The sequence below is a fragment of the Pseudophryne corroboree genome, chromosome 7 (genome assembly GCF_028390025.1).
Source record: "Pseudophryne corroboree isolate aPseCor3 chromosome 7, aPseCor3.hap2, whole genome shotgun sequence".
Taxonomy (NCBI): domain Eukaryota; kingdom Metazoa; phylum Chordata; class Amphibia; order Anura; family Myobatrachidae; genus Pseudophryne; species Pseudophryne corroboree.
The window spans coordinates 300701999-300774087 of NC_086450.1; the positions used below are offsets into that span (position 1 = coordinate 300701999).

A 72089-nucleotide genomic window follows, 5' to 3' on the forward strand; every position below is an offset into this window, starting at 1 on the left:
CTGCCGACTTCTTGGCATGGAATTCCAGGAACACTCGCTGTCTTAACCTAGGAGGCACAAACAAAAGACCTACCGGATGGTCTGGAGGAGCCTGCTCCTGTGCTCTAAGGACTAATGATAAGAGGTCCTGGGTAATGCCCACTTTAATACATGATGGGGAAACAATGGGCAACGGCTCCTCGGTGGTCTCCTGGATTGGAGCAAAACTCCGCGAGAGCGCATCAGCCTTGATGTTTTTTGACCCAGGGCGATATGTTATCAAAAAATTAAAGCGAGCAAAAAACAAAGCCCATCGTGCCTGCCTGGCATTGAGACGCTTCGCTGACTCTAAATATGCCAGATTCTTATGGTCAGTGAGAATTGAGACCACAAACTTAGCCCCCTCAAGCCAGTGTCTCCACTCCTCGAGTGCATCCTTAATAGCCAACAATTCCCGGTTACCCACGTCATAATTCATCTCGGCAGGCGAAAATTTACGGGAAAAGTAAGCACAGGGATGAAGGCGATTATCAGACACTCCCATCTGAGAAAGCACTGCCCCAATACCCATCTCAGAGGCATCCACCTCCACCACAAAAGGACGCTCTGGATCTGGGTGTCGCAGCACCTTGGCCGAAACAAATGCCCTTTTGAGACGGGCAAAAGCCGCTTTAGCCTCACAAGACCAGTGAGCAACATCCGCCCCTTTCTTAGTGAGTGCCACCAAGGGCGCCACTATAGACGAAAATCCAGCGATAAATCGTCTATAAAAATTTGCAAAGCCCAGGAAACGCTGAAGCGCCTTCAAACTAGTGGGCTGCACCCAATCCAGGACTGCCTGTACCTTGGAACCCTCCATTTGGAAACCTTCTGGGGAGATAATATATCCTAGAAATGCGATTTGCTGAACTTCAAATTCGCACTTCTCCAGCTTCGCCCCAAGCCGGTGGTCTCTGAGTTTCTGGAGGACTAAGCGTACATGCTTCCGATGTTCCTCCAGGGAATGGGAGAAGATTAGGATGTCATCTAAGTATACAACTAAGAATCTATCCAAATATTCCCTGAGCACATCATTCATGAAATCCTGGAAGACTGCCGGGGCATTACAGAGCCCAAAAGGCATCACCAAATATTCATAATGCCCTGAGTGGGTATTAAAGGCAGTCTTCCATTCATCCCCCTCTCTTATTCGGATTAGATTGTACGCACCGCGTAGGTCAATCTTAGAAAAAATGGTGGCAGTACGAAGCTGGTCAAACAAGACCGAAATGAGAGGCAGTGGGTATGAGTTTTTAATCGTGATACGGTTCAATTCCCTGAAGTCGATGCAGGGTCGCAACGAACCGTCCTTTTTACCCACGAAGAAGAACCCCGACCCAACTGGAGACTGTGAAGGTCTGATAAATCCCTTAGCCAAGTTCTCCTGAATGTACTCTGCCATAGCCTGAGTCTCAGGACGTGACAGGGAGTACAACCTGCTCTTGGGAAGCTTAGCATTTGGCAACAAATCAATGGCACAGTCATAGGGGCGATGGGGAGGTAGTACCTCTGCAACTTTTTTGGAGAACACGTCCGCAAAATCTGCATAACACCCTGGCAATCCTGGCAAACTTAGCTGCGAGAGCCTGACTGGAAGGCTCAAGCAACTCCTGAAACAATCAGTACCCCAACTAAGAATCTCCCCAGAGACCCAGTCAAATTGAGGATTGTGGGCCCTTAACCAGGGTAACCCCAACACCAATGGGGCAAAAGTACAGACAGTCACATAAAAGGACAATTTTTCAGAGTGTGTGGCTCCAATAAACAAAGAAATCTGGCTAGTGCAAGAGGTAATTTTACCTTGGGATAATGGTTCCCCGTTTAACCCACAAATCTCAATTTCCGATGCCAAGGGTACTAAGGGAACAGAGTGTTTTAGGGCGAATTGGCGGTCCATAAAAACCCCGTCGGCCCCACTGTCCACAAAGGCCTCAGTCTTGACAGTTTGACCGAGGATCTTCAAGGTCACCGGAATGATAAAAGTCTTCTTGGGAAATTCTGACTTCTGGCCTGACAGGATATTTCCCATCACCCTCAGGCCCTGAAGTTTTCCGGCTTTTCTGGGCATGATACTACCACATGACCTTTATTCCCACAGTACAAACACAACCCCTGCTGTCTCCTCCGCGTCTTCTCACGCGAGGAGAGGCGGGTAGCCCCAATCTGCATAGGCTCCTCAGAAAATTCCTCAGAGTCTGAGGTTCCCTTGGGAAGGAAGGAAATCTCAGTCTCCCTTTCAAGCCTACGCTCTCTCAGCCGTCTATCCACCCGGATGGATAACTGCATGAGCTGATCCAAGCTATCAGGCAAGGGATATTGTACCAGTTGGTCCTTTATCTGGTTAGAAAGACCTCTTCGGTACTGGTGTCTCAGGGCTGGGTCATTCCACTGGGTATCATGGGCCAACCTCCGAAACTCCGTACAGTAAACCTCAACTGGCCTTCGCCCTTGCTTAAGGATCGAAATCTGAGCCTCGGCTGAGGCCGTCTTGTCAGGGTCATCATACAACATGCCCAGTGCCGTAAAAAAAGCATCAACACTTTTAAGCGACGGACAGTCAGGCTGCAACCCATATGCCCAGACCTGTGGGTCTCCTTGTAGCAAGGAAATCACTATGCCCACCCGCTGAATCTCCGACCCAGAAGACTGAGGCCTAAGCCGGAAGTATAGCTTGCAGCTCTCCTTGAAACAAAAGAACTGCGAGCGATCTCCAGAAAAACGATCCGGGAGATTTACTTTCGGCTCCTTAACCCCTGCAGGTGCTGCTGCTGCGGTAGCTCCGCCAGCAGCCTGGGAGGTGTGCATTTTAATGGACAAATCATTAAATTGTCGAGTCAGGACCTGCACCTGATCGACCACCTGTTGCAACGTATTTTGAGGGGTATGCTCCATATTCCCACAAAATTTCAACAGGAGTATTAGGCTGCTGAATATGTTATGCACACCAGTGCCTGCAGGAAAGTACTAGTGTCAGAACTGTTATGCACTCCAGTGTCTGCAGGAATGTACTGGTGTTTGAACTGTTATGCAAAACAAATGGACTCACAGACAAACTGGGGAATATGACATAACGTACACAGAAGGTGATAGGGTAACAAAATACACACACAGTGAACAGAGAAGCCCAGAGGCTAAGGAACTGGGTATCTCCCTTGTATTAGAACTGCTCAGATGTAAAAAGCAAGATGTTGTGTTTTAATACGTAGAGAACCCGAAATGCTGTTGCTAAGGGCAACAGCAAAACCCTAAAGGGTTACCAACGGGTGTGGCAGTAAACTCCTTGGTCAGAGATGGAATGATAGACACAAGGAGAGCCTCCACAATCCTGATTCTCACTTGCAGTGCACAGGTTTAAGCTTACTGCCACTAAACTGACCCCTGACACCTAGCACAGTGAGACAGGATTAGACAGGCAAGTGTTAGAATACAGCCGCAAACTTGCTAAGTTCACAGAGTAATAACAGAACCCCAGCAAGCTAAACGACTGACTCCAGTCTTACTGCTAGGTCTGGATTGGCAGAGTGTAATACCAAATCCCCAGGCCTATTTGCAGTAAGCAACAAACAAATACAAAGCTACACAGTACTGGCTAACTTTCATGAACTGACTAACCAACAGAGATTCAGCAGCATCTGCTTACCCTGAAAAGAGGCCTTATAAAGCAGGTGCTGTCCACGCCCCACTCAGACCTCACAGACTGTGAGCACAAAAACCAGCACCGGATCCCCTGCCGTGCACAGAGCCTATAACCACTGCACAGCAAAAGACCCGAACCGGAGTATCAGCTGCGCTCAGGTTACTCCACTAGCACTTGTCTCCCGGTTGCCATGACGACGTGGCAGCACAGGGCAGGAGACCCTAACAGTACCCCCCCTCTGACGAGGGGTCAAAGAACCCCTACCACCGGGTTTATCGGGGAACTGCGAGAAGAAAGAGCGTATCAGTCTGGGGGCATGAAGATCACAACTGCGCACCCACGACCGCTCCTCCGGGCCATACCCCTTCAAGTGCACCAAAAATGACAGCCGACCCCGAACCACCTTGGAGTCAAGAATCCTTTCAACAACAAACTCCCTCTGGCCACGTATCAGAAGAGGGGAAGGTCTTCCACTGGAAGAAGGATTACTAATCGCCCGTTTTAAAAGGGAACAATGAAATGTTTTATTGATACCCAAAGAACGGGGCAGATCTAACTGAAATGCCACCGGATTGATAACCCTGGTGATCTTATAAGGGCCGATGAACCGGGGCCCTAACTTATGAGATGGCTGTCTCAACTTCAAATTCTTGGTAGACAACCAGACGAAGTCTCCTAATTTGAAGCTGCAGGGTCTTTTCCGCTTATCAAAAACCCTTTTGGTCACTAATGACACAGACACAAGGGCTTTCTTCACTTTCCGCCAAATACCTCTAAGGACCGAAACCACAGAGGAACCACCAGGCGTGGAGTCCAGGGGGTCAAAAGAATTGGCCTTAGGATGATGCCCATTCACACAAAGGAAGGGAGAGATCCCTGTAGCAGAGTGAGCCGCGTTGTTATAGGCAAACTCCGCCATGGACAGATGAGCAACCCAGTCAGTCTGACACTTGGAGACATAACACCTGAGGAACTGCTCCAAGGACTGGTTCACCCTTTCAGTCTGCCCATTAGACTGCGGATGGTAGCCTGACGACAAGCTGACAGAAATCTGGAGATCGGAACAAAATGCCCTCCAGAATTTGGCCACAAACTGGGATCCGCGGTCAGAGACCACATCAAGTGGCAACCCGTGGAGACGCACAACATGCAGCATAAATAATTCAGACAGGCGTCTGGCTGATGGCAGCCCAACCAGTGGAACGAAGTGCGCCATCTTCGAAAACCTGTCAACGACAACCCAGATGGCTGTCATCCCCGAGGATTTGGGCAAGTCCACCACAAAATCCATTGAAATGTGGGTCCATGGCTTAGATGGGATAGAGAGTGGATGTAATGGGCCAACAGGAACCCCTCTAGGAGTCTTATTTCGGGCACAGATGTCACATGCCCGAACCCACTGATCCACATCCTTGGCCACCGAGGGCCACCACACCGCCCTAGATAGCAACTCCCGAGTTCTGGCAATACCCGGGTGACCTGCCGACTTCTTGGCATGGAATTCCAGGAACACTCGCTGTCTTAACCTAGGAGGCACAAACAAAAGACCTACCGGATGGTCTGGAGGAGCCTGCTCCTGTGCTCTAAGGACTAATGATAAGAGGTCCTGGGTAATGCCCACTTTAATACATGATGGGGAAACAATGGGCAACGGCTCCTCGGTGGTCTCCTGGATTGGAGCAAAACTCCGCGAGAGCGCATCAGCCTTGATGTTTTTTGACCCAGGGCGATATGTTATCAAAAAATTAAAGCGAGCAAAAAACAAAGCCCATCGTGCCTGCCTGGCATTGAGACGCTTCGCTGACTCTAAATATGCCAGATTCTTATGGTCAGTGAGAATTGAGACCACAAACTTAGCCCCCTCAAGCCAGTGTCTCCACTCCTCGAGTGCATCCTTAATAGCCAACAATTCCCGGTTACCCACGTCATAATTCATCTCGGCAGGCGAAAATTTACGGGAAAAGTAAGCACAGGGATGAAGGCGATTATCAGACACTCCCATCTGAGAAAGCACTGCCCCAATACCCATCTCAGAGGCATCCACCTCCACCACAAAAGGACGCTCTGGATCTGGGTGTCGCAGCACCTTGGCCGAAACAAATGCCCTTTTGAGACGGGCAAAAGCCGCTTTAGCCTCACAAGACCAGTGAGCAACATCCGCCCCTTTCTTAGTGAGTGCCACCAAGGGCGCCACTATAGACGAAAATCCAGCGATAAATCGTCTATAAAAATTTGCAAAGCCCAGGAAACGCTGAAGCGCCTTCAAACTAGTGGGCTGCACCCAATCCAGGACTGCCTGTACCTTGGAACCCTCCATTTGGAAACCTTCTGGGGAGATAATATATCCTAGAAATGCGATTTGCTGAACTTCAAATTCGCACTTCTCCAGCTTCGCCCCAAGCCGGTGGTCTCTGAGTTTCTGGAGGACTAAGCGTACATGCTTCCGATGTTCCTCCAGGGAATGGGAGAAGATTAGGATGTCATCTAAGTATACAACTAAGAATCTATCCAAATATTCCCTGAGCACATCATTCATGAAATCCTGGAAGACTGCCGGGGCATTACAGAGCCCAAAAGGCATCACCAAATATTCATAATGCCCTGAGTGGGTATTAAAGGCAGTCTTCCATTCATCCCCCTCTCTTATTCGGATTAGATTGTACGCACCGCGTAGGTCAATCTTAGAAAAAATGGTGGCAGTACGAAGCTGGTCAAACAAGACCGAAATGAGAGGCAGTGGGTATGAGTTTTTAATCGTGATACGGTTCAATTCCCTGAAGTCGATGCAGGGTCGCAACGAACCGTCCTTTTTACCCACGAAGAAGAACCCCGACCCAACTGGAGACTGTGAAGGTCTGATAAATCCCTTAGCCAAGTTCTCCTGAATGTACTCTGCCATAGCCTGAGTCTCAGGACGTGACAGGGAGTACAACCTGCTCTTGGGAAGCTTAGCATTTGGCAACAAATCAATGGCACAGTCATAGGGGCGATGGGGAGGTAGTACCTCTGCAACTTTTTTGGAGAACACGTCCGCAAAATCTGCATAACACCCTGGCAATCCTGGCAAACTTAGCTGCGAGAGCCTGACTGGAAGGCTCAAGCAACTCCTGAAACAATCAGTACCCCAACTAAGAATCTCCCCAGAGACCCAGTCAAATTGAGGATTGTGGGCCCTTAACCAGGGTAACCCCAACACCAATGGGGCAAAAGTACAGACAGTCACATAAAAGGACAATTTTTCAGAGTGTGTGGCTCCAATAAACAAAGAAATCTGGCTAGTGCAAGAGGTAATTTTACCTTGGGATAATGGTTCCCCGTTTAACCCACAAATCTCAATTTCCGATGCCAAGGGTACTAAGGGAACAGAGTGTTTTAGGGCGAATTGGCGGTCCATAAAAACCCCGTCGGCCCCACTGTCCACAAAGGCCTCAGTCTTGACAGTTTGACCGAGGATCTTCAAGGTCACCGGAATGATAAAAGTCTTCTTGGGAAATTCTGACTTCTGGCCTGACAGGATATTTCCCATCACCCTCAGGCCCTGAAGTTTTCCGGCTTTTCTGGGCATGATACTACCACATGACCTTTATTCCCACAGTACAAACACAACCCCTGCTGTCTCCTCCGCGTCTTCTCACGCGAGGAGAGGCGGGTAGCCCCAATCTGCATAGGCTCCTCAGAAAATTCCTCAGAGTCTGAGGTTCCCTTGGGAAGGAAGGAAATCTCAGTCTCCCTTTCAAGCCTACGCTCTCTCAGCCGTCTATCCACCCGGATGGATAACTGCATGAGCTGATCCAAGCTATCAGGCAAGGGATATTGTACCAGTTGGTCCTTTATCTGGTTAGAAAGACCTCTTCGGTACTGGTGTCTCAGGGCTGGGTCATTCCACTGGGTATCATGGGCCAACCTCCGAAACTCCGTACAGTAAACCTCAACTGGCCTTCGCCCTTGCTTAAGGATCGAAATCTGAGCCTCGGCTGAGGCCGTCTTGTCAGGGTCATCATACAACATGCCCAGTGCCGTAAAAAAAGCATCAACACTTTTAAGCGACGGACAGTCAGGCTGCAACCCATATGCCCAGACCTGTGGGTCTCCTTGTAGCAAGGAAATCACTATGCCCACCCGCTGAATCTCCGACCCAGAAGACTGAGGCCTAAGCCGGAAGTATAGCTTGCAGCTCTCCTTGAAACAAAAGAACTGCGAGCGATCTCCAGAAAAACGATCCGGGAGATTTACTTTCGGCTCCTTAACCCCTGCAGGTGCTGCTGCTGCGGTAGCTCCGCCAGCAGCCTGGGAGGTGTGCATTTTAATGGACAAATCATTAAATTGTCGAGTCAGGACCTGCACCTGATCGACCACCTGTTGCAACGTATTTTGAGGGGTATGCTCCATATTCCCACAAAATTTCAACAGGAGTATTAGGCTGCTGAATATGTTATGCACACCAGTGCCTGCAGGAAAGTACTAGTGTCAGAACTGTTATGCACTCCAGTGTCTGCAGGAATGTACTGGTGTTTGAACTGTTATGCAAAACAAATGGACTCACAGACAAACTGGGGAATATGACATAACGTACACAGAAGGTGATAGGGTAACAAAATACACACACAGTGAACAGAGAAGCCCAGAGGCTAAGGAACTGGGTATCTCCCTTGTATTAGAACTGCTCAGATGTAAAAAGCAAGATGTTGTGTTTTAATACGTAGAGAACCCGAAATGCTGTTGCTAAGGGCAACAGCAAAACCCTAAAGGGTTACCAACGGGTGTGGCAGTAAACTCCTTGGTCAGAGATGGAATGATAGACACAAGGAGAGCCTCCACAATCCTGATTCTCACTTGCAGTGCACAGGTTTAAGCTTACTGCCACTAAACTGACCCCTGACACCTAGCACAGTGAGACAGGATTAGACAGGCAAGTGTTAGAATACAGCCGCAAACTTGCTAAGTTCACAGAGTAATAACAGAACCCCAGCAAGCTAAACGACTGACTCCAGTCTTACTGCTAGGTCTGGATTGGCAGAGTGTAATACCAAATCCCCAGGCCTATTTGCAGTAAGCAACAAACAAATACAAAGCTACACAGTACTGGCTAACTTTCATGAACTGACTAACCAACAGAGATTCAGCAGCATCTGCTTACCCTGAAAAGAGGCCTTATAAAGCAGGTGCTGTCCACGCCCCACTCAGACCTCACAGACTGTGAGCACAAAAACCAGCACCGGATCCCCTGCCGTGCACAGAGCCTATAACCACTGCACAGCAAAAGACCCGAACCGGAGTATCAGCTGCGCTCAGGTTACTCCACTAGCACTTGTCTCCCGGTTGCCATGACGACGTGGCAGCACAGGGCAGGAGACCCTAACACCATCAGAATCCTCATCGTCAACATCCTCCTCAGTGCCAGCTACACCAACATCCTCCTTATCCTGGTGTACTTCTACAGTGACATCCTCAATCTCAATATCAGCAAATGGACTGGTGGTGCTCCTCCCAGCACTTGCAGAGGGCATGCAAATGTTGGTAGGAGCCTCCTCTTTCCATACAGTGTTGTGAAGGTCAGGCCTAGACAACGCAACCACTGACTGTGTCCGCACCCCTGTATTTTCACAACACTCCTGTAATTTTACAGCATACAAGACAGGGTCAGTGTCAATTTATTTTCACTGCACCCCTGTATTTTACAGCATACAGAACTAATGTACTTTTATTTTAACAGCAGCACCCCTGTATTTTTACAGCATACCTGGCCACTGTGCTTTTATTTTAACAGCAGCACCCCTGTATTTTTACAGCATACAGGGCCAGTGTACTTTTATTTTAATAGTAGCACCCCTGTATTTTTACAGCATAAAGGTCCAGAGTACTTTTATTTTAACAACAGCACCCATGTATTTTTACAACATGCACGACCAGTGAATATTTTAATTTAACAGAAGCCCCCCAGTATTTTTACAGCATAAAGGGCCAGTGTACATTTATTTGAACAGCAGCACCCCTGTATTTTTACAGCATATAGGACTAGTGTACTTTTATTTTAACAATAGCACCCCTATATTTTTACAGTAAACAAAACAGGGTCAGTGTACATTTTTAACTTCACTGCTTCACAAAAATGTTTACAGCATACAAGACAGGGCCTGTGTTCATTTATTTTCACTGCACCCCTTTGTTATACAACATACAGAGCATACAGGGCCAGTGCACTTTTATTTTAACAGCAGCACCCCTGGATTTTACAGCATACAGGGCCAGTGTACTTTTATTTTAACTGCAGGACCTCTGTATTTTTACAGCATACAGGGCCAGTGTACTTATATTTTTATAGCAGCAACCCTGTATTTTTACAGCATACAGGGCCTGTACTTTTATTTTAACAGCAACACCCATGTATTTTTACAGCATACAGTACTTGTGTACTTTTATTTTAACAACAGCACCTCTGTATTTTTGCAGTATGCAGGATCAGTGTAATATTTTTTAACAGCTGTACCCCTGTATTTTTTCAGCATACAGGGACAATGTACTTTTATTTTAAAAACAGCACCCCTGTATTCTTACAGCATACAAGACAGGGCCAGTGTATATTTATCTTCACTGCACCCCAACTTTTTTACAGCTTACAAGACAGGGCCAGTGCACATTTATCTTCACTGCACCCCAGATTTTTTACAACACATAAGACAGGGCCAGTGTACATTTATTTTCACTGCAGCACCCCTGGATTTTTACAACATAAAAGACAGGCCCAGTGTACATATATTTTCACTGCATACCAGATAGAGCAAGTGTAAATGTATTTTAACAGCAGCACCCCTGAATTTTTACAACATAAAAGACAGGCCCAGTGTACATTTATTTTCACTGCACTTTAGATTTTTTACAGCACACAAGACAGGGCCCGTGTACATTTATTTTCATTGCACCTCAGATTTTTTACAGCATACCAAACAGGGCCAGTGTACATTTATTTTAACAGCATCACCCCTAAATTTTTACAACAGAAAAGACAGGGCCAGTGTACATTTATTTTCACTGCACCCCAGATTTTTACAGCATAAAAGACAGGGCCAGTGTACCTTTCTCTTCACTGCAACCCATATTTTTTACAGCATACAAGACATGGCCAGTGTACCTTTATCTTCACTGCACCCCAGATTTTTTACAGCATACAAGACATGGCCAGAGTACATGTATTTTAACAGCAGCATCCCTGAATTTACAGCATAAAAGAGAGGGCCAGTGTCATATATTTTCACTGAGAACCCAGATTTATTTTACAGGTAGCACCCCTGTATTTTCACAGCATACACAGGTACAGTACAATTGCTGCCTGTACAACACAGTGACAGATAGGACAGCAACACACATGTACAGCTGCAGCACCCCCAACAGCACATGAAACACCAATGAGAGCCAGGACAGCACCCCTAACAGCACAAGTACACCACAGTAACAGGAACAGCACCCCTACTGAGCACACACTGACACCACCCAATGCCACCACCCAGAGAGACAGAGGTCTGTATCCCTCACGCTCCAAGTCCAGAGTGAAAATGTTGGCAAGGCACGGCTGTTTATATGGAATCCAAAACCTACAACAATCAAACAGTGGGATGATGACATTTTGCCTCATTATGGCTTCCGAGTCTGGAGGGAAGTACAGAGCCAGACTTGGAAACTGGCTCAGAACGGGATGTTCAGCGGGGTTCGGTTCTCTGAGAACCGAACCTGCTCATCTCTAGTAAAATGTAAGACAACATTTTGTTTTGTCAGTTATCACAGTACAATCCTTCAAATGTATTTACCTGGCTGCTCCTCATCATTATTTGGGGTGGCTGGGAAAAACATTTCTACCCTCTGACACTATTGCCTGTGAGGTCATATTAACTTATAAAAAATAATGTATTTAGCAAAAAATGTATATTTTACAAAAACAACAACAAAAGGCTGCCAACCTGGGAATGGACATTTGTAGATCTCAAACAAATGGATTCAATGTACTCTGGCCTAACCTGTGCAGATTAGTAATTTAGTATAGCCTTAATGCTTATCCTTTTGCACACTGAAACACAGTTGTAATGCATTTAGTGATGTACAAATAAATAAACTTTGCTTTTTCTTTGTCGCTATAAAGTTCATCTTTTGTGTTTTTTCCAAATGAGATACAACATGGGCAACAAAAAGATAATGGCTACAGTGTGTGGACACATAAATTTGCTAACATTACTAATTCACATTTCCAGGTATGAACAAAAGACATTATTTGCAGATTACATTACAGATTTGGATACGTTTTAAAAAATATATATAATGTCACACTGAACACATTAAACTAACATGACCAAGGTTATCATTAGAATATTACTCACTCTGCTTGGATGAGGCACCCTTGTCCATTCTGTACATAAACCTCTGGAGGAATAATAGCATGCAGTGGATCTTTATATTCCAGCCTCTCCTGCTGGAATGGGGAGCCAGAACAATGTGCCTCTGTGGTCATTTTGCATTTGACCCAACATTTTATGTAATTGAAGCACTTCTTGCACACATTCACACTGCACTTCAGAGCCCCTGAGCAGTTGACCTCCTCCAAAAATCTTCTTCTACATAAATTATTTCTTCCAACCACTTGTCCATAAGGTGCTGTAGCCATACAAGTGGTCATAATGCCCCATGATGCCTTTCACAAGTGCAACATTTTCATCATAGCAAGACCACACATTGTGGCCATTTTTGGTCATGCCCCTTAGCACAGAGCCATCATCAACATCATCCTTCAAATCTGACTCCAACAATGGCTCTTGAACAAAAACCTTCTCCACATTAGACTCTATTTCCCCAACAGTCCTGCGTTAGACTCCATCACCCCAACCCTCCTGCTACCACTTTCCTTCTTCATCATGACACAAACATTTAACACTGATGAATGAAAAAAAAACCCTCCAACAACAACAACTCACACACACAATTGTTACACACACACCTACACACACACACCACAGACACAAATAATGTCAAGACAAAAATAATTATTACACCGGACAAAAAAAGACAGACTTTAAAATGTAACAAGGCTACAGATAAAGTCAAGACAACTTACACAACTAACCAAGCAACAATCAATTCACATCTCCTTTCCAAAACTCTCCTCTCTAACCACTGTGAAAACTCCAAACAACACAAATGCCTTCCAATGCGCATGTTTGCAGTGGTTTGGGGGAATTTTTATAACAATATCATGACGCAACTGCAGCATGTGTAAATTCTGACCAATCGGAATATGTTAGTCATTCTCACCTATTTTCTCTGATTTTCTTTGTGAATTAAAGTGTGTATTCACCTGTGATTTGTCATATGAATTCCATCATATTTACAAAAAACACCCAATACGACTGCTCTTGAACAAGCTAAAAAACAGCTAGTTACTCCATCGAAGGACATTATGCATGCAAGCATGATTGTTAATACATGTGCTATTTATAATAATATTAATAACAATAATAATAATAATTTTATTTATATATTGCTCTTTCTCCAACAGGACTGAAGGCACTTTACAGACATCAAAGCAATGCACATACAGTAATACAGAACATTTAAGTAATACAGCAATAGACAAGCAGCACAGACATAACAAAGAAAATCCAGAATGCACAGAGTAAGTATAAAGCAGTATTGGTGTAGGCATTTTGGGTAGCAACTTTCATGGGTTGTGTATTGCATCCTCACAAGGTACCAGGTGAGGCAGCTTTCTTGGGTGCTTTGCGTAGGATTACCCAGGGTGGAACAGTCCACCCAGTGGTGTAAGTTCAACCTAGTCACACAGAGGCAAGTTGGAGTATGGTGAACCCCCACTTGGAGCCCAGAGGAAGGTATCTCCATTGTCTCTGTGAGTTACGCCCCTGATTTAACCCTCAGAAGAAATTACACAAAATGGGGTGATTGCAGCATCCTCATGCTCAGAGTAGGGTTTCAACAAAAACATCAGCTCCATGTATTTTTCATCCCATCCACAAGTGAACCAAATAAGGCAGCCATGTGGGGCACACTGCTAAGGTTACACTGTGGGAGGTAAGCCATATAAGGGCCCAATGCATATATGGGAAAACTGACACTTGTGTAATAGTATGATATACCCTGTATGGAAAAATCCACGTGAAGAACATCTTGCCCCAGGAAGAACCATCTGAGGAAACCATCTGCGGTTTACTGTGTAGGTTGCTGCTGTTTGTGCAATCAGTGAAGGTACATACTGTAGTACAGTAACAGCACACGGTGGGGCAGAAGTACCCTGTAATAAAAACAGCACATGTTAAGAACACATTTGCAAGTAACCAAAGGAAGAGGGAAAAATTGGATAATAAAATTAGAAATGTCCTGGTCTTATAGAAGCAGTACAGGTGGGTATGAGAATGTGGGGAGCACACTAATGTCTAATGGAAATGTCAATGTTGAGCCTGGTCCTGATGCTTTTACCCCACAGTTCCCTTATCACCTTGAGAGGTAGACCTGTGGGAAATCCTGATGTGCTTAGCTGGAGGGGTAGTAGGCCTGGTCCTGGTTTTCTCATGGCAGAGATGAGGAGAAAGAGAAAAAGAACAAAATACTCTTTTTGGGAAGCACTCTTATTCAAAAGGACTTAGTATGTTCAGAAACAATTTAGTGATACATCATGCAATTTTATTATGTACTTTTAAGATAGCGGAGTTCCATCAGAAATGATATGTTAAAACCTGAAAATATAAAGACTAAAATACACACAATTATTTGTCAAATGCTAAATTAATTAATAAGCCGGTTATACCCTTAAAGGTATATTTTATGCAGTTGGCATCTCTACCAGATAAATCAAGTAGATAAAAAATAACCCTCATTTGGCCTGCATATATCCCAAAGGAAAGTGTATTCACAGGGAATTAAATCATAGGTTCAAGCACCATTTTCTTTTGAGGTTATCAATTCCTCTATCATGCTGTTTAGGGTTAATGTGTGTATTCAATGGACAATATTGAATTGCAGCACCAGGGTCTTCCCAGGCAGTCTCCTACCCAAGTACTGATCCGGCCTTCCACTGCTTAGCTTCCAAGTTCGGAAAAGTTTTTCCAATGGGGTATGGCCGCAAAAGTAATGTATCAATCACAACACAATGATACTTTTAGGTAGTGTTTGGAAGAGTAATTTGTGCTCTCACAGACAGCACTCCAATATTCAGACTTCACACATGTGCACAATTCAACTGATCACGTCAGGAATGTGTTTCAAAGTGTGAAAGTTTTGTAGCAGAAGGTAGACAACATGCGATATTGCAGGTATGGTGACACCTTTGTAAAGAAACCTTGGTGCATTTATAGTGTCTAACTTCTGCTTTTCATCCACCATACCATCAGCATAGGATGGAGAATGAGAGAGTGAGTCACTAGCATCAGGTTAGAAGGAAGAGAGGTAGAGCAGTCAGACGTGAAGTAACTGTTACGTTAAACCCTGTTACCCATGCATTGCAGGGTTCACACGTTTCCAAGTCTAAGTCACATGACACACTCCTGAAAGGGTGTATGCAGAGTATATAGACTTCTATTGCAAATATCAGTTATGCACCTTAAACAGATAAGCACTATTAGATTCCTAATAGTGTCACAAGTCAAATTCTAACATATGATTCAATAGTGAAGAGACACAATCATTGATTGAATAAGCTGCCGGATTTAAAGATATACCAGTACTTAACAAGAACCCTCAGATTGCTGCAAATCTGACAATATAGTAGTATATGTAATTACAACATCCGCAGCATGTGCTATCTGTATAACGGTCACTGCACAGCTTGTAACATTGATTCCAGGTATCACGTGAGCTGCAGTGTACAGAAATGTAAATAACAAACACCATCTATCACTTCCAAGCAGTATGAAAGCTGCAGTGATATTGATTCCATGTATTTCCTTGTAGTACTGGTTATAAACAGTGTATAAGCCGCAGTATATGAAATATGCTCTGTAAGGTGTAAGTAACTATATCTAGGCTGCAGTACACAATGCTAAAAATAACAGGTGGCAATTGTGATGCTCATTCACGAGCAACATGTATGCTGCTGTATATACGATACCCTCAGCTTCCTTTGTTGTTCCTGCCTCAGCGGTGGGGACTGTGAGTCTGATCGCTATAGAGTCTCTGGTTGTTGGTCTCATGAAATCATTAATTATATTAAAAAAATCCATATATTACATAAACTAATCAGCCCTAGAGATCCCTCTCCCCTCACCCTGCTGCCCACAACTCCTCCCCTGTCCCTTCCCCCATCTTTTTTTACCCTCTTAAAGCACACACTATCACATCCATTTACACAATAAAAAAAAATTAAAACCGCTTCCCCCTCCCTAACCTATTCCCCCCTTTTTACAAAACCCTTATGCTGCCATACACTTGTGCAATGCCCCGCGACGCGACATCGCGGGGCATCACACCTGTACTGACAAAGTGATTACCATGCGATCATGCAATAGATCGCATGGTAATCACGTGATGGGCACTTCACCGCAGAGTGGGAGCTGCGGGTGCCCATCGCACCCGGCGGGTGCCCATCGCACATCGCAATGTGGGCTCAAAACCACATGCGATCGCACTGTGATGCGAGAAATATTAAGTGCAGCACATAATATCTTACGATGCGATATTCGACCGGCGTGCACGTGCATTGCATCTCAAGGTACCTAAAATATGCATACAATTCTTCGATTTCTCTCACAGATGTGGTCGAAATCGAAGGATAGCACCGATTATCTCATAAGTGTATGGGCAGCATTATAGGAAATCTCTGCTCCCTTCACTTTATATACACATCTTTGTCAGTCACATAATTGGCACATGTATTTATCTTAAATCACTTGAGTGCTCACATTAATATTGTCACCTAGCACCAGATCACGTCCCTCAACATCCTTCGGTTTGACATTTTATCATTCCACACTGACATTCACATGAACATCCACACAAATTTATTTGCAACATTACAGAATTGCAATATTACACATGTTACACGTGTGTATACACTCATACCCTCATGTTTAATGATTTAACCCCTTATTTTGCATAAATAATGCATTTGTTTTCATGAATGGCAATCACATAAACATTGAAACAACTCTCTTATCCCTGTGTAAAAGATGATAATAAACACAACTCCCACTCTTAATAGCACATTATAATTCTTGTCTCTTAGGGACTTATTTCTTATTTAATATTGAAAAAAAAAAAATAACTAAAAGTAAATGTTACAAAAAACTACAATGAGCTATAACATACTTCATTAATTACTCATTCACAATTGTCCTTTAATAATATAAATAATATATTTTAAATGTTTTAAAAAAACTTATATTTATGTTTCCCGTATGGATAATAGGTTTTTAACCATGAATTAGTTCCATTAATAAGCAAACAGACTTTGAATAACTCCACAGACCTAATTATTAGGTAAAACCTACAATCAGAGCTAATTGTCTCTGATTAAATTAAGAATCAATGAATTTTATATGGGCATTTCTTGATATGCTCATACACCAATCTGTCAATTAGGAACTACCAATCAAAGCACAGAACCTCTGATATCAACAAAATGGGAACTATAGCTACATGCTGTCCTGTGAACAAGCACACTGTGAAACGTACGTCAGGCGCATACGAGCCACGTGGTGCGCACACTAGTGATGGAAAATCTAGTTCATTATAGTGACATATTTATCTCTGCAATATTAATCCCATTGTTGGTACTAATTTTTACTTCATAATATGCAAGTGAAAGACCCAAATTCAGAGTAATGCAATAAGACACTTTTTTCTGCTTTTAAAATACAGTAATTAAAAGAAAAAACGTCCCTTTGCCCCAATGTAACAAACCTTAGCGAGAGAGATAAAGTGGAGATGTTGCAAAGTAACCAATCAGCATCTGTCATTTATCTTCAACAGTCTATAAAGTTACAGAAACTGATTGGTTGCTAGGGGCAACTGCTCTACTTTATGTCACTTGAAGGTTCATAGTACATATCCCTCTGTCTTGTGTTGTGTGCAGTAATCAGACCCTACAGGATAGCATGCAGCACTCAGAACTGTGTCTTTAGCTGATTGGGAGTGTGCTTGTCACCTAATTTACTGGGGGAATGAAACATGGCAATGCAGTTCAGTATCAGCTCCATACAATGCGTATGCTGAGCACTGCAGTGTCACACATGGTAGCTTAGAAGTACTGTATTGACTTGTTATTTCTGCATGAGTAATTGAGTCAGTGATCAGTATGAATCAGTGAACTGCTGAACTGCTTGCAAGGAGAATGACTCATGAGTCATCAGGACAATGCAGCTCAGCATCAGCTCCATACACTCAATGCAAATGCCTGAGCACAGCAGTGCCACACATGGTAGCTTAGAGGTACTGTACTGACTCATATGGCTGTATGAGTCATTGAGTCAGTGAGCTGATCAGTGATCTGTATGATTCACTGAATTGCTGAGCTACTTGCAAGGAGAGTGAGTCATGAGTCGTCAGGACAATGTATCTCATGATCAGCTCCACAGAGTGAGTCCACTTCATGTCTGAGCGCAGCAGTGCCACCTGTGGCAGCAGAAATGTACTGGCTCATGAGTATTGCTGAGTGAGAGCTGAATTACAGTGCTGCTGCTGCTGCAGCTGCACCTATACAACACCCAGCAGAAGATTTAGCACATCAGTATGCTCAGGAGCCAGTAGTACCAGAAGCAGCAAGTGTTTGGACATCTGGACTAATAGGACAGTAATTGTATCACAGAAAGGTGAGCAGCATGACCACACATGCTCACTCACAGACACACATAGACTTTGGCTAGAAAGTGCAGATGCTATTTTTTTTATTAGATCTGTATTGCTGGGCTGTGTTGTACATTTGACTTTCATTTTACAGCATCAGATTCAGGAAGTGAAAATCCAGTGAGTGAGACAGTGAGTAGCCTAATACAGCTGCTGGCTCTATACTGTCTGTGTCTAACTCCTCCCACCTGCTTTACTTCCTGATGAACTAATCTTTGCCAGAGCTGTGAATTGAATGAACTAGTTCACTTTGAAGATTAGTTCATTTTGAACTAAACATTCATGAACTACCCATCATTAGCGCACACGTGACTGGAAAAGCCGGCTTTGCTCTGTCCGCTCACCGGGAATAAAGAGCGGTGATGATGCGACCACGGCACATATGGAGACTCTATATAGCGATTAGACTCACAGTCCCCACCACTGAGGCAGGAACAACAAAGGAAGCTGAGGGTATCGTATACATGGCAGCATACATGTTGCTCGTGATTGAGCAGCACAATTGCCACCTGTTATTTTTAGCATTGTGTACTGCAGCCTAGATATAGTTACTTACACCTTGCAGAGCATATTTCATATACTGCGGCTTATACACTGTTTATAACCAGTACTACAAGGAAATACATGGAATCAATATCACTGCAGCTTTCATACTGCTTGGAAGTGATAGATGGTGTTTGTTATTTACATTTCTGTACACTGCAGCTCACTTGTTACCTGGAATCAATGTTACAAGCTGTGCAGTGACTGTTATACAGATAGCACATCCTGCAGATGTTGTAATTACATATACTACTATATTGTCAGATTTGCAGCAATCTGAGGGTTCTTGTTAAGTACTGGTATATCTTTAAATCCGGCAGCTTATTCAATCAATGATTGTGTCTCTTCACTATTGAATTATATGTTAGAATTTGACTTGTGACACTATTAGGAATCTAATAGTGCTTATCTTTTTAAGGTGCATACCTGATATTTGCAATAGAAGTCTATATACTCTGCATACACCTTTCCGGCAGTGGTTAAAGTGAGCCAGAATGGGGCGGAACTGTGTTCCGTCAGTTCCACTTGGAAACGGAAAGCAGTTCTGCCTCCTCAGGCTCACCTAACCCGATTTGACCCCGGCGCCGCAGGTAGATGACTGGTGCTCACTGAGATTGTGTTACCAGCGGGTGCCCATCTCCCGCTCTATAGCGGAAGCCAGTGGCAGGAGCTCAGTACTGATCTCTGGCTTCTGGCACTGTCACTGTGCGCTATGGGAGAGATGTCATGACGTCTCTCCCATAGTGCCAAGGAACAGGTGCCAAGAGAGGACTGTAGCAGTCTGGAAGTGGGAGCGGGGCTCGGTAAGTATTGCTATTTTTGTTTTCTTCCTTATTGTAGCTGCACATCTACTGGGGGCAAACTACTTGGGGGGCATTACTACAAGGGGGCATCTACAGGGGGCAAACTACTGGGGGCTTTACTACTGGGGGGCAAACTACTGGGCGGGCAAACTACTAGGGGCATTACTACTGAGGGCATTACTACTGGGTGCATCTACTGGTGGGTATTACTACTGGTGGGTCATCTACTGGGGGTTAACTACTGGGGGGCATTACTGCTGAGGAGCATCTACTGGGGGCAAACTCCTGGGGGGCATTACTACTGGGTGCATCTACTGGGGGCATACTACTGGGGGGAATTTCTACTGGGGGTCATCTACTGGGGGCAAACTACTGGAGGGAATTACTACTGAGGAGCATCTACTGGGGGCAAACTATTGGGGGACTTTATTATTGGTGGACAACTACTGGGCAAACTACAAGGGGGCAAGCTTCCGGGGGCCAACTACAAAGGGGCTAACTACTGGGGGCAAACTACAGGAGGGCATTAGTACTGGGGGCATAACTACAGGGGCATTACTACTGGGGCATAACTACAGGGGCATTACTACTTGGGGAAAACTACAGGGGGGCTAAACTACTGGGTGCATAACTACAGGGGCTAAACTACTGGGGGCATTACTACTGGGGGCTAAACTACAAGGGGGGCATAACTACAGGGGCTAAACTACTGGAGGCATAACTTCATGGGCTAAATTTTAGGGGGCAAACTACAGGGGGCATTACTACTGGTGGCTAAACTACAAGCAGGCAAACTACTGTGGCTAAACTACTGGGGGCATTATCACTGGTAGGCTAAACTACATGGGGAAAACTACATAAGGGCTAAACTACTGGGGGAATTACCACTGGGAAGCTAAACTAAAGGGGGGTAAACTACTGGGGTAATAACTGCAGGGGCATTACCACTGGGGGCATAACTATTAGGGCTAAACTACAAGGGGCTAAATGACTGAGGGCATTACTTCAAGCAACATTACTACTAGGGAGCAATACTACACGGTCATTACCATTAAGGGCATTACTACTGGGGGCCCTACTAATGAGGGCATTGTAAATGGGGCACATCATAAGGTGCATCACTCCTGGGGACATAAGGTGCACTACTATTGCTGTCATTGCATAAGGGGCACCACTACTATGGGGTCTATATAATGGACACTACCACTGTGGGCACTACCAGTACAGTGTACATTGCATAAGGAGCACTACACTGTGAGCATCGTATAAGAAGCGCTACTGCAGTGGGCATTATGTGTATTACGGGGTGCTACTACTGTGGGCATTATAACTATTGTGTGACCACGCCCCTTTCTTTTTGAGACCATGCCCCATTTTGCAGCGCGCATTGTAGGCGCGTTCAATTCCTTTATTACTTGGGCGCCATGAAGAGTGAGTTACACCATCTCTCTAGGACCACGTTAAGCACTGCTTTCAGGAGTGTGTTGTGTGCCTTAGACTTGGAAACGTATGAACCCTTAAATGCATGGGTAACAGGGTTTAACGTAACAGTTACTGCACGTCTGACTGTTCTACCTCTCTTCCTTCTAACCTGATGCTAATGAGTTATTCTCTCATTCTCCACCCTATGCTGATGGTATGATGGATGAAAAGCAGAAGTGAGACACTATAAATGCACCAAGGTTTCTTTACAAAGTTGTCACCATACAATACCTGCAATATCGCATGTGGTCTACCTTCCGCTACAAAACTTTCAGACTCTGAAACACATTCCTGATGTGATCAGTTGAATTGTGCACATGTACGAAGTCTGAATATTGGAGTGTTGCATGTGAGAGCACAAATTACTCTACCAGAAGCTACCTAAAGGTGTTATTTTGTTGTGACGGACACATTACTTTTGTGGCCATACCCCATTGGAAAAGCCCAAACTTTTCCAAATTTGGAAGCTAAGCAGTGGAAGGCCAGGTCAGTACTTAGATAGGAGACTACCTGGGAAGACCCTGGATCTGCAATTCAATATTGTCCGTTGAATACACACATTAACCCTAAAGAGCATGATAGAAGATTTGATGCCCTCAAAAGGAAATGGTGCTTGAACCTATGATTTAATTCCTGCGAATACACTTCCCTTTGGGATATATGCAGGCCAAATGAGGGTTCTTTTTATATCTACTTAATATATCTGGTAGAGATGCCAACCGCATAAAATATACCTTTAAGGGCAAAACTGGCTTAATTAATTTAGCATTTGACAGATAAATGTGTGTATTTTAATCTTTAAATTTTCACTTTTTAACATATCATTTCTGATAACTCCGTTATCTTAAAAGTACATAATAAAATTGCCTGTTTTATCAGTTAATTGTATCTGAACATACTAAATCCTTCTGAATAAGAGTGCTTTCCAAAAAGAGTCTTTTGTTCTTTTTCTGTCTTTACGTACTTCAGGTAAACATACTCAGGGGAGTACCACTGACGGTTACCCAATATACACTATATAGACAGTAATTCTGTCATTAAGTTTAGAGTACCTAATTGTGAAATTTATTCTATGGATTGGTCCACATTTATCTTGAACTTTAATAGGATTAACTGAGACCGACCAGTCAGACTTAATCCCCTCCTTTAATGATTTAATCCCCTGCTGTATTGTTCTCTGTATTGTATTGCAGCTGAGAACAATAGATGAAGGGTTTATTCTAATAAATCATGTTGTGACTAGGCACAGAAAATTAGTCAATATAACAGTGGACCCATCTGTAGATTAAATAGTCTACCATACCATACTACCATACACTTCATAATTTATTCAAACCAGTGCGGCTTCCCTTTTACACATTCCTTCTCAGAGATGAGGAGAGGCCAGTAGCACAAAACATTCCATTGATAATGTGTGATTAGGCAGCACAGCTCAAAAGAATTCTTAGTAAATTTCTCCCATATGTGATTATTTTAACCCTAATACAGATTAATTGAAATTTTTGTGTTTTAAATGTAATTATTTATTTTCCTTATATTGTGATATTGCTGTTTATTTGTGATAATTAAGTAAAATATATTTTAAAAATGTAACTTGTTCTCCTCATGGTACTATACAGTACTGGTTTGCTGCTCTTTTATTGAAGCTACCTGCAGTATAATATATAAATTCTTTCAACTAGTTCCAAAACCAGGAGATAAATGTCAGTGCACTTGTCCACAATGTGGAAGGTACTATAGATCTTTTATCAGCTTGTAAGTTTAGGTGAGTACTGCCACCTTATTTCATAGAAAAAAAAAACATTAATTATAACAATAGACTTTTATCATATACATTAGGTAGATCACCTTGAACTTGCAAGATACACGTGGTGGTGGTGGTGGTGATGATGATTGTTGTTGATTTTCAGAGTATTTTGGGATTTACAGACTTGAGACAATAGAGCTGATTCTGAGGGGGATATTTAATTGTAATTGCTAATTGAGGGTTATCCAATTAGCCCTGACAGCTGGCAGCATCGTAGATTTTTTTTCTCACTTCCCCAAGGCAGGAGAAAAAAACAAAACACGATCAATTACCCATTTTTAAGTTTGCAGACTCAAAAGGGCATGGGCCTGGGAACTTATCTATGACACAATGTGTTTTCACTTGAAAATGGGTCATTTTCATCTGAAAAAAATTCTGGGGTAAATGAATATCCCGAATTTGATGGATCTCTGTGCAATAATGCAAACAGTGCATGCTCATATGTGAATTTACGCATCTATGTGTATAGGGGCTTAAGTTTATACCAGGCACTCGGAGGTGAAATAGAAGGTGGTGCCCCCCAGTGGTTCCAGCTTGCTTGCACAAGTGCTGACGTCGCAGCGACTTGCCAATAGTGTATATGGGAGAATAAAGAGTCCTTATTGAAGCTAATTGTAGTGATAAGGAATCTTTATTTTCGTGTGCTGGCTGCAAATGATAATAAATAGAGTCCTGAGGTTTTTAATATCAAAGCTCAGGGAGAGATACATTTGTGAGATATAAAGTTCCAGACATTCACCTTCTGCCTTATATTTTACAGTCTGTGTTTTAAAAATGACAGGAATTGTTTGGTACTTTATCTCTCACAATTTTACCTCTCTACAAACTTTGATAAATACCCCCTTAAAGTTTTATTATAATAATTACCAATTTCTGCATTCCTGTCTTTTCTCATAGGCGCAGCACCAGAGCTGTAGATCATTGGGGGTAATTCCAAGTTGATCACAGCAGGAAATTTTTTAGCAGTTGAGCAAAACCATGTGCACTGCAGGGGGGGGCAGATAAAACATTTTCAGAGAGAGTTAGATTTGGGTGGGTTATTTTGTTTCTGTGCAGGGTAAATACTGGCTGCTTTATTTTTACACTGCAATTTAGATTGCAGATTGAACTCACCACACCCAAATCTATCTCTCTCTGCACATGTTATATCTGCCTCCCCTGCAGTGCATATGGTTTTGGCCAACTGCTAACAAAGTGCCTGCTGTTATCAACTCAGAATTACCCCCATTGTACACACTTTGGTCTGTTATCAGACACATTCCAGACTCTTCAGCTGAAGGTGTTTTTGAAGGAGGTTAGTGAGGTTGGACAGCAGTGACCAGTGACAGACTGGTGCATGAAGGGCCTACCGGGGGAATGCAGTGGTAGAAGTCCATGTTTAGGGGTGTGGCAAGTTTACATAGTTGATGTGGCTAGCCGCCAGATTGGTCTGTTTAACCGTGAAAGAGTGCATGGTCTGGGCCCCTATATAATAAATACTGCTAGTGCATGTATGATAATGTATCCGATGAATAACAGCAATGCACTGTAGAAAATAAACCATAGTCCTGTGCAGTATAAGGTAACATATGCACAATATATAATTCAAGTCCACAGTCTAGAACCTGATTCCTAGAGAAGGAGGGGGTAACATGCAGTGGGGCCCAGCGGTGGATTACCTGTACCCCTGTGGGCCAGATCAACCCTGGCAGTTACTGCAGCATGTCACTATGAAATTAATGGAGAGAGATCTTTTCTATTTCAGAAGCCCTCTCTGTCTTTCCTTCTTAGAGCCCCTCTGATAGCTGGAGCCCAGCTGCAAAAATAACTCTAGGAGTTATGCCCCTGTTTGTGTATGACCTTTGAATACTGAATTAAGAAAACTTTGCCACATCAGTCTTTCCATTTGATTGTTTTGGAAGTGTCATAGATGTTTATCAAAGCTTCATGTGATTTTGAGTAGATATAAGTCTTAGTTCAGATCTCCATGCTGGGCTCGGATCAGAAAATGAGGTAAAACACTGAGATCCCAGCATCCCAGGATCTCAGTGTTGTGGTCCGAAAAGTTGGCTGCTGTCGGATCCAATCAGCGACCGCTACAATGGTAACACTGGTTGACTGAGAATGGCTGTCTCTCAGCCAACCAGGGGTCTATTACCATGGCAGTGGCTGCTGATTGGTTCAGACAGGCAGAATGGCCTCCTTACACCACATGCCCTCCCTGCCAGGTCATATTTCACCTGCTCATTTTCCATTATAACCAGGGGGAGGAGGATTCTGGGGATCTTCTGCTTAGAAGTGGAAAAGGACTGATGCACTGCTGCTCCTTTGTATAGCACAGCACTGGTAGCAGGAAGGCTGCAAATGTTGGGAGCAACAGATAGCAAACAAAGTAGCAGCGCTATATTCAACAATTGAAATATAAATCAACACAACAATAAATATCGATCTGGAACAAAATGGAGATGGGTGGACTGAAAAGAAAGGTACCAATTATTTATTAGCATAAATGATTAAAAGTGCACAACATTGTGAAGCAATGTTTAAAATACATTTAAAAATAATAATTAATATAATCGATAATCAGATCACCAGAAGGCTACTAGGTGTGTGTCCGTTCCTTAATTAATGTGGACATCAGATGAATAACATCAGAATGAACATTAGGGCTGATGGCACAGTCCTGTTGGTGATAGTTACCACAGTGATTACCGCTGGAGGGAAGGAGTCCTCTAGGTGGCGTCCCTTTGAATAAATGGGGTCTTTGGGATCCTTAGTCCTCACTAGAATTGCGGAGTCACCTTTGAAAAAGCTGCAGGCCCTGCAGCGAAACGCGTCAGGTTTTCCAGATCACATTGCCTACTTTGGAAAGTGTAAGAGCTACATCCGGACCTTTAGTGGACTTTGACCATCTTTACAGATGACCAGATGAACGACCAACACACATTGGTGATATCATAAAAACCTACTCAGCATTGAGGACTCCGCAATTCTAGTGAGGACTAAGGATCCCAAAGACCCCATTTATTCAAAGGGACGCCACCTAGAGGACTCCTTCCCTCCAGCGGTAATCACTGTGGTAACTATCACCAACAGGACTGTGCCATCAGCCCTAATGTTCATTCTGATGTTATTCATCTGATGTCCACATTAATTAAGGAACGGACACACACCTAGTAGCCTTCTGGTGATCTGAATATCGATTATATTAATTATTATTTTTAAATGTATTTTAAACATTGCTTCACAATGTTGTGCACTTTTAATCATTTATGCTAATAAATAATTGGTACCTTTCTTTTCAGTCCACCCATCTCCATTTTGTTCCAGATCGATATTTATTGTTGTGTTGATTTATATTTCAATTGTTGAATATAGCGCTGCTACTTTGTTTGCTATCTGTTGTTTCTGTATTAGCAGGATTGACTAGTCCTGCTTGTGTAGCAGCTGCTCAAAATTAGCACAACAGCCCTCCTTGCGCCTGATTTAACTTCGGTTAACCCCCCTTTTTTGCAAATGTTGGGAGCAGCAGGTAGAAAATGCAGGAGGTTTCAGGCAAAGAGCATATGGGGTATATTATATGGGACACAGGGTGTGTGTGACTTGGCTGCATCATGTGCTCTGCCGATGTTCCTTCCATTTACTCAGCCCATTGCATTCATTAGGTACAGCAGCAGGGCTAAGCCAGGCTCTCCCTCTGTTCCCTCTCATAGCTGACAGATACATCCCCACTACAGCCCAAGATTGTGATTTGTGTGTACTCCTTAGTGAGGTATCACACAAGGGGCACTACTACTTTGTGAACATAATGTGTAACGGGCGCTACTACTGTGTGGCATAATGAATATAAGGAGTACTACTGTGATTTAATGTGTATAAGGAGCAGTACTGTGTGTTATTAAATGCATAGGGAGCAGCACTGTGTGATGTCCCCTGTATTAGGAGCACTAATGTAAGGTGCAACATGTATAAAAGTTCTACTGTGTGCCATAATATGTATAAGGAGCACTACTGTGAGGTGTAATATGTATAAGTGGTTTAACTGTGTGGCGTTACGTGTATAAGGAGTACTACTGTGTGGTGTAATGCATGCAAGGACATGTATTATGATATAGTAACATGGACGTAGCTACCATAGATGTAGTGAGTGCAGCTGCTATGGGGCCCAGAGCTGAGAGGGGCCCACCTTTGCTGTCACAGTTACATGTGTTATAAACATTGTGTTGTCCATAGATGCCCTTACAAACTTTGGCCTTGGGGCCTACAATATTTTTAGTTATGCTCCTGGACCTGCTCATTGTAATGTGGTACAAAATGAACTGGAGGGCTTTATATTATTGCATAACTTGAACTGGAGCACTGTAATGTGGCACAATGTGAAGTGGAGGCCCTATAGCATAGCATAATAGGAAGTGGGTGCACTGTACTGTGGCATAATATAAACTGGGGGCTCTGTAATGTGGTGTAATATGAACTGAGGACTCTGCATGGCATAATGAGAATTGGGGGTACTGTGTTATATAATATGAATTGTCAGTCCTACAATGTGACATAATATGAACTAGAGCTCTATTATGGGGAATACATTCACTAAGGCACTACTATAGACATTAGAAAATGAACAACTGTAGGGCACTATTACTGGACATAAAAATAACAACAGTGGAAACGTGTTTCTCTAGAAGCACTGGGACAGGGGCCCTTTCAAAATGTTGCTATGGGGCCCTCTGTATAGAGGCGAATGTCATGTCTTTATGTACTGTTTTTATATTGCAGATTATTTTATGTATAAGCACACCGCCAGACTCGGATTTCAAAACGAGGCAAACCATCATCATCCCGCTGTCATATTCTCATGGTGTTTTGGATTCCATAAAGGTCCCTGTCATTGGCGCTATTTTCACTCCAGCTGTGTAGAGTGTACTGAATGGAGGTGTCCCTTTCAGAGCTGGGTTGTGGAGCATAGGGCTGGTGGCTGCTGTAGGCTGATGTATCAGTCAAGGGGTGCTCTGTCTGTCATCTGCTGTATCTGACAATGGGTGCTCTGTCCATCTAGGGGTGATATGTCCGTGCATCCAGGGGCTCTGCCCTAGTGTTAGTTAAAAACCCAGTATACTGTGTAAATCCAGGGGCTGGTGTGTCCTATCAGTATCAGTCCAGGGGTGCTCTGTCTGTCATCTGCTATATCTGACATGGGGTGCTCTGTCCTCCAAGGATGCTCTGTACACCTAAGGGTGATATTTCCATACATCCAGGGGCTATGCCCAGTGTTAAAAAATAAAACTAATATTTTATTAATTTAAAATAAAAAATATACAGTATATTTTTTGTGCTGTACCCCAGTATATATCTAGGGACTGCTGTCTGTATAGGGGTGCTCTGTATGTCCATCCAGAGGCTCTGCCCCAGTGTAAAATTAAAATAATAAAAGTTAAAAAGCCTAAAATATATTATAAAAAATATATTTTTTTTGTTTGTGCTCTACCCCATTGTACTATACAATTTTTATTTTATTTTGATAAGTACTGTGACACTGCCAGTCAGACCAAAGTATATTATTATTTTGTACTAAAACACATATTGCGCGACACTGTGGGTGAAAATGGTACCACAGAAATATATTTTCACACTCACACACGTATTGTGCAACACTGAGTATTGCACAATACGCGTATTACACAAAACTGTGGGTGAAGTTGGTACCAAAGTAATATATTTTATTTTGTACTCATACACATATTGGGGGTCATTCCGAGTTGTTCGCTCGCAAGCTGCTTTTAGCAGCTTTGCACACGCTAAGCCGCCGCCTACTGGGAGTGAATCTTAGCTTCTTAAAATTGCGAACGAAAGATTTGCAATATTGCGAAAAGACATCTCTGTGCAGTTTCTGAGTAACTCGAGACTTACTCGGCATCTGCGATCAGTTCAGTGGTTGTCGTTCCTGGTTTGACGTCACAAACACACCCAGCGTTCACCCAGACACTCCTCCGTTTCTCCAGCCACTCCCGCGTTTTTCCCAGAAACGGTAGCGTTTTTTCGCACACTCCCAAAAAATGGCCAGTTTCCGCCCAGAAACACCCACTTCCTGTCAATCACATTACGATCACCAGAACGAAGAAAAAACCGTGAGTAAAATTCCTAACTGCATAGCAAATTTACTTGGCGCAGTCGGAGTGCGGACATTGCGCATGCGCACTAAGCAGAAAATCGCTGCGATGCGAAGAAATTTACCGAGCGAACAACTCGGAATGACCCCCCTTGTGCGACACTGTAGATGAAAGTAAACCATAGTGTTACATTATTAACACTGACTTATACATGTATTGTGACACTGATGGTGGTAAAAAAAATTGTACAAATTGTGGTGTTTGCAAACTTGTTTGTTGATACTTGATAGGTATGGAGGATGAACAATTGAGAAGAGAGCAGGATGCACATACTAGTGCTGCAACTGCTGCCACCAATTATGACAATGCAATTCTGTCAACACAATTTACTAAGGCCAATGCCCAAGAGGGCTTAAGTCAGGACATGTAAAATCAAAGATGCAATTTAATTTTACAGTGGTAAAGAAAAAAAATCAAAAGGAAAGTTAGCTGCAGAGAAATATAAAATTGGCAATATGCCATTCACCACACAAAGTAACATGGAGAGCCTCATGCCTTTGCCTTTATTTATTAGAGGTGGTTCTGCAACAGTTAGTGAGGCATCTTCTTCTGCTTCTCTTAACAATACAAGAATTGTTCATTTAGAGTCTAAAAGAGGGGTCAAAAATGAAAACAACTAAGGCAGTAGAACAAGCATTCAGAGCCATCACACATTCCTGAAGAACACTTAGGGTGTCCACATTAGCTATGTGTGAGTCTGACATTTCTCACACTGTCCTCATAGAGAAGCCTCTTTCACTTCTTTCCACCAATTCTGCACCATCTGCACATGTGGGGAGCAGTACACGTAAAGATGGTGATGAGGGCATAATAGAAATAAGGATTTATGTGTGGAAGTGGAACAGGTTGAGATGGATATGTGTATACTACTACTATATAACACTGTGGATGTTGATGATGTTGTGTGTGTTTACAGCAAGTCAGCCATCCATCATTGGCTGCATGTCTTTCCCATGATAAAAAGAAAGACATTGTGATGCCTGGGCATAAGGCCAAAAAAGCAACCTCTTGGGTTTGGAATTATTTTTCCACAAATTCCTACAATGTTTTAGACGGCATCTACTTCATTTGTGAGGCCAAAGTTAGTAGAGATAGGGACCTTAGCCATCTAGGCAGCTCTTCCATGTTACGTCATTTGCAGCGAATTTGTGAAATCTATTTTACAAGATTATAATGTAAATAATACCCTCATCATAAACCTCCTCATTAGTGATCGGAGGTAGTCTTTCCAAAAAATTGTTTTGTGGGGGCCCAAACAAAGCAAGCACTTCAGCCTCAAAAGTGTGAGCCCCTGTCACTGAAGTGCTTGGTTTGTTACACTGTTCATGTATTTTTAATTAGAGATGTGCACCGGAAATTTTTCGGGTTTTGGTTTTGGATTCGGTCCCGCGGCCGTGTTTTGGATTCGGAAGCGTTTTGGCAAAACCTCCCTGAAAATTTTTTGTCGGATTCGGGTGTGTTTTGGATTCGGGTGTTTTTTTTAACCCCCCCCCCTCAAAAACAGCTTAAATCATAGAATTTGGGGGTAATTTTGAGCCTATAGTATTATTAATCTCAATAACCATAATTTCCACTCATTTCCAGTCTATTCCGAACACCTCACACCTCACAATATTATTTTTAGTCCTACAATTTGCTCCGAGGTCGCTGGATGACTAAGCTAAGCAACCCAAGTGGGCGTCACAAACACCTGGCCCATCTAGGAGTGACACTGCAGTGTCAGACAGGATGGCATTAAAAAAATTAGCACCAAACATCACATGATGCAGAGATAAATAAAAAAAGAGGTGCAAGATGGAATTGTCCTTGGGCCCTCCCACCCACCCTTATGTTGTATAAACAGGACATGCACACTTTAACAAACCCAGGGTCTGCCACATGACTGTGGCTGAAATGACTGGTTGGTTTGGGCCCCCACCAAAAATAAAGCAATCAATCTCTCCTTGCACAAACTGGCTCTACAGAGGCAAGAAGTCCACCTCCTCCTCATCGTCCGATTCATCAACCCTTTCACTGTGTACATCCCCCTCCTCACAGAGTATTAATTCGTCCCCACTGGAATCCACCATCTCAGGTCCCTGTGTACTTTCTGGAGGCAATTGCTGGTGAATGTCTCCACGGAGGAATTGATTATAATTCATTTTGATGAACATCATCTTCTCCACATTTTCTGGAAGTAACCTCGTACACCGATTGCTGACAAGGTGACCGGCTGCACTAAACACTCTTTCGGAGTACACACTGGAGGGGGGGCAACTAAGGTCAAATAAAGCCAGTTTGTGCAAGGGCCTCCAAATTGCCTCTTTTCCCTGCCAGTATATGTACGGACTGTCTGACGTGCCTACTTCGATGCTGTCACTCATATAATCCTCCACCATTCTTTCAATGGTGACAGAATCATATGCAGTGATAGTAGACGACATGTCAGTAATCATTGGCAAGTCCTTCAGTCCGGACCAGATGTCAGCACTCGCTCCAGACTGCCCTGCATCACCGCCAGCGGGTGGGCTCAGAATTCTTAGCCTTTTCCTCGCAGCCCCAGTTGCGGGAGAATGTGAAGGAGGAGCTGTTGACGGGTCACATTCCGCTTGACTTGACAAGTGTGTCACCAGCAGGTCTTTGAACCTCTGCAGACTTGTGTCTGCTGGAAAGAGAGATACAACATAGGCTTTAAACCTAGGATCGAGCACTGTGGCCAAAGTGTAGTGCTCTGATTTCAACAGATTGACCACCCGTGAACCCTGGTTAAGCGAATTAAGGGCTCCATCCACAAGTCCCACATGCCTAGCGGAATTGCTCCATTTTAGCTCCTCCTTCAATCTCTCCAGCTGCTTCTGCAAAATCCTGATGAGGGGAATGACCTGACTCAGGCTGGCAGTGTCTGAACTGACTTCACGTCTGCCAAGTCTGACAACCATATTCTGAATCACCTGTATTTTTTTGTTTAAACAAATTGCTACATCCATACTGGTGCAAAGGCTTTGTTTGTGAGAGATACTGTATAGGGATTTTATTGTTAATTTTGTTGAACAGCTGTGTTTAAATGGTGTTTTTTTTGTGTAATATGACCGTACATTTGCAACCTGGTATATTGTTTTTGCAATTTTTGGTAAGGTTTTGGGTGTGAGTTACAAACTTGCATTGCAGTATATTGGCCAAGTTCTATCTTTTCAAATGGAAAACATCTGGATTTGAGTTGCTTTTTTGTGAGTTGCAAAATACCTTGAAAAATGAGAGTTCATCCACATTCGCACCCTATAACATTTGCAAGTTCGGCAAAACATGCAAGTTTAGCGCTAAACTTGCATTTTTTTTCCTAATTCGCATCCTGTTACATTTGGCCCCCATTGTGAATAATGGAATTATTGTTGTATTTTGTCATAATATGTCTGAAATCTACAGTACAGTATATTTTTGAACACAATAGAGTAGGCATGTCAAACTCAGAATCCCAACTGGGCTGAATAACCAAGGTGTAAGTCTTGTGTGAGCTGCAAGAAAAAGAAAAAGCCTTATATGCAATTTTGAAAGGTTTATTAGAAAAAACATCAATAAAGTATAATCAAAGAGATGTCAAGTATTGCGAAGAAAACCACTTTAATAGTGTGTGCTGAGAGCTGTGTTAATCCCCCTCATATATGACTGTGTGGTCTCCTCTCCTATATGATACATATCAATGCTAGCAAAATGTGTCATTTTCCATCCCCCCTCCCTCCAGTACAGCCACATGCCCCCTGGTATCTCCTCTTGCTTCTTGTGTATCCTCTAGCTACAAGCCCTCTTTGTCTCCTGTGCCAGCCGCCTTCAATTTACCTTCTTCATTGAGAGACATTTTCTATCCAGATTCCAGAAGAATCATACTCCTGTTAGGGCAGCTGGGTACACAGGGCAGTTGGGCACACATGCATACAGGGCGTGACTGCTTCAGTGGTAATGGCACTGAGCAGGAAGGATGTGGCGGGGGGCAAAGCTTTATAAAGACAAGCACAGCAGCTTCCCCCATGGATATTTCCCTATCTCTATCACAATCTTCTTACACATGTGCAGAACGGTGAATGCTGCCCAATCGGAGCTAAGCTCCAATCACGGAAGACGGGCCAACAGTAACTCATCTGGCGGTTTCGGGTCGCATTCCTATGTTTTTAAAAATGGAATCTTGGGCTACAAAAGTATACATTGTGGGCTGCATGCAGGCCGCGGGCCTCAAGTTTGACATGTCTGCTATATAGTATGTTTACTGGTTAGTTAATGTTATAGCTTACAATATGGTGTATTCCCTGTATTACAATATGGATGTTTCCTGCGTGTGTTTTGTAAAATACAAGATAAAGTGTTGCAGATTAATGTCTACAATAACGAGGGTTTAAAATTGGATTGTGAATGAATACAAAAAAGTGTGTAATGTATACATTTGAAAGGGGTGAAATACTGATTTGTATTATTTCTGGATATAACTGATGGTACAAAGATACTGTATGGATGGGCTGCACATTTTATAATTGTAATTATTTATATCAAGAAATCTGTGAGTTACTGTATACTGTAACTGTGAAAACATGCAATATATAGACTTTCTAACTGTTTTAGGAGATTTTGTTTCAAAGATAGTTCTGGTATTAGGTAATTACTGTATTTTGATGTAATGTGAAAATATAAGGTGTTAAAAATTGGAGAAGAAATAGGTGTTAGCCATGCAGTTAACATGATAGTCAGTATTCAGTACCCATGTCCTTTCCTCACTTTCCTGGTCATATATATTAGCAGGATACAATCCCATAGGGAAAATACAACCCAATTGGAAATGTGCAAAATTATGATTTGCATATTGTCTCTTCTAGAGTCTAACATTAGTTATCCTTTCAAACTCTTTGTTATGCATGAAGGTTGGGTTTGGCAGGTATTTGTGGGTGGAGCTAACTCGGAGGGAGTGTGAGTGAAGTGAAGAGGCTTTAACCAGGTTTTGCACATGGAACTTGGTATTAGACAGGTACTGAGAAAATACGCTTAGAAGAATCATTGGTGTTCTAGCAGTAATAAACCCCGAAGGCAGATACAGTATGACATGAGCAATAACTTTATTAAACTGAAACTGTTGATCACTGCTGACTCTGTACAAAGAATTGGATGTAACCGGATTGGTTACCAGAATGCTGTCTGGAATGGAACTGGATAAATGACCAGAATGCAACTGGAATGTCGGCCGAAATGGAACCGGAATGGACTGAAGTGCTGACCGGGCTGCATCTGCAATGATGACACTAGAGAGTCCTTGAGAGATGAAAATGTAATTGGAGATACTGTATACAGTAGTTTGAACTTGAAAATCACCAGACTGTAAATGGATCAGAGCAAACATTAAGTATGCAGGAGCTCAGCACAGAGCTGTTACTTACTGAGAAGAGACTGTTTTACTGCCAATTTGATGTCAGCAGGAAGTTACCTTTATTAGCCAGAGTGCTCAAAGACTGGATGCTATGATCAGCTGGTTGGAAGGAGTTCCAGGATTGGACAATGGAGGATCAACTGTTAGAATCCAAAATGGCTGTACTCAGGTCTGGTTTTAGTGGGAACTCTGGATTAGGCCTATACACCAGAAAACATGGAGGACAAGGCTGAGACAGCGGGCAGTGGCAGTAGGCAGATTCTGGGAACTGCGGCAGATGCTAGGAACTTTACCTGAGAACCGGGCCAGCAGACACCTGCTTGAAAAAGGAGCGATGTGTGAAAGCAGCGTGACTGGACCTCTCCGCCAACCAGGACAGACTTATAAAAGAAGACTCTATCTTGGGGGCACTCTTTGAAATATAAATAGGGCCAGATATACCCTTAGGTATCATTAAAATATAACCTTTAATTGTATCTTTAAAATTAATAGGAATTTGAAAAGGAAAAATATATAAACACACACACAGGTTTATTCATATACACCTTGGGATCACTTGTCTATCACAAGGAGTTCAAAGAACACTGATTGCTCACTATGGAGCTTATTGGCTCAGAGAACACTGATTGCTCACCGAGGAGCTTGTTTTAATTATTTTTATTCAGATTTTTTTATAACCAATTATGATCTCTCACTGTTTAAACAACCATATCATGAATAGGTATTGATTTACCGAACGTCAGCTCCTATATTCTCAAACACATGTATAATTATAAAAATTCAAAATTTGCCCAAATGGTATATACACAGTGTTGAGAGAAGCAGAATGCCCATCATATTTATATGGTATCTTATGCGCTCATTAGTAGCCCGACATTTATAGTTGGTATAGAGAGAAAAAAGGAAAGAGTAAAAAAGATGATCAGTATGCCATGGTACATTGCTTCTACTGTCTCACCGTCATGAGCTCAAGGTTTTTGTTAGCTCAGCGGCCGGTGGATGAGAGGGCAGCGACCTTGAAATTTCTGACCAGAAAGAGGATAAGTGGCCGTACTGCTTTCCCTGTTAGAGCGGATGGAATGTCTCGATATCCTAGGACATTGCAGGACACTGCACCGCAATCCAGGGATGAGTGTTAACCGAAATTGAGTACAATTCCTGCCTGTTTAATTTTCAGGTAATTGCAGGGAGATGATAGGGAGTGGTTCAATGTTAAACCAGTGCCGTGCACATTCTCACATAGAAATGCATTTATCAAAAAAGCCGTTCTCCACACAGGCTATTAGCAAAGTACTTTCCCAAATTTATTTTCAGGTATACTTTATCGGTATACTAATATTGTTAGGCTCACTTAACATAATTCATTATTTTCTCTAACATTTGACCATAGGTCACTGAACAATATGTGTTGGGCTAAAAAGTAGCAGCAAACCCAGCTAGAATGAAAAGTTTTTATGACCGCAAACCCAGTCCAGCCGCTGAGATCTCTTTTCGTCATGTACTCTGGTCACTAGGACCGGTGCAGCGGACGGCAAATATGAAAACAGCAGCGCTTCGGGTATTACTGGCCGGAAAAAAGATTAGTAGCTGTGCTGCTTTCCACGTTAGAGCGGTTGCAGCGCCTTGATATCATAGGACAGAGCAAGGACGCTGCACCACAATCCGTGGATGAGAGCTTGCTGAAAATAGGAAGATTACCGTTCTAAAGGCAGCAGGACTTCTGGACGGAGCAGCGTATGTTGGTTGTAGGACCAGTGATTCTAACTTTCACAAGGCGACATTGCCATGCTGATTCCAGCTGTGCCAAAACGCGTTTTCACCCGTAGGCTTGCTCACTTCACTGCACTATCTGGCATCCTTTGCTGCTACTTTTTAGCCCAACACATATTGTTCAGTGACCTATGGTCAAATGTTAGAGAAAATAATGAATTATGTTAAGTGAGCCTAACAATATTAGTATACCAATAAAGTATACCTGAAAATAAATTTGGGAAAGTACTTTGCTAATAGCCTGTGTGGAGAACGGCTTTTTTGATAAATGCATTTCTATGTGAGAATGTGCACGGCACTGGTTTAACATTGAACCACTCCCTGTCATCTCCCTGCAATTACCTGAAAATTAAACAGGCAGGAATTGTACTCAATTTCGGTTAACACTCATCCCTGGATTGCGGTGCAGTGTCCTGCAATGTCCTAGGATATCGAGACATTCCATCCGCTCTAACAGGGAAAGCAGTACGGCCACTTATCCTCTTTCTGGTCAGAAATTTCAAGGTCGCTGCCCTCTCATCCACCGGCCGCTGAGCTAACAAAAACCTTGAGCTCATGACGGTGAGACAGTAGAAGCAATGTACCATGGCATACTGATCATCTTTTTTACTCTTTCCTTTTTTCTCTCTATACCAACTATAAATGTCGGGCTACTAATGAGCGCATAAGATACCATATAAATATGATGGGCATTCTGCTTCTCTCAACACTGTGTATATACCATTTGGGCAAATTTTGAATTTTTATAATTATACATGTGTTTGAGAATATAGGAGCTGACGTTCGGTAAATCAATACCTATTCATGATATGGTTGTTTAAACAGTGAGAGATCATAATTGGTTATAAAAAAATCTGAATAAAAATAATTAAAACAAGCTCCTCGGTGAGCAATCAGTGTTCTCTGAGCCAATAAGCTCCATAGTGAGCAATCAGTGTTCTTTGAACTCCTTGTGATAGACAAGTGATCCCAAGGTGTATATGAATAAACCTGTGTGTGTGTTTATATATTTTTCCTTTTCAAATTCCTATTAATTTTAAAGATACAATTAAAGGTTATATTTTAATGATACCTAAGGGTATATCTGGCCCTATTTATATTTCAAAGAGTGCCCCCAAGATAGAGTCTTCTTTTCTCTTTCTAGAATATTTGGTTTTCTGACTCTGGGGAGCAACACCAACCCTGTATTATGGTGAATCTACCCGAGTAATCATAGGTATTTGGTTTTCTTTAAAGAATTAACCCCCCTCGTGTGTTCATTTTGTGTGTAACTGTGTCATCCAGGCACAAACAAGGGGGTATCTTGTTGCGGATCATCACAAATGTTTCTTCAGACTTATAAAAGGTAAGAAAGTTTAGTTCCCTGGAGCGTGACACTCTCATTGTATACAATAGCCAACCGTTCCTCGGAGTCTGAAATGCTTTTCTTCAGGAATATAAACAAACCCAGAAAATGCTGATGTGTTTTATGCTAGGCTTCTCACCATGCCAAAATTCATATGGAGAAAATCTATTTGCAGGTACGTCACTGTTATTGCTGCTCCAATACAGTGATTTTCAGAGTCTGTTAGCATGCGTCTGATAATTTCAGTCATGGTGCTAGTCTTTCTGGCAGCTATTCTATTTTGCTCTGTTATATAAGGGATATACATTTTATGTGGATCTGGGCAGTATCCTGGTGGTTGGGAACCCAGCAGTCAAAATAGTGATGCCGGAATCCTGGCACTGCTCTGAATGCTGGTAACAGCATCCCGACAAGAATCACAATCCTAGCGCCGGAATCCCCACCACCAGCATCCCAAATGAGGATTTGCCAGGGCTGTGGACATTTAAGGGAGGTAAGGTTTAGTCTGCAGAGGACAGTGACATGCGGGGGGTGAGGCAGAGCCTTTCCTGTCATACTAATGTTTGTGCCAAAGTTTTGACTGCGTTAAGAATATATGAAAAATACAAAAATATGTTTGAAATATCTTCTTTGCATTATTCTAATAATTTTTATAGCCAAAACTCTGGAGTAAAAAGTCTATGGCAGGTGAGGCAGTGCCTCACTTGGCTAAATCTTCCGCAAATCTCTGATCAAAACTCACCAAATTTCCAGGAGTTTATACTGCTGTACCTGTGTATAATTCCCAGATGTACAGTACGTTTTGGCTCATATATTGCATGTAAATCTGGCTCTGATGCTAGTCAGTGCCTCCTGAGCTATTTAGATCACTGCACGTCCCTGGCAGAGGGAGGTCTAGGGTTAGGCTTCAGGGAGGGGCGTTAGGTCTTATCACCCTTGCGGGGGTTAGACAGGGACCAAACTAGGAGTTTTGGCACCCGGGGCGAGCCATTAACTTAGCGCCCCCCTCGCATTCATATATATATCAACTTCATAAGGGCAAAGGGGATAGCTTGGCATTTTCATACTTTTTTATTTTCATTTTTTATTTATTTGGGCTACGGATGAAGGAGAAATAAATTAATAACCCATATATTAATACATACATAAAATCACACACCAATACAAAATACATACTGTCACACACACATACATTCACTCACTCACTTACATACATACATACATACATACATACATATAATACATACATATAATCACACACCGGTACAAACATGTATACTGACACATATATATACAGACACATATATATACAGTGACACACAAGCACACATACAGATGGGATGTAGTTATGTGACCGCCGGTCACAGTACCTCCCCCTATATCCTGCCTGCTCACAATCCCGACGGTCGGCATGCCGACCAACAGGGACCACTCCCACCCCAGCGTGGCGAGCGCAGCGAGCCCGCAAAGGGACTTGCTGTGCTCACAACCCCCCCTTTCCCCCAACAGGCATTCCGCTCCCGGGATACCAGCATCGGTATGCCCGGTCACGCATACCACACCCATACAGATATGTAGTCACACACCTATTCACATACAATCACACACATGCACACATTCATACACACATATAGCAGTCACACACATACAGTGCTCCTTCCCTGAGTTACAGTATATACAGTACTCACTGTTTAGGCTGTGCTGCCCTTCTCCCCTCCTCTCTCCCATGCTGTTGCTGGCTGGCATGGCACTGTGTGTACAGTGCTGTTTAGCCCCGCCCCCTTTTCAGACCTCTGAATTTCTTCTTCACTGCAGCAGTGGCTGCAGACTTGATTAAAGGCACTAGCAGTGGGGTGGGGGGTGGGAGGGGGGTTAGTAATTTGTCCCCTTTGCCCCCTCTTGATGCGGCTCTGCTGTGTTGATCACAGCACGCTGCAGAGATGAAACTGAAAGTAAAGTACAGCTCCCGGCAGCATGGGCTGCTGGGAGATGTAGTTTATTTTCAGTGTCATCTCTGCGATGCGGTTCGTGTGCCTGCCTGGCTAGGCGGCAGCTAGCAGAGCCTGGAGCTCGAGCTCCGCCGGCTCCAAGCTATCGATGCCGCATAGGGAGGGGGCGTTAGGGGGGATTAAGTGACAGTCTCGGCGCCCTCTCCAGTCTGGCGCCCAGGTCACATGCCCCCCTAGCCCCCCCCTAGTTTCGGCTCTGGGTTAGATTACAGGGGAGGGAGGGTTAGGTTTAGGCAGCTGGAAGGGGGTTTAGGTTAAGGCACCACTGGGAAGGGTTAGATGTAGGCTGTGGGGGGACAGGTTAGGTTTATGCTGCAGAGACAGGGTTGGACTGGCCCACAGAAGTACAGGGGAAACCCCTGGTGGGCTCTACTGCCTGTGGCCCACCTCCTACTCTAGGGATCAGGTTCCAGACTGTGCATTTGAAATATACATTATACATATTTTACATTATACCGCACAGGACTATGGTGTATTTTTTACATTGTTGTTATTAATCTAGTACATTATCATGCATGCACCATCAGTACTATATATGTATATATATATATATATATAATGGTTTGCCAAGCTCCTGTGATAGCTGGCCACACCCCTAAATATGGACCCCTACCACTGCATTTCCCCAGTGGGCCCGTTATGCCCCAGTCTGACACTATGCAGAAAGGGAGGGTTAGTATTAGGGGGCATTGGGGGAAAGTACACTTACTTAGCCCTGTCAGGATTCTCATCATTAGGTTGCCGTTGTTGGTCACCTGACCGCCGGAATCCTGACTGTTGGCATGTCATACCCAACCCTTGTTATGACATATGCTGTATAGTGTTGTCTAAAAAAAAAGATCTCTGTTTTATGTCCTGTAAATTCAGTTTATTACAAAAAAAAATTAAGTGGATTTAGGTGAAAGTTGTTACTTGTCATTGTTATATAATTCTGTAATTTGATATTACGATAACTTTGCTCTTAATTAAATGAGACTGTATACTGTATAATGAATTGTCATCTGTAAAAATCACTTTGTATCAAAATCTGTAGTGGGTCATTTTATATGACTACACACCAGATGTTTTTGGTCTGAGATTTTGTATTTTACAAATTTTAGGAATTATTGCTCATGTGACATTGGGGTCATTCCAACCCGTTCACATGCAGCGGTTCTTCGCTGCGGTGTGAACGGGTCTGGAATTTGCATGTGTGGCATGCACATTACACACGCGCGTCGTTGCCCGGGCAATGATGCTGGTTACGAAGAAAGCGGTCGCAGCGGCGACCGCAAGAAGATTGACAGAAGGAAGGCGTTCCGGGGCATCACCTGTCCATTCATGGCCGTTTTCGGGGAGTGGTAAGGAAAACGCATGCGTGTCCAGGAGAACGGAGGGCGGATGTCTGACGTCAAAGCCGGCCCCATCATCGCTGAGATCATCGCACAGGGTAAGTATGTTCAGGGCTGGTTTTCTTTTACACAAAACTTTTTTAGCATAGCAGGGCTGCACAAGTGATCACAGCCCTGCTATGCTAAAATACACTCCCCCATAGGCGGAGATTAGTTTATCGCACAAGCCGCAAAAAAAAAATGCTTGGTGCGATCAACTCGGAATTACCCCCATTAGCTGTTATGCAACAATCACACATTATACTTGTTTTGCAAGGTAATAGCATGAGATTTTATATTTTTGTCAGGTTAATTTTTTATTGTATGCTTTCCAGCTATATAGTGCTCAAGGCATTTTGACTTCATATGACTGCAATTATGGTGTCTGTGTGTATGCTTAGCCACACTTGCTCCTTTTGCAGTGTTGAGGAGGTATGTGTTCATCTGCTTTAGCTCTGTTTATCACCTTTCTTCCTTATTGAGAAGAGTTTACCTTCCAAGCTAGGAACATACATCAAAACTTTTACTGGCTTTCACATATTGTACCTGCCTGTTTTGCAGTATTCCATGCACAATTCCTTCAGTGGTGATACTAATGCCATCTGCTTGATAGAATATATCTTTGTGATGCACGTTAAGTTCTGTTAAGAAACTTCTAGCGCTCACTATGTGACTTGTAGCTCTCAAATCTATATGCCAGCAATGGGAAGAAGACCTTCTTTGCATTAAAAGTTTCTATTAATTGATTTGTGAATGCCTCAGTTCATTTGTGTATAGTAGTAATTATTACATGTTTACTGTACTACAGTTATGAGCAAGATGGAATTTAATGACATATTATGAATGTTTATTACTAGCAGAATCTAAAGCACAGAGAGTCTAAAGTTTCTCTTTGTGGTTTTACAATCTGTGGTTTGCTTTGATCAATGAAGATTACTTTTATTAACTTATTTTGCTATGTGTCTTTGGCAAAACCTTACCTGAATGCATGGCATTGTCTATGTCTTATAAAATGGTAGCTGCTCAATCAATCTAGTGCTACCCTTTAGGTGCTTGCAAGGGAGGGTTTACTCTAAACAAGAAAAATGAGTAAGGTTTTATCTAGAGATGAGCGGATTTGGTTCCCAGAGAACCGAAACCCCCCAAACTTCATGCTCCAAGCCCAGATCCGAGTCTGGCTCGGGACTTCCCACTAGACTTGGAAACCAGAATAAGGCAAAACGTCATCATCTAGATGTCGGAATTTTGCGGGTTTTGGATTCCATATAAACAGCCTTGCGCCACTGCCATTTTCACTCTGGACTTGGAGAGTGAGGGAGTCAGACCTCTGTCTCTCTGTGGGTGGTGGCGTTGGATAGGGTTTGTGTGTTGTCTATAGCGGTGCTTCTGCAGTCACTGTGGTGTACCTATGTTGTGTTAGGGGTGCTATCCTGGCTGTCCTGGCTGTCACTGGTGATTCATGTGCTGTTACAGGTGCTGCAGCTGCACATGGGTTTTGCTGTCCTGGCTGTCACTGTGTTGTACAGGGGGCAGGGGCACTGTCCTCCTGTATGCTGTAAAATATTGGGGTTCTTCTGTTAAAATAACATGACACTGGCCCTGTATGTTGTAAAAATTCAGGGGTGTAGTTGTTAAAAATTAAAAGCACACTGGTCCTGTATGCTGTAAAAATATAGGGGTGCTGCTGTTAAAAAAACATTACACTGGCACTGTATGCTGTAAAAATTCAGAGGTGCAGTTGTTAAAATAAAAGTACACTGGCCCTGTATGCTGTAAAAATACAAGGGTGCTGCTGTTAAAATAAAAGTACACTGGCCCTATGTGCTGTATAATAAAGGGGTGCAGTGATAATAAATATGCACTGGCCATGTCTTGTATGCTGTAAAAAATCTGGGGTGCTGCTGTTAAAATAAAATTATACTGGCCCTGTATGTTGAAAAAATTCAAGGGTGCGGTTTTTAAAAATGAAAAGCACACTGGGCCTGTATGCTGTAAAAATATAGGGGTGCTGCTGTTAAAATAACATTACACTGGCCCTGCATGCTTTAAAAATTCAAGGGTGCAGTTGTTAAAATAAAAGTAATAAAAGCCACCAGTCATGACATTGCAATGCAATTCCATCAACATCATCTGCTAAGGATGATGCCCAATGTCATAGAGGGCATGTAAAATACAAGAAGCAAAAATTAATAAATATAAATAATCTGATGAGAAATGTAAAATTGGCAATATGCCATTCACAACACAAATTGGCAAGGAAGGGCAAAGGCTTTGGCCTATGTTTATGACTGGTCACTCAGCTTCTCATGAGGATGGAAGCACTCCTCCATCTTAAAAAATAAAAAAAAATAAGCTTGTTGAAGCACACGGAAAAAAAAACTGTGCATTCACAGATATCACAAATCCCCAAGGAGAGTCCAAATGTATCCCCGGAATGCGATGTTTAGGCCTGACCTTCCCAAGACTGTATGGAAAGAGGAGGCTCCTACCATCATTTGCATTCCCCCTGCAAGTGCTGGGAAGAGTACCGCCAGTCTATTTGCTGATACTGAAATTGAGGATTTCACTGTAGAAGTACACCAGGATGAGGAGGATATTGGTGTACAGATGGGTCCACTTTTATCTTGACTTTTAATAGGATTAATTGAGACTGGCCAGTCGAACTTAATCCCCTGCTGTAATGACTTAATCCCCTGCTGTATTGATCTCTGTATTGTATTGCAGCTGAGAACAATAGATGAAGGGTTTATGCTAATAAGTCATGTTGAGCCTAGGCGCAGAAAACTACTCAAGATAACTGTGGACCCATCTGTAGCTGACGCTGAGGAGGAAGTTGATGATGAGGATTCTGATGGTGATGTGGTTTGTTTGAATAAGGCACCAGTGGAGACAGTTGTTGTCCGTGGGATGAGAAAGCCCATTGTCATGCCTGAGCAAAATACCAAAAAAGCCACCTCTTTGGTGGGGAATTATTTATCCACAAATCTGGACAACAGGTGTCAAGCCGTAATAAGTAGGGGCAAGGACATTAAACCACCTAGGAACATCCTCCCTTATACGTCAACTGCAGCGCATTCAGCAGATGTCATTGTCAAGTTCAGAAACTTTACGTAAGAATGTGAGCAGTCCACTGACACCTAAATTCTGAGTTCGGAGTGTGGGTGCAGGGAGTTGGCGCTGGAAGGGGTGGGGAAGGAAGCTGATGATTCAGCTGGAGAGTTATGGTTTTTTTTGAGGAATGGAGAAAGGAATTGATAAAAATACTTATCTCGGAGTTTTCGGTATATTTCTGATTCTCAAGAGAGAGATGATTTTTCTTTCAGGGATGATATAGTCAGACGACCCTGGGTGTTTTCAGTGAAGTTCTGAATCCTGAGAAAGGGATGATTTTTCCTCCAGGAGTGATGCAATCAAACGGCGTGATGATATGAAAAAACACAAAATAGCAAATTTTGGGTTTTGGAAGGCCTCAATGTGGATGGTAAACACTTTTTTGAATAGGGAGGGATCTTGGGTAGATGGATCATACCTCACTTACAAAAGTGAGAAGGGTTGGAAACACATAAGGGTTTCTTTAGAAAATGGTGCTGGAATTTTCAGCGTACCTAACTTAAAATAAAGAGTGTGGATATAAACATATCAAGGTATCTTTGCAAGCTGTGCTGCGTACCGGTACTCACTGTAGAGGGTGTATTCAGTCTGCACATCAAGGTTTCTTTTATCCAATCAGCATGCTTATTCAGCCTCCCATGTATAAAAAGGGGTTTATTGGATAAAAACAAATGAGTAAAAACAATGAAAAAACACACGAGGGGAGTGTTGGCCTCGAGGGGGGAACCGCTAGACAGGGAAAATGGGTAGGACCTTTCATGAAGCTCACATGGCCCGGTACCAAAAGAACTTCAAAAAATTCAAGAAGGTCGTACCTTTTCCCGGTCGGGCAGAACTTCCAAGCTAGGTAGACCAAGATCCTCCTCCCAACCGACGCGTTTCGAGAAGACTCTCTTTATCTAGCCTTGATAAAGAGAGTCTTCTCGAAACGCGTCGGCTTCAGCTTCCTTCCCCACCCCTTCCAGCGCCAACTCCCTGCACCCACACTCCGAACTCAGTTTTATCTTTTTTGGATTATCTTCTGGGATTAATCCAGCAGTGCAAGAGAGAGGCAGCAGGTATATCCACCCATCAGGAGCGCCTCTTCCATTCTACCAAATCTCTGTCCAAATTGTTCAGACACCTAAATTCTGTTGTACCCAAGCTCCTGCAAGCCACACCATCCACTCCCTCAATGTCAATTTCCTCCTCAGTCAGGAAGGTAAGTAGTCCTGCAGTCCACTGACACCTAAATCCCTTCTTCCTCTTGTACTCAAGCTATTGCAAGCCAATCCACCAACTCGCTCAATATCAATTTCCTCCTCATTTAGGAACGTCTGTAGTCCTGCAGGCCATGTCACTGGCATGGCTGACGAGTCCTCTCCTAACTGGGATTCCTCCTCAGGATCCTTGAGTGGTACGCCTACTGATGCTGCTGCTGTTGTTGCTGCTGGGAGTCGATCATCATCCCAGAGGGGAAGTCAGAAGACCACTTATACTACTTCAACTAAGCAATTGACTGTTCAACGGTCCTTTGTGAGGAAGATAAAATATGACAGCAATCACCCTGTTACAAAGCAGATTACTGAGGCCATAACAACTATGCTGGTGTTAGAGGTGTGTTTGGTATCCTCAATTTTTGCAGTGGGATTTAGACAGTTGTTGGATGTACTGTGTCCCTGGTACCAAAAACAATCTAGATTCCACTTCACTAGGAAAGCGATTCCCAGACTATACAGGGACATTAAGAAAAGTGTCCTCAGTGTCCTGAAAAATGCAGTTGTACCCAATGTCCACTTAACCATGGACATGTGGACAAGTTTAACAGGGCACACTAATGACTACATGACTATGACAGCCCACTGATAGATGTATTGCCCACCGCAGCAACAACAGCAGCGGCACCAGTAGTAGCATCTCACAAATGCCAACTCGTTCCTAAGCAGGCTATGCTGTGTATCACTGGTTTCTGTAAGAAGCACACTGCTGTTAACTTCTTACGGAAACTGAAGGGCATCATCACACAGTGGCTTACCCCACTTTGACTCTCCTGGGAATTTGTGATATCGGACAATGTCATCAATATTGTGCGTGCATTACATCTGGGCAAATTCCAGCACGTCCCATGTTTTGCAAATACAATTTATTTGGTGGTTCAGAATTTCTTGAAAAATGACAGGGGCATGCAGGAGATGTTGTCGGTGGCCTGAAATATTTTGGGCCACTTTCAACATTCATCCACTGCGTGCCAAAGACTGAAGCACCAGCACTCCTGAACCTGCCCTGCCATCACCTGAAGCAAGAGGTGGTAATGAGGTGGTTTAGAACACTCTATATGCTTCAGAGGATGGAGGAGCAAAAGGCTATTCAAGCCTATACATCCACCTATGATATAGGCATAGGAGGGGGAATGCACCTGACTCAGGTGCAGTGGAGAATGATTTCTGTGTTGTGCAATGTTCTCCAACATTTAAAACTTGCCACACATGATGTCAGTTCAGACACTGCCAGTTTGAGTCAGGTCATTCCCTTCATCAGGATTTTGCAGAAGCAGCTGGAGAAATTGAAGGAGGAGCTAAAAAGGAGCAATTCAGCAAAATATGTGGTACTTGTGGATGGAGCCCTTCATTCGCTTTGCCAGGATTCAAGGGTGGTCAATCTGTTGAAATTAGAGCACTACATTTTGGCCACCATGCTCGATCCTAGGTTTAAAGCCCATGTTGTAACTCTCTTTCCATCAGACACAAGTCTGCAGAGGTGCAAAGACCTGCTGGTGAGAAAATTGTCAGCTCAAGCAGAACATGACCCATCAACAGCTCCTCCTTCATTTTCTCCTACAACTCAGGCTGCGAGGAAAATAATAAAATTTCCTAGCCCACCCACTGGCGGTGATAGAGGGCAGTCAGGAGCAAGTGTTGACATCTGGTCTGGACTGTAGGACCTGTCAACGATTACTGACATGTCTACTGCCACTGCATATGATGCTGTTACCATTGAAAGAATGGTGAAGGATTATAATGGTGACAGCATCCAGGCAGGCATGTCAGACAGTCTGTATGTATACTGGCAGGATAAAGAGGCAATTTGGAGGCCCTTGCACAAACTGGCTTTATTTTACCTAAGTTGCCACCTCCAGTGTGTACTCCAAAAGAGTGTTTAGTGCAGCTAGTAACTTTGTCAGCGATCAGCATAGGAGGTTACTTTCACAAAATGTGGAGAAGATGATGTTCATCAAAATGAATGATAAATTCCTCTGGGAAGATCTTTACCAGCTATTGCCTACAGTACACAGGGACCTGTGATGGTGGATTCCAGTGGGGACAAATTATTACTCTGTGAGGAGGAGGATGTACACACTGAAATGAGTAAGTAATCAGAGGATGAGGATGAGGACGACATCTTGTCTCTGTAGAGCCAATTTGTGCAAGGAGAGATTAATTGCTTCTTTTTTGGTGGGGGTATTAATTGCTACTTTTTTTGTGGGGGCCCAAGCAAACCAATCATTTCAGCCACAGTCGTGTGACAGACACTGTCACTGTAATGATTGGTTTGTTAAAGTGTGCATGTCCTGTTTATACAACATAATGGTGGATTTGAGGGCCCAAGGACAATTCCATCTTGCACCTCTTATTTTTATTATTTGCATTATGTGCTATTTGGGGCCTAGTTTTTAAAAGTGCCATTTTGTCTGCCACTGCAGTGCCACTCCTAGATGGGGTAGGTGTTTGTGCTGCCCACTTGTGTTGCTTAGCTTAGTCATCTAGCGACCTCAGTGCAACCTTTTGGCCTAAAAACAATATTGTAAGGTGTTCAGAATTGACTGGAAATTAGTGGAAATGAATGTTATTGAGGTTAATAATACCGTAGGATCAAAATTACCCCCAAATTCTGTGATTGTAGCTGTTTTTATGTTTTTTTCAGTAATCATCCAGAACCAAAACCAAAACCCGAAAGGGTGGTTTTGGCAAAACCAATCTAGATCCAAAACACGAGTGGAGATCCAGATCAAAAACAAAAACACAAAACTCAAAACCCAAAACGTGTCCACCGCACATGTCTAATTTTACCCCAAGCAGAGAAGCCTTGCCCAGGCCTTAACCATATCTTTGCATAAATATGCAAGTTTAGATCCATGATGTGTTATTTCTTATACCTTTTGGTCTTCTGGGGGTAAAACTTTATTTCTTTTTTTTAATGTTTGTCTTACAAACTTTATTCCTTTATGATTAAGGACAGCTAAGGACCACTTAAACTTCCTCAGAGATTTCAGCAGTAAATCAATATGTGTGAGTCCTAGGAACACTAGCATTTGTAATGCATTAGGATTATTTGTTTAGGCATTAAACGCACAGGGACTATTGTGTGATACACTTTACTGTGACCTGTTTACTGTACAGATAAACTGTAAAGTATAACATAAAGATTCTAATTGAGAAAGTATACTACAGCAACAACAAAAAAACCCTACAACAATTAAACATAAAGACACCACAATCTACTGTTCCTACGGAGTACATATGTTTTACCGGTGGCCAGGATCCCGGCTGTGATGACCCCGACAGCAGTAACCCAGTGGGGTGAGCGCTAAACAGCCCCTTGCTGGCTCGCAGCAGGCACGGTTGCTCGCTGTGCTCGCCACAGGATCTATTCTCCCTCTATGGGTGTCATGGATAGAGAGAGAAAAGCCTGTGGAGCAGGTATTCCAGAGGCAGGATTTAACAGCCTGTTGGGATTCTGGCGTCAGCATTGTGACTGCCGGGATCCCGACAGGTGGTCTCATGATCGCATCCCATTCCTACAGTGCATCCTTCCAATTAATACTCAACCAGCAGCTGTCACTATACACTAAAACAGTGTTTTCCAATCTTGGTCCTCAAGGCACACTAACAGTCCTGGTTTTAAGGATTGCCATACTTAAACACAGGTGACTTAAGTAGTACCTCAGTTATTTTGAATTAACCATCTGTGCTCAAGCATGTATATCCTTAAAACCTTGACTGTTAGTGTGCCTTCAGGACCAAGATTGGGAACTACTGCTATAACACATTTAACTGCAATGCGATAGCTAAACTGTTGTGCTTATTTACCTCTTCTCTGTTAGATAAAACTTTAAACTACTTTTACGAATATTACAGAATTCTAAGTACTTTGGGGGTTATTCAGGTTTGTTAGCAAAAAAATAAAGTTAGCAACTGGGCAAAACCATGTTGCACTGCATGTGAGGCAGATATAACGTGCAAAGAGATTTAGATTTGGGTGGTGTATATTATTTCTGTGCATAGTATATACTGGCTGCTTTATTTTTACACTGCAATTTAGATATCAGTTTGAACACACCCCACCCAAATCTAAATCTCTCTGCACATGTTATATCTGCCCCACTTGCCATGAAACATATGGGGTAATTCCAAGTTGATCGTAGCAGGAATTTTTTTAGCAGTTGGGCAAAACCATGGGGGTCATTCCGAGTTGTTCGCTCAGTAAATTTTTTCGCATCGCAGCGATTTTTCGCTTAGTGCGCATGCGCAATGTCTGCAGTGCGACTGCGCAAGTAAATTTGCTATGCAGTTAGGTTTTTTACTCACGGTTTTTTCTTCGTTCTGGTGATCGTAATGTGATTGACAGGAAGTGGGTGTTTCTGGGCGGAAACTGGCCGTTTTATGGGTGTGTGCGGAAAAACGCTACCGTTTCTGGGAAAAACGCGGGAGTGGCTGAAGAAACGGAGGAGTGTCTGGGCGAACGCTGGGTGTGTTTATGACGTCAAACCAGGAACGACAAGCACTGAACTGATCGCAGATGCCGAGTAAGTCTCGAGCTACTCAGAAACTGATAAGAGGTGTGTAATCGCAATTTTGAGAATCTTTCGTTCGCAATTTTAAGAAGCTAAGATTCACTCCCAGTAGGCGGTGGCTTAGCGTGTGTAAAGCTGCTAAAAGCAGCTTGCGAGCGAACAACCTGGAATGAGGGCCCATGTGCACTGCTGGGGGGGCAGATATAACATGTGCAGAGAGAGTTATATTTGGGTGGGGTGCATTCAAACTTAAATCTAAATTGCAGTGTAAAAATAAAGCAGCCAGTATTTACCCTGCACAGAAACAAAATAACCCACCCAAATCTAACTCTCTCTGCAAATGTTATATCTGTCACACCTGCAGTGCACATGGTTTTGCCCAATTGCTAACAAACTTGCTGCTGCGATCAACTCAGAATTACCCCCCATAGTTTTACCCAGTTGCTAACTTTTTTGGTTTGGTAACCATCCTGAATAAGGCCCTTCATGCAGTCCACAGACACATAAATTGTTGATTTTCTCTACAAAAATAGCAATAACTTTCACATTTATTTAATATATATGTATTGGTTGCAAGCATGCAACATACTTTACAAATAAACATACTGTATTTTGATATGGCACTTTGAGTGTGTTTTAATATTATTTACAGTAACTCTTGTAATTTTTGACCTACATGACCTTGCCCTACTCATTCCATTGATGTTCTTATTTGGTTCTTAAATTCAGGAATATATAATTTTTTTTACCTGTTTAAGTCATTTTTACTATTTGGAATCTAGGAACTATGGGGGTCATTCCGAGTTGACAGCACGTAGCAACTTTTTGCTGCCCATGCGATCAACTAGACGACACCTATGGGGGAGGGCTTTTTTGCATAGCAAGGCTGTGAACGCTTGTGCAGACCTGCTATGCAAAAAAAAACATTTTGTGTAGAAGTAGGCCAGGGTAAGAGTTACCTACCCTGTGCGATCGATCCAGCAATGCAGGTCCCGGAATTGACGTCAGACATCCGCACTCCAAACGCCTGGACACGCCTGCGTTCGCCGCACCACTTCCAGAAAATGGTCAGTTTGCGCACCAGAATGTCTTCCTCCTGTCAATCTTCTTGCGGTCGCCGCTGCGACCGCTTTCTTAGTTCGCGGCATCACTCGCTGGTGGTGGCTGTCACCAGGCAATGGCGTGCCTGCGCAATGCGCCCGCTGCGCATGTGCATTTCTGACCCAATCGCACGGCTGCGTAGATATGCAGTGTGTGATCGTGTCAGAATGACCCCCCATAACTGTAAGAAAAGGTGAAAAAAAGAAAAGTACATTGTAAAAATGTTTTATAAATCAGTGGCGATAAAACTGTTAGACATCTGTAGATATATTAAAGGCCTTCACCCCCTCATGTTTTACTGCTGTGTGTTTCATTAGTGTGTGCTACCTGTGATAAGATCTGCTGTAACTTATAAATCACAGTATCATTCATTATCATTCTTTTTTTTATTTCTGAAATCTGCATCTGATATTATGCAGATAATTGGTTAACGCTGTAGGACATTTTACTCCTCTGAATTTTCTCTGCAGGTGGTCATTTCATGTTATAAGAATGAGTGTGAAATAAAGTCACATAATTAACATAACATACTGTAATTAATGAAAGGAAACTCCTTGTGATTTTTCATTAAAATAGCAATTTTAAAAATGATTTAACAGCATGGTTGTGTTCCAGGAAGAGAGAATAAACTATTTAACTACAGTTAGTTCTTTTTATTAAGGCTTATTTTAAAAATGTTACAATACTATCTTTGTGAAACTAACTCAACCAATTACTAAATTATCCTTGTGTCAATACACATACTGTACATACTGTATTGCAGTAGGGGAATAGAATGATAAACAAGATGGCATACATATTTTTGTTTACTGTACATGTACTGCTCCTACTGTATCTCTGCCTCGCAACATACTACTGGAAAGTACTAGAAAGTTTTATATACATTATCACATCTTGAATTGTAAACACCACTAAGGGTGTTGGTTCACCTCTCTTTATGCTATACAGTAGTTAAGGATCAATCATAGGCTTCATTTATGTTTATAATCTTATTTGGCAACTCATATCTGTGCTTTGCTATATGAGCAAGATGCAGGAAGTGACCAGCCAGCCTTACTCCTGGGTGAGACACTGACTGTAGAGCTGCCAGGATGAATGACCTGTCCGGTTTCTAACCTATAGTAGATGGGGTTCCTTTTTTCACTGCGCAGCGATCAGGTCACTACTGCGCATGCGTATGCACCGCAATTCGTACAGGTACAAAGCGGATCGTTGCTGGCTGATGGATTTAACAAGAATCTATTTGCACAGCCGATCGCAAGGAGATTGACAGGCAGAGGGTGTTTATGGGTGTCAACTGACCGTTTTCTGGGAGTGTTTGGAAAACGCAGGCATGTCCAAGAGTTTGCAGGGCGGGTGTCTGACGTCAATTCTGGGACCAGACAGGCTGAAGTGATCACAGCGACTGAGTAAGTTCAGACCTACTCAGAAACTGCACAAAATGTTTTTGCAGAGCTCGGCTGCACAGGCGTTCGAACACTTGTAAAGCAAAAATACACTCTCCTGTGGGCGGCGACTATGAGTTTTCATGGCTGCTAAAAACAGCTAACATGCGATCAACTCGGAATGACCCCAATAGTTACCTGATTGACCATCTTATTGAACACCAAACGTAGTTAAGTACTTACATCTATTTTTATCTAGTTTCAATAAAATGCTTCTATTTGACTTCGATATCAGTATGGTCCTCATTATTTGTGAGTCCATCAAGCTTATAAACTCACCTAAAACATTTGGTGAGCCAACAAGGAGACCCCCAATAAATTTTGGCTGCCAAAAAGGTGTTTAAAATGTTCAAGAAACTGTATAACAGTGGTAAGAAAAAGTGTGTGCAGATGCCATCATGGCTGATTAGTCCTGATCCGTGGAAGGACATGATGTGCATGATTTGCAAATATGAGCTGGTTTCAAAAGTAGAGGAAGTGGGGCTTGAAAATTATTCTATCAGTAAAATAAATGCTATACTGAGACAGTGGTGTAAATTTACTAAGGGGTGAGCTTTTTTAGAACTGGTGACGTTACCCAAAGCAACCAATCAGATTCTATTATCTTCTAGAAGAAGCTAGATAAATGTTAAGTAGAATCTGATTGATTGCTAGGAGCAACATCACCAGTTCTAAAAAAAAACTATCAACTTAGTAAATTTACCCCAGTGTGTATGGGAGAGTAGCAACAGTAGTTTGTGCAATATGGTGTGAAAACAATAATCAGTTGCAGAGGGTGTGACAGGAAACCCGACATGGATGTTGTGTAAATACTGTATGTACCTTAAACACTGCTAATACATGGGATAAGTTAGACAGTGAATCTGATACTGATATTGAGTATGAGCTGACACATGCACACATGCACACACACACACACACACACACACACACACACACACACACACACACATACACACACAGTACAGAATGACTCAGAAGTCAGTAATGTAATTCTGAGACATTACAGCAAGTGGAGTTTGTAAATAATGCAGTAAGAAAAAAAAAACAGATTCAGCCTGCCAGAGTGCCTACTCTGATTACACAACAAGATTGGGCAGGATTGAATAATGATGATGATGATGATGATGATGATGATGATGATGATGTTGAAAATACGTTACGTCAAAGAGACCAAGGAGTTTTTTCATGATTCAGCTGTGTGCTGTAAAAACGAGAAAAAGAGGGGGTTGACCCCCACTCACAGGAGCATACAGCGAGACATACAGATAGTGTGATATAGCTATGAATCAGACACTGAGGCATGCATTAATACTGATGAGAAAATTTAAACTGATGTTGTAAAGCTCTGTGATTATGTAACAATATATGAACAAAATATCGATCCACAGTTGATGCAGAGAGGTCATCATGGGGCACAAATTACACCACACATCACCAGCTTTTTATTAAGTAGTGCACCACCTGGGGTACCAGTGAATGGGTGGATGGTGGTGATGACAGAACACAACAGGGACAGGTTACACAAAAGTCAGGCAAAGTTGTCCATTAAGAAATATCTGGGAAACAAATGCTTTTTGATTCATTAAATGGTGATGTTCCTATGGAGGAGATAGATTAGTTGCCACAGACAGATTTGTTTCAGAATTGGAAAGTGTTACGAGAAGCATAAGCAGAAGGGTGTTGTCTCAGCTCTGTCTGAATACATATTTAGAAGTGACATTGACGAGGAAGTGAGTGATAGAGCCATTCCATACATCCCAGCTACCTCGTGACCCTCACATTTTGAGAAAGCAAAGATAGCACTACGGGACATTGGGTGGAGAGAAGCGGAGTCAGTGAAGGGTGGGGTTACACAAGCACTCACCACCCCCTGGAAGGAGTCAAACCTTATCCTCTCACAGAAAGGTAGGTACCTGGTGACATAACCTCCAAGGAAGGTGATCAAATATGACATATGTGCCATGAAAGCCACGGACTGACATCTATTTTTAAATTAAAAAGAAAAGGGGAAAGAGAATAGCACAGTCACACAATGCACAGCCCTGGTGACAGGGCAGAGATATCACTGTTACTATCACATCATGACACAATCAGATGGGTGGTAGTAGATGGTATATATAAAAAGCTATGGGTGGCCCATATTCACTGCAGAATTAAAATTGGGCACCGCTTATGGTTCAGTGTTGAAGTGTTGGTCTCTGAGTTACCAGATAATATAACTGGAAAGGACATATTGAAGGCTCAGTCCATAGACAGTCTGTTCAGCACTTATAAGACTGGTTGCTCTGTAAAAGCCATCAAAACCTCTGCTGTGAAACTGATAGTGGGATTGCTATTTGGGAATTAGTTTACATACCCTGGTAAAGAGAATCCATGAAACTGAACTATAGTGCATCCAAGGTGGTCATTAAGAAAAAATGCAAACCACAGAGGAGCTCATCCGAGAAGGGGTGCTTAAAGACATATGCATCCCCTACTATAATTTGACCAAAAAAAAAAATCTGAATTTGTGTGTACAGCTGAGAAAGAAGGTGCAGTTCAAGCTGCAAAACAAGGGATCAAGGCACATAACTCCCTGTGCCAGGGTGTTATGTGCCATTATGGGCCATGGAGATCAGCCATTCTTCCTGGACATGACAGTAACTGCCTACAGTATGTTTTTGTCTTGGAGTCTGTGGTAGAAGAACACACACAGTGGTGAACAGAAAATTCCTTTTGATTTTGGCTCAAGCTTTACCATGCTCACAGACAAGGTACTCACCTTTGGAGAATACTTTGCTAGTGGAATACACTGCACTACAACATGTTAAAGCATCACCAAGCAACAATCTGTCACCATAAGAACAGTCTGCCAACATAACCAGCCACATTTCCAGAATGGTGAACTTTGAAAGTGCAGAGACTGAATTGCCTCCACTACAAATCAAAGGAGGTCAAGATTCAGATAACAGAGCCAGATTATCAACTGACAGAAAAAGATGGGTCAGCAACAGTGGTCTCCACATGAAGCATCCAAGAACCGATAGACGAGAGAGGTGAAGATGGAATGGGTCAGTATACAGAGTTACATGCTGTAGTCATTCTGATGGGAAAAAAACAAAGGCCCTCTCATGATCATTGACATTGACAGCTGGGTTGTTTTCCATGGACTGACTATATGGATGCCCACATTGCACCAGAACAATTGAAAAGTGCATGCCAAAGTCACCTGGGGTGGGACCAAGCTGTGGGAAGAAATTTGGAACCATTGTCACTGACAGCCTGTGTGTCATGCCAATGCCCAAACTGGACTAGAAGGCAATGCAATTGCAGATGTCCTTGTGCAAGACTTAACAGCAGAGGTCATCCCACTAAAGAAAACAGAACTTTACTATTTGGAAGAAGAAAGTTAAGGTATAACAATAACAATAACACATCTGATGGCCAAAGAAATAGTGGAGAATTGTAAAACATGTCATCTGCTGAACTGCAGTAAGAAGCTGACTGGTAATATGGATGGTGCCAAAGCAAATCCCACTGCAAGTGCTGACCAACAAGCAGCAATCAAAATGTTGGAAGATATGCAGCTGCACTGTGATACACCCAATTAAATCCAGTCTGATAATGGCACATGCTTAATTTGTAAGCTAGTCAAAGACTGGCTAGCTGAGTGGAGGGTGTACTAGTTGTACTACATTCCCTATTATACCCAAGCTGCCATGTTGACTAAACATATGAATGAACTCTTGAAGGATCAGGAAAGAATGCTCTTGCAAAATTTGAGGGTTTGGGACAAAGTCCTTTAGAAGGAGTGTGTTGTTTGAATGAGAAGTAAGTACAGATTGAGGAGCACTCATCTAATGCAGCTCCATCGCAAATGCCCACTCCCAGTGTGGCTAGGCGATCCGGCATCTAGCTACGCTACAGGAGTGCAGAGATGCTCCCATTGCAGTGAAAGGGGTGCGTGTGCACCTCACACATATGCGCGTCCCAGATGCTGCAATATGCGGGCCTCGGTGGGAGCACTGCAGTGCAGACGGAGTCATGATTAGCGTGGTTCCATCTGTAGAAGGGGACATCTCGCATACCAGGGTGGAATTGACACAAGACTTTCTGTTTATTATACTAAACACTGTGTACATAGTATGTAAATTGAAGGAAAGAACTGTTGCAGTTGAGTTGGGACAGACATAATACTCACCTTGTCTATGCTTTTCATTATACAGGCTATACCCATGGACTCTGGAGATGGTGCTCTATATCTTACTGGGCTCCAAACCATACAAAAGCTTGTGGGCATGTATTCTGATTTCCAGCATTCTTGAAATAAGAGTGATCCTTACCATCTGTGTGGCTACAGCCAATGTTACACTGGAAGAGAGGGATGTTGACATGGTTCACAATATTACGAAAGAGAGAGAGAGAATTGCATGAATATTTCATACTGTAAATACACCTTTGTTAAACAATATCAAGTAGACAGTTTAAGTGGGTAAAATCTGCCAACTGGTTTTCAGACATTGGAGGATGGTTTAATGGCCTTTTCATATGGTGGGCTATAGTGCAATGCTGTTAGTGCTATGCTATATTTGTATTAAGAACATTTTTATGTGTAGTGTAAACTGTTGTATCCACAAGGCTTATGCCCATATGATGCAAGGGTAGTGTATATGAGATGCTTAACCAGCCAGATATAATGGCTATAAGAGTAATTTTATTGTTTGAGTGAAAATCATGTAATACTGTGCAACAAGCTCAATTGTATCCTGTAAAGAAAGGTAATGTGTCACAAGGATGGCAAGAGTATATTATAATCCAGGATGAGAGCAAGGGTGGAATGCAGTAGGAGGAATAGAATGATGAACAATATTGCAGCTGTCATCCATTTTGTTGTTTACTGTTCATACTGTTGGAAGGTACTACTAGAAAGTTCTATATACATCATCACATCCTGAAGTGTAAATACCACTTAGGGTGTTGGCTCAACTGTTTTTTTGCTATACAATAGTTAAGGACCAATCATAAGTTTCATTTATGTTTATAACCTTATTTGGCAACTCATATCTGTGCTTTGCTAAGATTTGCTATATAAGCAAGATACAGAAAATGACCAGCCAGCCTCACTCCTGGGTGAGGCAACGACTGCAGACCTACCAATAGAAATGACCTGCCCTATAAAAGATGGGGTTCCTGGACCATGTATGCTGATGTGATTGCTGCATTGAACATATTTACCTGATTTGTCATCTTATTTAACACCATATGAAGCTAAGTACCTACATCTATTTTTATCTATTTACAATAAATGCTTTTCTTGGACTTAGATGTCAGAATGGTCCTCCTTAATTTGTGAGTCTCATCGAGCTTATAAACCCACCTAATACACTGTATATAAATGCTTTTAAAAGTGTATATATCTTGTGTATTACCTCTGTAGCTTCCTACTGTTGCTCGACAGTTCAAGAACGCTTCTGCAGGTATCTGGTGCATTTGTAATTCCAAGGTTGCGGTGTAGATCTGTGAATGTGAGTAGTGTCTGCCAGAGCAACAGAATCTAGAAATGAAGTAAGGGGGATATTGTATAGGGAAATAGCTTGGTCAGGTCAGCATAGAGACACAATCAGTGGCAGAATTAGCAGTAGTTCAGCTGGTGCTTTGCACCAGGGCTCATTGCAATCAAGGGGCCCACAATTAGACCAGTGGCATGATAAATCATCATACTGACTTATTATACACTGTCTGCCACTGTGCTGTGGGCTGTGCCTGTAAATGTCCAGAGGAGAAGAGCAGAATCTAAGACACAGTTACAGGGTGATGGAGAAGAGAGGTGTACTCGGGGAGCCATGACAGCGTAATTGGCTGGGTTAAACACATTATTCATGCACCTCCTACAGCAGAGCCCATAAACTGCACCTTATACTGAGGGAGACAACCAAGGCACCCACTATCCCCCACTGCCTCATTGGCAAGAGCTCTGCAGTGGCTATAATAAGAAGAGTACTCACAGACACACAGCACACAACAGTAGAGGTGATGGTGTATTGAAATAGTTGCACATGACCCTTGTTGAGATGTGCCCAGCACTAACCAGAGCTGACTATAGCAATTACTTGCAACTCCAACAGTCACTTCTGCAGTATGGCTCAATTTCCTGCTCCTCACCTCCACCCAGCATCTACCCCCATAATGTGTTATGTATGCACTAGTGTTAGCTGCTGCCTGTATGCAATCTTCCAGTCTCCAGCTGCCACATATTAAGTGTGTAAGCCTGCTTTACCCAGCCTACAACCCCTTGCCCCTGCCTTTAGTATGCACTACAACACCCACCCATCCCTGCAGGATGTACTACTGTAGCTAGTCTACAACACCCCTCCTTAATGTTTAGCCCCTGTAGCTACACTCTAGACAACCCCCATAGTGTGCACCTCTGTAGCCAGGCCCTAAACCCTACTCATCATGTAGCCAGCCTCCATCACCCCCCCAATAATATGCACCCTTGTATCCAGCCTCCATCTGCCACCCACAGCCATGCTCCAAACTCCCCTCCCTGAAGTGTGCACCCTTGTAGCAAGCATCCAAACCCCCTCCCTGAATTGTACACTCCCGTGCCCAGCCTCCAAACCACATTCCCAGAAGTGTGCACCTCTCTGGTCAGCCTCTAGCCACCGCTCTGTAAAATAAAACCCTGTGGCCAACCTCATTTTGCACATCCGCATATTTGTTAACACACTGGCTGCTGGCACAAGGAGCTGAGGATGTGCAGCCAGTGTTACAGCTCTCCCAACATGGATGGCATCAGGTCTGGGTGTTGATGGACATACAGTAAAAAGTAGCGTGGCCACACAATAGTACCCCCAATTCAAATTACGCCTAACAGTAGCACCATCTTATTCACATTGCCTCACATACTACTGCCCTTTACATATACAATTCCCACAGTAGTAGGGCCCCTTACATACATAATGCCCACAGTAGTAGTACCCAATACACACACACTGCCCACAGTGGTAGTGCCCCTTACACACAATTCCAACAGTAGTGCCATGTTGAAGTGTTATGATTTTGGTAATATGTGTTTAATTTTAGATGTGATGCACAATATAGTAGGATATGTTGAACAACATTTGCCCACCTCTCTTATATGTGTTCAGTCTGCTTTCTTATCTTTTCCTTTGTTTGTCACTCTCCTAATGTGTCCATATCTTCATCCTAGGTAACCTTCTTACTCCCTATATACTCTTCTTTGTATCTGATCACCTACATCTATCCCTCCTTTACTTACCCTCTACACCTCTACCTCCCTGCTATCCTTTCAGTCCCTGCATTTATCTCATCCCAATGCCTCTCACTCCCTCATCTCACCCCTTGAACTTCTCACTCCCCATCTAACTCCTGCACCTCTCACTCCCCTCTCTCATCCACTGCACCTCTCATGCTCCCATCGCAAACCATTTGCTGCTCGCTCCCCCATCTCACCCCCCTGTACCTCTCATTCCCCCGTCTCTCTCCCTGTGCCTCTCATTCCACCATCTCACCTCCTGCACATCTCTCTACCTGATCTCAACCCCTGTGCCTCTATCTTGCCCATCACACACCCTGAGCCTCTTACTCCTCTTCTCATTCCCTGCACTTCTCAATCCCAATCTCACCCCCTGCTCCTCTCACTTTCCCTCTCTCAACACTCACACTTCTGTCTTTGCTGGGAATGGGATGGAGGCAGAGCCAGGAGCATCAGGTTCCAGTTGCAGTTTAAAGTTGGCAGCAACTGCCAGTCAATCCTGGCTCATGGACCAGCTACCACTCTTTGAATCTGGCACCGATAGCGTGAAAATCGCCAATTGCAGACTGACAGCCATTGAAAAGATGCTACTTGGCAGCTTCTCTATGGCTGGCTTTCCACTAGCTGTGATTGGCTCATGCTAGATTTTAAAAAAGCTAGCCCTTCTTTTGATTGGCAGCCAGTGCCAACTTTAAACTGCACTGTCCTCATTACCTGATGCTCCTTACTAGATGGTATCCAGGCAAGGTAGGCAGGCAGAGGCAGACCTGGTTCCAACTTTAATTAGAAGTGACAGTTCCACACCATTCCAGCCCATTTTAACCCCTGGCCAGACCCCTCCACTTTAACATTGTAAAGAAAAAAAAGTGAGAGAGGGAGGGTCATCAGCTTGCAAATAGGCCTGAGGCCCTGCACACGGTCAGACACATAAAGACTCCTAAGACTCAGCTCCATCTTCCCCTAGCTTACTAACAAGCCACAATAGTAATAACAGTGTCATAACAATGAGTGTTATTCCAACCTGCTAGCCTAGGTTCTGCTTCAGTGTGTAACCCTTGTTCAGTCTGATATAACGTCTCTTAGCCTTTTCAGTGGTGTTGAAAACTAATAGCAAATTAGATTTTTTTTTCAAGCAAAACAAATGGTTAAAAGCATTTGTGTACAGTAGGTGTATGTGACATGTGCCAAGTGTAAACTAATCACATATGATACTAGTGCTGACATGACTATAACTTGTGGCTTTACATATTCATGTATTTGTGGCCATTTTTGGTATATGCATTTAAGTTGCAATTTGGGATTTAATTTATCCATATCTGTATAAGGCCTTTTGTATGCATGATAGTACAGTGTAGAAAATAAATATTTAATAAGGGATCTACTGAAATATCATTTTGCAAAAATTGTAATAAAGTCTATATATATATTATTAATAAACATATTAAATTTCTATCAACAAATCTTTTAAAAGAACATTTATCTCACACATTTAACATCATTGACATACAAAGATATGTGGAACTCAACGCTGAAGGTGTGGAATTCTGATATACCTACTTTGCAGCTTTTGCTGGATCTACAGTATTGTTGCCTTATGAGTCTACACACAAACATTTACAATCTACATATTTGCAGGAAGTCCACATACGTATGGTTCACCGAGCCTATATTTCACCGGCTCAACGAAAACATATGATACTGGAAGAAACAGGTAATTGCATAAAATGCAAAGTATCACATGCTACTTTTTTCCATTGTATATGGGAATGTAGGAAATGTAAAAAAAATTGGCGTAAGGTGATCTGCTTTGTAAATGATATGTTCTCTACTCATTTCATTCCTGAGCCATTGGCCCGTACATGTTGTAATATTAAACATTGGGATTTAGGTCCGGACAAAAAATTCTCTGTGTCGTCTTCTTGTAGTTGTTCTTACAGTGGTGAAAAAATTGATTCTTATTCACTGGACCAAATGTTCCTTCCCCTCCTTAGCAGAAGTTTAACAGAGGCTACCCTAACTCATGTATTTCGATAGGCAGTCAACCATCCCTGAGAGAGAAAAAGGAGTAGAAAAATGTTATCAAAAGTTTGAGCCCTTAGTAAAAACGTTAGATGAATAATCCCAGAATCACATCATGAAACTATATGAAGGTACTAATTGGAATTTGTTGAGACGAATAGACAACGATTTTTAATTTTAATTATGATACCAATATCATTCATGGTACAGTAATATGGGACAACTTCTCGACATGCTGTGAAGGAAAACATATTTTCATGTGCATGCATCATATATGGGTTGTTTTGTATTTTTTGTTTATAAGGTATAGCTAGCAGAATATCAGATATCTATGTAAGTGCTACCCCCCCTTTTTCCACTTCTCCCCTCATGTAATCCTCCTTTACCCATTCTCTTTAATTTCATTTTATTATTATTTGTACTATTCTATTTTATTTTCTCAATTTAACAATGATGTATGTTTATATTCTACACTTTCACCATACCACTATTCGTTATAGTAAGCTATTATATTGGTTTGGATGGTGAATGTAGAGTGATCAGCATTTGTATATGTTTTATCTTGTAAAACTCAATAAAATTTGGATAAAAAAAGAACATTTATCTATACATGACAGTTTTCTTAAATCACAATCACCAGACAAAATCCTTGCAATCACCTTTTCTCAGCGTCAAGTATAGAACAGGGAAAATGTATGTAAATATAGATTTATTAAAGAAATGTGGCAGTCACCAAATATGAGCTATGTATGAACAATGTTTAAAGTTGTAATAAATACATTTGAAACAAGCAAAATGCTACCCCAAATCTTCAGCTACATTGAGTGTTTTGCAACCATTGATAATTTTAACTGTAATTTAGAGATTAGCAGATTTGTGTTGTGTATATCCATAATAAGCACTGCTGACAGTACCAGAAAACGGTGCCATTTTCCCAGAATTCTGCAGAGTTTTCACCATGTTTGAATGGTTTTGCTTCTATAATCTAAAAACATATTTGTACATTATTTGTATTCTATAAAAAATTATCCTTTGTTTAAATGGGTGCATGTACTGTACATACTGTATGGTAGGGGCAGGGATTGGTGCAAATTACAAAAAAAAATCAAAACACTGGTGAATTTGTGAGCAGGACTCCTAGTGTTGACTATTTTGCAGTAGATAAAAATGTGGGTCAATTTTATAAATTATTTTTCATGTTTATTTTTTCTCCATTTGGACCATTTGGCAGTATATACAAGAAAAAAAATATTTTGCACTGAACATAGACATTTGTTTATGTTTAGAGTATTTTATATTTATTTTAGATTGAAGTGGTAAACATGAGTTTTAGGGAAACTTCTATTCAACTAATATTTATTTTAAAATTTTGTAACTATGCATATATTTACTGTTATTCTTTTGATATAATGAAAAGGGGTCTTAGGTAATTGTGTTTATTATCCTGGAATTATTGGGGTGCCCCCAACAACCATGAATATGTGTAATTTTGGCAAAAACTGTAAATTTATAAGTTTACAGTACTTAATATACCCGAAACATACACTGCATGGTGGATTCAATTAACTGCAGGAATTTTTTTATTTTAGAGTGTGACATTTTTAATCATTTTAAATATACTGTATTATTAATCTCAATATCTAAAAATGTGTGAATAGGCAACACTTTGAGACTCAACCATATGTACGTGAAACATTCTAAAAAGTGTCTGCTTTAGGCATATTTTGTCAGAGTTGTATTTAATTTGTTTCTAAATCAAGCAATCAGAAACCCTCCTGTAGAAATCTTACATTTACATATCCCTTTATCATTACTTTGAATCACTTAAGAATTGTTAATGTTTTAAGATTCCTGTTTTTAACGCAATTTGTATGTCAGATAAGAGTGGATTGTTAAAATTTTATCCTAGCAAAATTAAATCTTCAATTCTTTATTTTTTATTTTTTACAGAATAATAGAATAATACATTGGTGTGGCTCATGAATTACCAGTCTGGCATTAAAACATTATTTGAAAACTGCTGCATTACATAAAAATACCAATTTTTCCAAGTATAATTATATATTTCCTTCTGATAAAATCATATCAAACAGTAATTTAACTTAAATTTCCAAAATCTATAATAGCTACATTACTGTAGGTTAAAACATCTAAGAGTTTGAAAAAAGTGGTATCTAATTGGATGAGAAAGGTTTTAATCTTTAGGGCGCTGTACTGAATGACGCTCCTAACTAATGTATATCAGCAGCCAATTGGGAAAGAGGTATGCCAGCCTCTTAAACCAAGAAAGAATATACAAATATTCCCAATAGCCGCTTAATAATACATATAGGAACAATAGTAAAAATAAAAAGTATTTTATTCACATATAAATGCACATAACCTCCGGGGGGTTAATTAAATTAATTACAATATAAAAAGTTAATTTAAAAATGACAAATTGAAGCAACAACACCAGTAGAACACAATGATATTGAAATTTGGCTGACCGGTGTTGCTATTTCACTTGAATTCACAACATCTACATATAATATATTTGTTAACAATGAGTGTTGATATACTGATTGTAGATTGAATACTTAATGTAATTGATAATAGAAAGGCTATACTTTATCATGTAGCCTGACTAATATTAAAAGATGGTAACCATAATCAGGTACCGAAGTGTTGTCCCGTATTTAGTAAATAAGTAGTTAAATAGCAGGACTCCGGCACACTATTTATGAAATGTCCAGTAGTGTGAATGAGTACTTTATAATACCTGATATCCTTGCTTCTTGGAAAAAGCCGCCTTGTAGTGCGGGGAAATGCGTCGAAGGTACGAGGGTCTGCACAACCTTCCAGATTTTATCTTATCCTCACAATACCTACTACATTCATCATCCATACCGGCACCAACAACATTTGCCACTTGGACACCGGACCAACTGGGTCAGCCGCAGCACCTCTTCCCGGCTTTTACAGCGGAACCCAGGTGTCAGTAGCTCGAATCCGCTAACCCGGTTTCACCCCGCACCCATTCATCCATCCACCGAGTGCCTAGCGGTGCGGGCTCTGACAGTACAACGGACAGAGATTTCAGCCCAGCCAGAAGCCCCCACTTTCTACGGCTGCTAGCCACTTGGGACAGAACCTGGGGATGCACCTTCTGTATGTCATCTAGGAGATACCGGATACTTTGGGTCAGCCACAGCACACTCTCTGGGAGGTTATGTGCATTTATATGTGAATAAAATACTTTTTATTTTTACTATTGTTCCTATATGTATTATTAAGCGCCTATTGGGAATATTTGTATCTAATTGGATGTTTTTTTTCCTGTAAATGAAAACAATATTACCTAAACATAATTACCATATTTTAAATGTTTGTTAATTAAATTGTTTGTTTATTAAGAATGTTTTGCTCATACAGTACATTCAATATAAACTAAATAAGATAATGCAATCATGGATATATATGTATGCGTAGTCATGCATAAGATTATCTATACCCCAACACATGGATTCCCAGAGAAGCATAGCACATAACTGGAAATAATCTGGTAAATGCAATGATGACAGTTGTGAAAATTACAATTAAGCCAAGGGATTTGTCTACTTCAATTTTGCATGAAAATATGTTTGCATTGGATTATTCCTCCTAATGCATTGACATTCAAACTGATATAGTAAAACATTATCATAAATTGAATGAACACTTTAATTTACTTATTCTGAAAACAATATACACATTAACATACTGTATAAGTACTGTGTATGTCCTTACTCCATATAGCAATGATGTCTTTGAATTTATTGCTATGTCCCCAGATCCCCCAGTGCTATGTTTGCAAGAGTTCAACTATGTCCTGAACCCACCTTTAGATCCCTGGCATGCTGATTGGGTTCCTGGTAGCTGTGGTAGCAGGGGTTTTGTGGGACTGGTGGGGAATTGGGTATAGTTCATACGCGGAGACTGTGGCATACATGTCTCAAGCAGTTTGCTTGCTTTTCTCATATCCATAATACTTTCTCTGGTATCAACCTGCCCCTGGTTTCTTGCAGTTTGGCACCCAGAATTTCAAAATCTAATTATTACTCCATTTCTGATCACTCTCCATGATATCTAGGTGTATATTTACATTCAATGATGCCAGACCCTGTGGAAACTTAACCAATTTTGATTGATGCAAATGGTGGCAGGCTCAGGGTTCAAAGTCAGTTGAGAGTTTTACTTTGTTACTAATGCCCCCATAGTTTTTAGGTATTCTTCTGGGTACTCTTATAAGTCAGATAGCTGAGTTGAGACCTATTCTAGGTGAAAAAAATGGTGTTGGATGAATCCTGAAGAAAGTTAAAGAGGGATTATTTGCTGGATGACATGGATAGACAAATTCTTGTCTTGTGGCTTAACATGAATGGAAAATGTTGCTGATGGACAAAGCAAGAAATAAGCTGCTTTTAAATAGTCACTACTGATTGGTCTGATAGTTATTTGGCCTTTTTAGCGCACACTGTGAGGACCAATGCCATGGTTTCTGCTATCTGAAATGTGAGGGCAATATTCAAACCTACTGTATGTGGCTAAGATTGTTGATACATTTTTCTGTTACTATAAAACCATATACATCTGTACAGTGCAGTATAATCAGGAGGCCTTGGTGGCTTATTTCAATTACACTGTATGTATTGATCCTCTCTATCTGCGGAAGCTCAGACTTTTTTGAATGCTCCTCTTACCACTGAAGAATTTGTTCGGCTCTCCATTCCATTCCAGGAGGCAAGGCATCGGGTTCTGATGGGGTGCCTGTCGATTTATGCAGGTATGTCAAATATGCCAATATATTTATATCCAGAATTTTGGAGCTTTTTAATACTTTATGAGTGTTAGCTTCTCTGAAAAGATCTATGTCTCAGAGGATAATTACAACCTGGCAAGTATCCTTTGCTCCCTGACTCTTACTATCCCATATCTCTGCTCTCCACAGATGTGAACTAAATTTAGTAGAGGAAGCCAACACCTATGTAACCTCCTCTACTAAGAGCAACTAATCATACACTGAATATGCTAGTTTGGCTCATACAAAATCCTGCATAATATGGAATGAGTTTTATAGACCTCTTATATATTTGACAGGGAAAGTGGATCATAGCTGCTTACTGTATACTGAGGGTTCCTTTGCTCCAATTGACATCTCCATTGAGCCAGTAATTAATGAAAGTGGAAAAATTGCATCACAGTGGCTTTGCTTCCAGGATACTTGATATTTTTAAACAATATTATGTAAAATATAAATAATAATGATGACACAACAAATATTTTCCTAAAGAGTGGTTACCTACAGTTAGAGAAACGAACCCCATGATCTTCCAAATCTGAGCAGGAAATCATGTCCAGCTCGGGACTTCCCACCTTCCTCTGATCCCAAAATGAGGCAAAACGTCATGATCCTGTTGTTGGATTCTCGCCGGTTTTGGATTCTATATAAGTCCCGGTGACCGGCGCCATCTTCACTCTGGCTTTGGATGTTGTACAGCATGGACGTGCCCCAGTGTTAAAAAAAATACATTTATATTTTGTGATTTACCCCAGGATACATCCAGAGACTGCTGCTGTTGGTCCATCAAGGGCTTCTCCATCCATTAAGGGGTGCTCTGTCCATCCATCCAGGGGCTCTGCCCCAGTGTTAAAATGTTTATATATATATATATATATATATATATAAACACACACAGATGGAGCCACGCTCCATTTGTGCCTGGGGTGCACCTAATGCCAAGAGCATCTCATCTCTGTCCGGCCGGGTGTGCGTGCCCATAATGGAGGTTTAATTCTAATTTAATTTTATTCTATTTTGTGCTGTACCCCAGAGTACATACAGAGGCTGCTGCTGTGTCCATCCATCAAGGGGCTGCTTCATCTATTAAGGGGTGTTCTGTCCATCCATCCTGGGCTCTGACCCAGTGTTAAAGCAATTAATAAAAAAATATATTTAATTCTATTTTGTGCTGTACCCCAAAATACATTCAGAGGCTGCTGCATCCATTCAATCATCCATCCATCCATCCATCCATCCATCCATCCATCCATCCAGGGGCTCTGCCCCAGTGTTTAAAGAAATATACATTTATATATTTTTTTATTTTATTTTTTAAATATAATTTTTATTAAAGCAGAAACTAAATACATAGTCACAATGCACAAAGTGGTATCCAAAATATCACAATGTAAAGGATACAGACACAGGATCAAGAAAACTTTCCAGTCATAGGTCCCACAGAGAGCACAGGAATAGTCCCCAAACCATTTAAATCAGAGTTCAATGCAGAGAATTATAAAAGACAAGACTGAATAGTAAGTATCTCTAACCATTGAAAGAAACTAATCCTGTACCTTATTCCACAGTGATACTACATTTGGACACGACCAAAGACAGTGTATTAGATCAGCGTCCAAAGCATTACATTTATAAAAGTTAGTATTCTCTGCATCTCCTCTCAATAATTTTAATCTGGGCGTAAAGTATGCTCTGTGCATGATCTTTAGATGCATTTCCGCATATGAGATAGATATCAGAGATTTATTTAATGTATGACAGGAGGCCACTATATCTTGTAAAAGGATATCAGGGAAGTCATTTTGCCATTTTACTAAACCCGTAGAGGTTGTAGTTAAATTCAGTGTGAGGTGAGTAAATGAGTAAATTAAAGAAGTTTTAAAATGGAACACAGCACCTTTCCATACCAAACCATCTAATATGCAGTTGAAACTCGACTGTGGTATATTGTGGAGCACACGTTGAACATAACTAATAACCTGTAAGAAAGGGAATAGTTGAATATCCAGACTAGGAAACTATACTCTTATTTCTGAGTGGGTGAGAGGGCATTGAGTTTGAGGATTTAGGAACTGGTATATATATTTTTAAGGCCATTGTGTTGCCAGTCCCGAAAATGCATTGAGGTTCTACCAGTGCCGTAACTAGACATTTTAGCGCTGTGTGCAAGAAACAGCATCGGCACCCCCCCATTTTAAAATAGGGCTAGTGTGCGCTGTAGGCACGTGCCAATAATATAGGGGTGTGGCTCAAAATAATATCAATTCATATTACTCTGTACAGTAGTCTCGATTATTCAAATTACGTCACAATACACTACACTAGGTAGAGCCCCTTTTACACATTACACCTGGTAGAGTCCCCCTTTTACATAGTACGGCAGACAGCGTCCCCTTTTTACACATTATGGCAGACAGCGTCCCCTTTTTATACAGTACGGCAGGCAGAGTCCCCTTTTACACAGTACGGCCGGCAGAGTACCCCTTTTACGCAGTACGGAAGGCAGAGTCCCCCTTTTATGCAGTACGGAAGGCACAGTCCCCCTTTTACACAGTATAGCAGACAGCGTCCCCTTTTTACACATTACGGCAGACAGCGTCCCCTTTTTATACAGTACGGCAGGCAGAGTCCCCTTTTTACACAGGCCAGGGGCGTAAGTACATACCAGATGTCCGGACATATATACACATAATCACATATATACATATATGCATAGTGCACACAGCCACATATATATACACACACACACCCCCAGCCATATATACACACACAGATATATATATATATGTGTACAAAAGAAGCTAACAACGCCACAGATGCAGTATCTAGGGTATATACAACAGTATGGGGAAAGTTACGTTCCGAAATAGTTAACAGAACATATCCTGGTGGACACTCCCTTCAAAATATTAGGGCATCAGCTAACGAACCTCAAAAATATGTAGGCAAAATATGTAGGTGATCGGTCCTCATATGTGCCGTTGCCTAGTGACCCCAAAGAACCATTTGTGGAAGATCTGAGACAAATGCTTTTGAAGGCCTTCAGAAAGGAGGTACTCACGAAGGATGAATATCAATATCTCCTAAATTCCAACCCCACTACCCCCATATTTTACTTTCTCCCAAAAGTACATAAGTCCTTGGACAATCCCCCTGGTAGGCCAATAGTGGCTGGCATTGATTCCTTGACCTCACACCTGTCAGAATATGTGGACATATTCCTGAGGAAATATGTAATGGAACTGCCTGCTTTCCTTAAGGACACCACATCGGTCCTGAACTTATTGGAACCATTACAATGGAAGGACACCTATAGGTGGGCCACAATTGACGTGCAATCCTTATACACCTGTATAGAGCACGAGAAGGGTATTGAGGCATGTAATAATTTTCTCTCTTCGGACCCTCAAGTTACAGAATATCATAGACTGTTTTTATGTGAGCTCATGAATTTTATACTCAAACACAACTATTTTACATTTTTAGATGGGTTTTTATCTCCAAATATGTGGAACGGCCATGGGCACAATCTTTGCACCTAGCTTTGCCAATTTATTTATGGGACAATGGGAAAAAGAATACATTTATACTAACTACCCATATCAACAAAACATCATTTTTTATAAACGTTATATAGATTATATTATATTAGTATGGGAAGGAGACCAGCTGAGTTTTAAAGAATTTTTAACGTATATTTCGGACAACACCATGAACCTCAAGTTTACGGCCAACGAGAATGCAGAACGTATTGAATTTCTGGACCTTGTCCTAACACACTCAGGGGAGGAAATCATCACAAGTAACTATATAAAGAAGGTGGATATGAACAGTTACGTTCACTACAGGAGTAACCACCGTCAACAATGGAAGGACAATACCCCCCTTTCCCAATTCACTAGAATAGCACGGAATTGCAAGAAGACAGACGACAGAAACCAACAACTTGAAGTGTACAAAGGAAGATTTAAGGAAAAGGGGTACCCGACCCAACTCCTACAAGAAGCCACTACCAAGGCCAAAGCTGTAGAAAGAAGGGACCTTCTGAAATACAAACCCAAGGAAACCAAGGAGGACACAGTCAAATTCATCACCACGTACAGCAGACATGAGAACCTTATCAAGGATGTCCTCAAGAAACATTGGAACATTTTACTCATGGACCCTATATTGAAAAATTACCTCACTAAAGAGCCTAAAATGGTCTTTCGCAAATCCCGGAGTCTAAAAGACCTAATAGCCCCAAGTATGTTGAAAAATCCTGAAGCCGGAAGCATTATGCCTAAATGTGTAGGAAGCTTCAAATGTGGTCGGTGCAACATCTGTAGATACCTGCATCCGAATAGGAAGTCCTTTCAAAATACTAAAACTCAAAAGGAGTATCGGATCAAACAATTCATTAATTGTAACACTTCATCGGTGATCTACCTTCTGGAGTGTCCATGCAAAATAAAGTACATTGGGAAAACCAAGAGACCCCTCGAAATACGCATCCAGGAACACGTCAGGAATATTAAGAACAAAGTCCTCACCCATGCAGTATCCAAACACTTTCATCTTTGCCACAATTCGGATCCAGAGACGCTGACATACAAAAGCATTGAACTAGTAGCGCTAGGAAACAGAGGAGGAGACCTTTCGAATCTGCTGTCCAGGAGAGAGATGTATTGGATATACGAACTTAACACACTTCATCCGAATGGTTTCAACGAAGGATATGAGATAGCACCTTTCCTGTGATGTAAGATATTCCAACCTTCACGTTTTGCTCCTGCCTCCCCCAACCTTTTTTTCGCGCACGAACACTATCACCCTATATGTGGGCCGACATTAGAAGTTGGTCAGTAACTCGAACTGGTCAGTACCTGGATGGGAGACCCCCAGGGAATACCAGTTGCGTAGTGAACTTATTGGGAACTGCCGCACCAGACAGGACACTAATACGCTAAAACTCATATTCTCTCTCAACGGTAGCTTGTATATTTTTCAGTTCACTCCGCCATGCTTTTCTATTATTGCGTGCCTTGGTACTTGGTAAATTCCGTGAGTTATCCATCGAATTGAGAGAATCTGTCTCTAACCCAGCCCTAAACATTACAACCATACCTCCTTGGGGACGCCCAACACCATCCGATCTTGGAAGCTAAGCAAGGCTGGGCCCGGTCAGTACAAGGATGGGAGACCTTCTTGGGAGACCGGGTGTTGTAAATCCGGAGGCACTAAGGGAACAGATCGGCATATCTCAATATACTATAAATGTTGTCTGGTCCGTAGTACACATGGACCCACCTCACCACGCTTACCTAAGTACTAATCACTGCTCTCACGTTTCTCGCAATATCTGTCTCTACTTAGTCCCATTTAGCTCAATATATTTTTATGTTTATATATTTTGTACTTAATCTCGTAATACATCCC

At 42.1% G+C, this 72089-nt stretch overlaps 1 pseudogene; it reads left to right on the plus strand.

Annotated features, from left to right (window-relative positions):
- The first annotated feature begins 71763 nt into the window (after positions 1-71763).
- LOC134947303 (5S ribosomal RNA) lies at positions 71764-71882 on the plus strand (annotated as a pseudogene).
- Positions 71883-72089: the final 207 nt, after the last annotated feature.